General features: G+C 44.2%; 2 protein-coding genes and 2 pseudogenes across 9 annotated transcripts in view; 2 read left to right on the forward strand and 2 right to left on the reverse strand.

The window, feature by feature from the left end:
* The window catches only part of LOC136406381 (GTPase IMAP family member 4-like), a 19,021-nt gene extending 5,519 nt beyond the window's left edge, over positions 1-13,502 (reverse strand). Inside the window, exons 1-2 of one of the 5 annotated variants that reach the window (XM_066386396.1) lie at positions 1,188-1,234; positions 1-53 (exon numbers count right to left, since the gene is read on the reverse strand). The exon at positions 1-53 is cut by the window's left edge and continues 48 nt beyond it. The gene's annotated coding sequence lies outside the window, so the exon portion shown is untranslated. Of the gene's footprint in view, positions 54-744; positions 883-1,171; positions 1,268-13,320 lie in introns of those variants that run through there. The other 4 variants (XM_066386399.1, XM_066386395.1, XM_066386397.1 and 1 more) reach the window with 4 other exon arrangements.
* Positions 13,503-34,705: 21,203 nt separating this feature from the next.
* Positions 34,706-42,138, reverse strand: LOC136406382 (GTPase IMAP family member 6-like; annotated as a pseudogene).
* Positions 42,139-46,780: 4,642 nt separating this feature from the next.
* On the forward strand, positions 46,781-48,106 carry LOC136406598 (GTPase IMAP family member 2-like; annotated as a pseudogene).
* A 5,761-nt stretch (positions 48,107-53,867) lies between these two features.
* Positions 53,868-60,348, forward strand: LOC136406401 (GTPase IMAP family member 5-like). 4 transcript variants are annotated; one of them, XM_066386446.1, is made up of 4 exons: positions 53,868-54,206; positions 57,462-57,570; positions 57,945-57,993; positions 59,303-60,348. In XM_066386446.1, the coding sequence occupies exons 1-4, from the start codon at positions 53,881-53,883 to the stop codon at positions 60,172-60,174; spliced, it is 1,356 nt and encodes a 451-aa protein (XP_066242543.1). In that variant the 5' UTR covers positions 53,868-53,880; the 3' UTR covers positions 60,175-60,348. The 4 variants fall into 4 exon arrangements, with proteins under 4 accessions (XP_066242543.1, XP_066242544.1, XP_066242545.1 ...); XM_066386447.1 differs by having other exon boundaries at positions 57,948-57,993; XM_066386448.1 differs by having other exon boundaries at positions 54,075-54,202.
* The last annotated feature ends 600 nt before the right edge of the window (positions 60,349-60,948 follow it).

Raw genomic sequence — 60,948 nt, forward strand, 5'->3', positions numbered from 1 at the left:
CCTAACCAATCATCTCCTCTTCGGTTTCTGTCCTGCTCTATAATCAGATGCCTCTGAAAAAATACAATTTGTTTATTTTTTTCTCCAACTCCTTTCCCCCCAACACCATCAGCACCAACTACCGAGCTGTGGTGTGGTCCCTTGCTCTTTGCTCTCATCATATTCCCAGCGGTTCCTATAGAAAGCATGTCACAGCAGGGAGCTGTTCATCTGCTCTTTGTACTCTGTCCCTTTCGGCTGTGACCTCTGTGATAATAGGACCATCTGTGTCTTGTATTTCCCTTCTTTCCTAGGGACAAGCAGAATACTAGACAAACAGTGGTCTCCGTAAATATTTGTTCAATAAATTGATCAAAATCTCTTTGATCTTGCTTCCTCTCTGATCTTTCTGTCCAGCCTGCATCTGTGGAAGAGACTATCTTTTCCATATTCGTCAATGCTTAGTGTCATAGAGACAGGGTGTGGTATGTTAAGTACTGTGTCTCCTTTCAATCTACAAATGTTGGGCAATGGGAAAAGCCATTTATGAGCTCGTGTTGGAGCCGACGTTGCCTGGGGCAGGATGAGAATGCTCACTGCTAAAGACCAGGCTCATCTGATAGGGAGCCATCAAACGTAACCTTGAAATACTGTTAGAAAGACAGACACTCCTTTTGAAAGAAGAGTTGTGTTTTTACTCCCTTAAGTATAAAGACTAGAGAACAGCTTCTTGTAAATTGGGAAGAGAAATCACCAAAGTCTTACAAATCAGCTTTGGCCACAAACTTGATGGTGGTGACTGGGGGGTGAGGGGGCCCCATGGAGCTGTGAGTATGCCTCCCAGCTTCCCGTGCTCCTCCACCACCAGTGGCTCTCGGGGCTGGTTCTGTCCACTCACACAGCTCCTTCTCTGCAAGCTTCACGTCTATCTATACATTCTACCAAGGATGAAAAAAATCACTAATGTGTACAAGTACCCTCTGGGCAGCAATCCCTAAGAGGGTTACTAATTTTAGGACTCAGCCTTTAAAACAGATTACAACCGAGAATCAGCAGACTCAGGAAACAGAAAGCAACAAGAAATCTATGCTAAGAGCAAGTTGGCTCTAAGAGGTAAAAAAGAAGCAGGGGAGAGGTCCTCTCTGCACCAAATCCCACATTTTCCTGCCTCTTGTCAAACACACACACACACCTGCATATTGCTTTACCTGGAAGATCTGGGTCCTGCTCCCGTCTCTAACTTCAAAGGCAATGCTAAGTAAGAATATTGAGGAGGAAGAAGAGGAAAGAGAAAGTGAGGGAGGAGCTATTCATACCTGCTTGTGTAAGAGACCTGCCCACTTTCCCATCTGAGGTCACTTTCCGTGTGTTGTTGACCTGCTCCCTGGCTCAGTGCTGGTGGAAACCAGACTTGCTGTGTGGCTTGTCCCCTTTCACACATACCCAGGTCAGGCCGAGGCAGCCACAGACTGTGGATCACTTTGTAGTTCCAAACAGGTAACCCAGGGTCAGTCCCAGGCAGTGCCACATTGACCTGCACCAGGGTCACACCCTAAAGGCCCCAGAAACAATATACATGGTGGTGGACTTCAGACCACATTAGATAATGACCACATTAGCTCCACAAGCAACACATTCAAAGAGAAATCTCAGCAGGCACCAGTGCCTGCTGGGGCAAAGTCTGTTTTGTGGGGTCAGCACTCATACAGCAGCTCTCACACTGTGTCCAGGGTTAATCCTCATAGTCAGACAGTCAACTTGAGTGAGAGTCAGCCAAAGCCATGGGTGGGCCAACAGCAATCCAGACTCAACTGAAACAGGAGGCTCACATATTCTACACATTGAACATTTCTGGAACACCTAAGCTTAGGTAGGAGATAATGGAGACTGCCCGTAACCCCACAAGACACCTACTATGTAATGTCACCATTCCAAGCATGGGAGACATGGCAGATATGCCCAATACACAGACTCAAATACAGAGAGATGGACAAATAAACATGTCCCCAATGAAAGGCAAGAGAAATACCCATAGAAAAACTAAATAAGATGAGGTTATGCAATCCTGCAGATACAGGGTCAAAAATAAAAATGGTTATAATGATATTCAAGACACTTAATGAGAATTTCAACAAAGAGATAGCAAGCATATTAAAGGACAATGAAACCATGGAAAAGAACCAGAACACACCAGATGGAACGAAGAGCAGATTAGGTGTAGCAGAGGATTAAATCAATGACTTAGAAGAAAAGAGAACAGAAAACAACCAAGCAGAAAAGTAAAAAGAAAAAAGATGTTTAAAAAAGAGGATAGTTTAATGAACCTCTAGGACAACATGAAGCATAATATCCACTTCTGAGGGTACCAGAAAGAGAAGAGAGAGTAAGAGATTGAGAACCTAGTTGAAAAAAATGACTGAAAACTGTCTAACCTGATGAAGAAAAAAGACACACATGTGTAGGAAGTTCAAAGAGTCCCAAACAAGATGATCCCAAAGAGACCATCATCAAGACATGTCATTAAAATGGATAAAAGTTAGAAACAAAGAGAGAATCTTAAAAGCAGCAAGAGAAATACAGTTATCTACAAGTCTGCTCCCATAAGACTGTCAGCTGATTTCTCAATAGTAATTTTCTAAGACAGAAGAGACTGGCATGTAATATTCAGTCATGAAAAGCAAGGACCAACAACAAAAATTACTCTACTCAGCAAAGCAATTATTTAAAATTGAAGGAGACATAAAGAGCTTCCTAGAAAAGACATTCCTGAAGGAGTTCATCACCAGGAAGCCAATATTACTAGAAATCTTAAAGGGACTTCTTTAAAAAGAAGAAGAAATAAAAAAGTGTAGAAACATCATTATGAATTTTAAAATGGCAATAAACATGCACTTATCAATAACTACTTTAAATATAAATAGAGTAAGTTATCTGTTCAACAGACATAGGGTAACTGAATGGATAAGCAAGCAAGACTGACATATACACTGTCTACAAATGACTCACTTCAGAATGTAAAACATGCAGACATTAAAGGAAATGGATAAGAAGCTATTTTATTCAAACATAAAGGAAAAAAAGCTGGCATAGTATATTATAGTAGATAAAATAGACTTTAAAACAAAGTCTATGAAAAGAGACAAAGAAGAACATGATATAGTGATAATGGGATCAATCCAACAAGAGGATGTAATGATATATATTACTTCTGCACTCAACATAGGAGGATCTAAATATTTAAAGCAAATATTAATGGACATAAGGGAGAGATTGAAAACGTGATCATAGTAGGGGATTTTAACACCCCATTGACATCAATAAATTGTTCTTTCAGACAGAAAATCAACAAGGAAACAGCGACCTTAATTGACACACTAGACCAGATTAATTTAATTGATGTTTTCAGAGTATTTCATCCCAAAACAACAGAACACACATTCTTTTCAAAAGCACAAGAGACATTTTCTAGGATAACCCACATTTTAGAACATAAAAATATGTTAACAAATAAAGACTGAAATTATACCAAGTATCTTCTTTAACTACAATGGTATAAAATTAGAAACAAATTACAAGGAAAAAAAACCACACAAACACGTGGAGGCTAAATAACAAGCTATTAAACAATGAATGGGTAACAATGAGATCAAGGAAATCAAAAAATACCTTGACACAAATTAAAATGAAGACACAACAATACAAAATCTATGTGACACAGCAAAAGCAATCCAGAGAGGAAAATTTATATCATTACAGGCCAACCTCAAGAAACAAAAAAAAATCTCAAATAAACAATCGAATCTTACACATAAAGGAAATAGAAAATGAAAAACACACAAACTGCAAGTGAGTAGAATGAAGGAAATAATAAAGATCATTGTGGAAATAAATGAAATAGAGTCCAGAATAAAATACTAAAGGCCAATGACACCAAGAGCTGGTTCTTTGAAAAGATAAACAAGATTGTTAAACCTCTAACAAAACTCATCTAGAAAAAAAGAGAGGACCCAAATAAACAAAATCAGAACTGAAAATGGAGAAGTAACTACTGAATACAGATTAATACAAAAAATTATTTTTAAATACTACAAACAATTATGTGCCAAAATATTGGACAATCTGGAAGAAATCAATAAATTCATAGAAACATGCAATCTTCCAAAACTGAATCAAGAAGAAACAGAAAATCTAAAAAGACAGATAACAACTTTAAAAAATTAAAGCAGTAATAAAATAATAAACTGCCAACAACAAAAGTCTTAGACTGGATGGCTTCACAGGTAAATTTTACCAAACATCCAAAGAAGAATGAACAGCTATCCTTATAAAAATATTCCAAAAACCACAAGAGGAGAGATTTCCAAGCTCATTTTATAAAGCCAGCATTATCCTTATTTCTAACCCAAAAAGAGACACTGCAAAAAAAGAAAACTATAGGCCAATATCCCTGATGAACATATTTGCAAAAGTCCTCTACAAATACTAGCAAACCAAATTCAACAATACAGTCAAAAGATCATACACCATAATCAAGTGGGATCTATTCCTGGGATGCAATATTTGCAAATCAACTAACAATGTTATACCACATACACAAAATAAAGGATAAAAGTTATATAATCATATCAATAGATGTAGAAAAAGTATCTATTGATTTTGACAAAATCCAGAACACAGTTATGATAAACACTCTTAAAGTGGGAATAGAGAAAACATACCTCAACATCATAAAGCTTGTATTTGAAAACCCCATAGCTAACAACATATACAATACAAAAAACTAAAAGCAGCCCTGGCCGGTTGGCTCAGCAGTAGAACATCAGCCCATCGTGTGGAAGTCCCAGGTTCGATTTCCAGCCAGGGCAAACAGGAGTAGTGCCCATCTACTTCTCCACCCTTCCTGCTTCTTTCCTCTCTGTCTCTCTCTTCCCCTACCACAGCCAAGGCTCCACTGGAGCAAAATTGGCCTGTGCGCTGAGGAGGGCTCCATCGCCTCTGCCTCACCCACTAGAATGGCTCCGGCTGCAATGGAGCAATACCCCAGAGGGGCTGAGCATCACCCCCTGGTGGGCATGCCAGGTGGATCCCAGTCGGGTGCATGCTAGAGTCTGTCTGTCTGCTTCTCCCCCACTTCTCACTTCAGAAAAAAAAAAAAAACTAACTAAAAGCATTTTCCTTAACATCCAGAACAAGACATAGATACCTATTTTCAACACTGTTATTCAAGATAGTACAAAAAGTCCTTACCATAGCCATCAGAGAAGAAGAAGAAAAAGACATCCAAATGAAAGGAAGAAGTAGAACTGTCATTATTTGTAGATGATTTATAATGTATATACAGAACCCTAAGAGTTCTCCAAAAAACTACGAAAACTGATAAATGAATCAAATAAAGTAGCAAGATATAAAATAAAAATTCAGAAATCAGTTGCATTTTTGTACACCAATATTGAACTATCAGAAAGGAAAACAATCTCTTTTATAATTGCCTCTTAAAAAATCCCAAGGAATAAATTTAACCAAGCAGGTAAAAGACCTGTACTCAGAAATTTATAAGACATTGAAGACAGAAATTAAAGAAGATACAAATCAATGGAAGCATATATCATATTCATAGATATGAAAAATTAACATAAAATGCTCATCCTAACCATAGCAATGTATAGATTCAATGCAATTCCTATCACAGAACTAGAATAAATAATTCAAAAATGTATATAAAATCACAAAAGACTTTAAAAAGCAACAGCAATCTTAAGAAAGAAGAAAAAAGTTGGAGGATACCTATTACACTACCTTATATCAAACTATACTGTAAGACTATAGTAAACAAAACAACATGGTAATGGCATAAAAATAGACATAGGTCAATGAAACAAAATAGCCTAGAATTAACTCATGTCTATATGGTCAATTGATATTTGATGAAGGAGGCCAGATCATACAATGGGGTTAAAACAGTTTATTCAACAAATGGCTTTGTAAAATTGAACAGATACATGCAAAAATAAATAAATAAACCTAGTGCACCTTCTTACACCATATACAAGTACAACCACCTGTGCAACTTCTGGGCTCATGGGGCCAAGCATAGCAAGGGCCTGGAGCAGTGCTGAGGAAGGAGGAGCAGGCCCCCTCTCCCCTGAGAAGGAAGAAACATAAAGAATACAAGGGAAAGGAGCCAGCAGGGGTAACCAAGTCAGCCAGTGATCAATTAACTATATCCCATAGTTACAATACACAGCAAGAATAGCAGCATCTGTATGTAACTATGGCCGGTGATCTAGAAACTCCTTCCCCCTTGTTTACCCCACTGAAACTTTCCCTCCCCTCTCCTTGAGTCCTGGGAAACCTTAAACAAAGAAATCACACACACATTGCTTAGATACTGTAAAGGTAAATAACTTGTAAATAAAATCAACTTCGAGGAGCCCGTGTTTTGGAGCTACAATATCCACGTGCTCTGCTGGCTTTAATAAATCCTACTTCTTTCATCAAGTTGTCTGGGCATTTTTGTCCTCCTTTGATTCCTGCAATATGTATGGTGCATTGGCTAGAAACCAAGGAGGAAAAATGCCCACAATTGGCGGACTTCAGCCACCCCATTGGGGAGCCCCCAGGCCACCCTGCAGATGCACCAGCTGAGCATAAGCGGGAATTTCCACGTGTGGATGCCTCTGTAGGATGGAGGGGGGATCCCTTTCACTGATCTCAGAAAGGACCAAAAAAGGAAGGAACAAGGAAATGAGGGTGTGTCAGAGCCACAGTAAGGAAAACCAGGAAAGGAAAGCTAGCTAGGGTCCTGCCCTACTGTGCAGAAGGGAGGCCTGATCACCTTCCAGAGAGTCACTAATTGCCCTCCATAGGTTAGGAGCAGCTACTGTGCATTCTTTACAGGTGTGGGGAATGGTCCTCACAGGAGTGGTGACTCGTCCCCCTCCACAGGTGTGTGGGAGGTTGTGTGAAAGAGAGTGTGGAGTGAATGAGACAGACACCAGGAGAGGGTTCCGACTCTCTCCCACAGGGCTGAAGCCAGTGTTGGGTCAAGAACCGCTGTTCCACAGGGCACCTCATACGGCTAAGAGGCTGAATTGCTTGCTGATGGTTTATATCAGCCTGACATAAGCCAAGAGGGACTGCCATTCTTGCAATTGAAACGGCCGGTGACTGAATAAAGCAAGTGGCGTCCCCTCCAAGTTTTCCCCTCCTGTCCCCCCATTCCTTCTTGTGGCATGACAGTTGTCTGTCATGGGGGGTATGGGAGGTTCACATGGAAAACCCACTCCTTTAGCCACGATGGTCAAGAATTTTAAGAAAGGGTTCTCAGGGAATTATAAGGTTACTATGTTCCCGGGAAACTGAGGACCTTGTGTGAACTAAAAAACCCTGCTTTTAGTGTGGGGCAGTAGGCAGAAGGAAGCTTGGACAGGACCATTGTGCAGAAAGTGTAACAGGTAGTCACTAGAGATCTAGGCCACCCAGACCCGTTTCCCTATGTAAACACTTGGATTATACTAGTTATGCACCCACCCACTTGACTTAGATGTCAGACTTCTACAGTACTGGTAGCTAAGGCACGGAAGCTTCCACCAGACCCAGAGAAACCACTGCAGCAGCCAAAGCCAGAAATTTTAATCCCTGGTGAACCAAAAGAAGCAGAAACTGTGGCACCTCCAACTTATGTGCTGGCGAGGCTCTACCCGTCCCTACCCCAGAGACTGCATTGACTCAGGCCCGTCATCATCAGATTTATTAGGTCCCAGCATAAGCTCACCCAAGCCTGAGCTGGAAGTGAATCCCACAGCATGGCCAGAATCAGGCCCAGGCTCTCCTCTCCTAGCTGGGAGCTTACAACAGGTGCCTAAGCCTAGGCTTATTCTAACTCTACGTGTTCCCAAAGAGGAGGAATGAAAGATTTTTGCTACTGTGTCTGGGAAGCCTCCATGCCAAAAACTAATTCAAAAATACCCTAGAGTCTGAGCTGAAGAAACACTCCCCCCCAAGGCTGGCAATAAATCAAATGCCAGTGAGGATAGAGTTAAAACCTAGGGCATTGCCTGTCAGCCAGCAACAATACCCGATTCCTAAGGAGGCCTGGCAAGGAATCCAGGTGCATTTACAAAGGCTCAAGGAGCCATGCCAGTCACCCTTGAATACTCCCTTGCCCTCTGTCAGAAAACCGGGGACCAGTGATTATCAGCCAGTACAGGATTTGAAGGTCATTAATGAGGCAACAGTGACTCTGCACCCGACAGTGCCAAATCCTTGCACCCTCTTAAGCCTCCTCCCTTTCACGGTTCACTTGCTTGGACTTAAAAGATGTCTTCTTTAATATAAGACTGGCTCCTGAAAGCCGGAAGCTGTTTGCGTTCCAATGGAGGACCCAGCTACAGGAGCAAAGGTGCAGTACACCTGGACTAGGCTCCCACAAGGGTTCCAGAACTACCTACCATCTTTGGGGAAGCCCTCACTTGGGACCTCCAGAGGTTTCCTTCACAGGACATTGGATGTGTCCTTCTTCAGTATGTGGATGACCTGTTGCTAGGTCATGCGACTCTCTAAGGATGTGCTTGAGGAACAGACAAGCTTCTATGCCTCCTAGAGAAGAATGGATACCAGATCTCGAAGAAGAAGGCCCAGATCTGCCAAAGACAAGTAAAATACTTGGACTTCATTCTCCAACAGGGTGAAAGGAGGTTAGGGGTAGAACGGAAATAGGTTACTCAGAATATCTCAGTCCTTACCATGAGGAGACATGTCAGGGAGTTCCTGGGTGCAATAGGATTCTGCCGTTTATGAATCCCCAACTTTGCAGTACTGGCCAAGCCCCTCTATGAAGTCACAAAGAACGGAGAAAAAGAGCCCAGGGACTGGGAGTCAGAACAGGGCTGTGCTTTTTGGACTCTTAAAAAAAAATTACAAGTTACCCCAGCACTAGGTCTTTCTAACTTAGTAAAACCTTTTGTGCTGTGTGTCTCAGAGAGGAGCAAGACAGCAGTGGGTATATTAACCCAGGATTTGGGGTCATGGCCTAGAATGGTAGCCTACGTCTCCAGCAACTAGATAGGTTTGCAAAGGACTGGACACCATGCTTAAGAGCCCTAGAAGCCACTGCCATACTGGTACAAGAGGTATACAAACTGACTTTAGGTCAAGACCTATAGTGCGGGTGCCACATGCAGTAGTAACTCTGATGAATGCCAAAGGACATTATTGGCTCACAAATGCACTCCCCACTAAGTACCAGAGTTTATTATGTGAAAACCCAAGGCTAGTAGTAGAGATGTGTGCCACTTTAAATCCAGCAACACTGTTCCCAGTGAATGAGGGAAAGCCTCAAACAATTGCTTAGAAGTGCTTGATCCAGTACACTCCAGCCTGCCGGACTTACTAGATCAACCCCTTAGGAATTCCAACTGGGAGCTGTATATAGACAGAAGCAGCTCCATCAGCTCAAGAGGAGAAAGGCTGATGGGTATGCAGTAGTGACTCTAACAAAGACTATAGAGGCGTGGCCTCTACCCCAAGGCACTTCTGCTCAGTGGGCAGAACTCATTGCCCTGACTAGAGCCTTAGAGCTCAGTGAAAGGAAAAGAATAAATATCTTTACAGATTTCCATATTCTCTTTCTCATGCTCCAAGTATATATATATATATATATATATATATATATATATATATATATATGGCAATTTACAAAGAGAGAGGACTCCTAAATGCTGGGGGCAAATATCTTAAATATCAAGGAGAAATTCTCCAGCTGCTGGCAACAATCTGGAAGTCAAAACAAGTAGCAGTAATCCACTGCCAAGGACACCAGAAGGGAGGAACAGTATAAGCCCAGGGAAATGCCAGAGCAGATGCAGAGGCAAAGAGGACTTCTACTCTGCCTTACTACAAGGGTACTATAGCCACTCTCAATCCATGGACCCTGGAACTTGCACCCAGATATTCCGAGGGAGAGAAAAGGTGGACAGAGGAAGAAGGGGCTAAAGAATTAAAGGACGGCTGGATGCAACTTTCAGAGGGTGGAGTTGTCATTCCCCACCTGTTGGGCCCAGCAGTAAACCAGACTTTGCATGCTGCCACCTATCTGGGACAAGAAAAGACAGAAAGACTGCTATGGAGATATTTCTATAACACATCCCTCTCTTGGCAACCCTAGCAAAGAAAGTCAGCCTGCGCTGCTCAACCTGACATCAGAATAATGCGAAACACGGACCTTCATTGCCCTGGTATCCAGTCTTACAGGGCACCCGCCTCTAAGGTGAGATGCCCAAAAGTCAAGGTTACCAGTACCTGTTGGTGTTAGTGTGCACTGACTCAGGATGGGTAGAAGCCTACCCCACTGCACTAAAAAGTCCAGAGAAGTAACAAGGGCATTGCTCAGATAACTAATTCCAAGGTTTGGGCTGCCACTTCAGATAGGCTCTGACAACGGCCCTGCCTTTGTGACTAAGGTGGTATAAGGAACAGCTCAAGCATTGGACACCATCTGGGAGCTTCACGTGGCATGCAGAACTCAGAGCTTGGGAAAGGTGGAACACATGAATAGGACTCTGAAGTTAGGGCTTAGCAAATTATGTCAAGAAATAGGTCTTAGTGGGTATAAACTTTCCTCTAATATTGTTTAAGGTTCGGTGCACCCCCTCCAAGAACACTGGGTATTCACCTTATGAGTATTATACAATAGGCCTCCCCCAATACTAAGTAGTTTGCCAGGGACTCCCCGAGAATTAGAAAAAACAGAACTACATAGGCAATTAAAAGCTTTCGGCAAGGTAACCAGTACTATATCCAAGTGGGTGCTAGACAGGGCTCTGATTGGCTTGTTTGCCCCTGTCCAATCTTTTTTTCCCAGGAGACCAGGTGTAGGTCAAGAATTAGAATCCAGCTCCCCTCCGACCTACATGGAAGGGACCCTACATCATAATCCTGACCACTCCCACTGTTGCCAAGGTAGAAGGCATACCAGCCTGGATTCACAATAGCCAGCTGAAGCCTGCGGCCCCAGTGGAGACACCCTCATGGACAGCAGTGACTGACCCTGCCAACCCTTGTAAGTTGACCCTGAGAAGGACAACATGCTCTGCTCCAGCCACAAACCGGGAGCTGGCTGGTCCATGTAGAGCCAAAGCCTGAGGAATCTTGCCATGGGGTTCCTTATAATTGGACTGTGGGGAAGGAGAGGAACTAGGGCAGAGGACTGTGAACTGTGTGTATCCATGTCACCAAGGAAGGCCAAAAGGTCTCCTTCACCTTGCTTTTCTATAGCTTCTATGAGTGTGAGGGAACTCCAGATAGGGGACTAGAAAGATGATGAGTGGACCCCAGAGCGAATAATCCGATATTACGGAACTGCCACCTGGTCAGAGGATGGATCTTGAGGATAGCACAGACCCATTTATATGTTAAACTGGATTATCCATTTGTATGTAGTTTTGTAAATCATTACCAATAAGACTAGGAGAGCCCTAACCCTCCTTGCACATCAGCAAACCAGATGAGAAACAGCATCTAAAAGCCTCATGTGCTCCGCTGGCTTTAATAAATCCTACTTCCTTCATCAAGTTGTCTGGGAATTTTTGTCTTCTTTTGTTTCTTGCAATAATGCAAGTGGGAACTGCGTACCAATGGGCTGGTGCCCGGTGGCCACAAGTGCAAAATGGCTGAGAAGCCCCTCGGTGATCACAGAAAGCATTGCCAGCACGACCTGCCGACCCTGCCGCAAACACCCTGCCCTGCCTGGGGCACTGGAAGACCCAATAAAAGTATTTTCTCTTCCTCTAGCTCTGACTGGGGTCCTAAGGGCAGAGAATTCTTGTTGGGCTACAGGATATGTTCAGTATCTGTTCTTTACCGATTTTTGGATAAATAACATCCAGGTGGGCATGCCATTTTAGGGTTTTTAATGAAAAGAGATCTAGCAAAAACAAAAGATTATTGCTAATAATTGTAGATAAGATGAGATGTTTCATTGGTTCTTGACAACGTTTTAGGGAGAAGGGACATTAGGAATGGACAACTTCAGCAGCTTGAAGTTTTTAACAAAATTGTGTTATTGATTGATTTTTATTTAGCGACAGAGAGAAACATTGGTTTGTTGTTCCACTTATTTATGCACTCATTGGTTGATTCTTATATGTGCACTGACCAGGGATCGAACACACAACCTTGGTGTATCAGGATGACACCCTAACCAACTGAGCTACAGAGCCAGGGCCAACTTGAGTTTTTACAATGCCAGATTACCCTGTCACATGGAGTTTGGGCAGTTCCCCTGCTGCTCCTGCTGCTCGCACAGGGTTGGGATGGCATTAACCCCCCCCCCCCCATTGCTCCCAGGGCCACAGCACCTCCGTGGCCTCCAGAAGAAGGACTTAAGAGTGTTTAAAGGACTGATTTCCCCCCTGAGTTTCACTGTCTGGGCGGGGAGTGACATCTCTCCCCCTGTTTGAACCAATTTAGATCCAGTCTGAGTAGAATCCTTGCTCTGTAACAATATGAAAGCTTATACATAAAAGATCGTGTCCCATTTACAGACCTTTTGCAAAACAATTCTATTCAGTCATTGACTATAAGTTAATAGTCAACTAAAATTCGAACTAATGGCGTCCCTGATGAAACCAAGACTGAGCCACTCATGTCAAACAGAAACAAAGTCCAAAGCAATTATCAAGTTCAAACAATCAGGTACTCTCAAACCAAATCTCGTGGTCTTAGAATCTTATCTCACACCTACTGATTCCCTGAAAGACCTCTCTAAGCTTTTAATGGCACAAAATCCAAGAGGCAGAGACTGGTGACTCAGGGTGCATACCTGTTCAACTTACCCAGATGTGGAGCCTGTCAACTCCCTTGATGACCTTTGCCTTCCTCCAATAGAGCAACTGTAGGGGGCTGATACCTTTTAGAAAGAGAGCAGGGAGCGTCTCTGAGATAAGAGACTGTTGGCAGCTGCTAGGAAGTCCCTGGAGCCCCTGTCACAGAGTCAGCCTGCCCCAAGCAGTTGAGACACTGCACCAGCCATTGCTCCTCCCTGATAATGTGAGAATGAGGAAGGTTAGCCCTGTCGGGTCCGAGCCTGTGGCTGGTCATTCATTCTGGGACCACACAAAGGTCTGCCACTTGACAGCCTATAATGAAGAGACAGGGGCTGGTAGAAGGACAGTAGGTTTATTCAAGAGCCAGCAGCTTGAGAAGTGTGGGGACTCTCAACACAAAGGCCATCTTAACAAGGGGACATGTGCAGGGGTGTTGAAAGCAGGGAGGAGGGAGACAATAACACAAAAGAAACAAATCAAAAGGAGGGGGTTGAGAGTTTTCTGTGGAGGGGATTACTTGCAAGTCAGTTAAGTGGTTGAAGGTCAGCAAACATCCTAGATCCACAATGTCTGAAGGTCAGAATCTGCTCTTTTTGAAGGTAGTTTCTAGAATTCTAGAGCAAACATCTTGATTTGCAGTCCAGTTAGTGAGAAGGTCATCTGAAAGGCAAAGTGAACGGGAGACGAGCCAAAAACACGAGGCTGGTGTTTTCCAAAAGAAAAATTTATTTTAAAAGCACCTTGTTGGTCAAATAAGTTTGTAAATGTGATATATATGTTTGCTCGCTTGTGACTTATATTGGGTGTGGGGGACAGGCTATAAGCAGGCCAGGTCGTTGTAGCCTGGGGTTTGGTTTTGGGACTAAGCTTTTCCCCACACCCTTGACTGATTGTATGATCTGGGTGGTGCACTCTCATGAGGAATCCAATTATGCCTTGGATGGGTGACTTTGTATCGGAGACTTCCTTGTTTGTATATTGGATTAAGGGATTTTGGTTTTCTACACTATAAAGTGGGACAGACCAGGAGCTTGGACACACAGTTCCTGCTATCACAATTGCAGGGGCTTCCCTGATCCCTTGCCCTTCATGGGAAGAGCTGGTTTTCTGCTTTTCCCTTGTCTTCTTTTGTGGTTTGCCTGTCTTGGTGAGACACCAATAAATAGGATGGCCCCCTGTCCTCTGACTCCGCCATTTCTTTATCGTCTGCCCGAATCCAATGGGAACCTGCATGTGAATGGCCACGATGGCGGCTCCTGGCCTTACAACTGGCGTAGTCGGCAGGATTCAGAGATTGGTATGGAGCCACCACCCTTGATGGGTGGGATAGAGTACTGGTTGCTGCTCTGGCTCCCCATGGCTGTCCTTTTAGGGGCCATGGGCTACATGTTTTTTACTCAAGAGGAAACTGCCCGAGGTCAAAAGCTTCAGTATGAATTGAAAATAGAATGGCAGAAGAGGCTGGAATTGGAGCGAGCACTGGAGAAGGAATTACGGGTTCACGAGTTGCAGTTTACCCTGGAAGTTGAACGTGTTCACCGGCAGTTGTTGGAGAAACAACTGCGGATTCAAGAGCTCGAGTCTCAGCTTCTGGCCAAAAGCCAGCAGCCACAGGAGCCTATACGGTCACCAAAGGAGCAGCAGCATCCGTGCCGGTGGATTGGCTTTGAGTCAGCGGGAGCAGGCGCTTGCGACTCCTCTTCTGAGGATGAGAAGGCTCAGGCTGAAGCTGCCATACGCACACTGAGAGCCCGACCAGTTGTCGCCAAGAAGGTAAAAACCCAGCAACAAAGAGTCCCTCAGGGGCAGCCACAGCCTCCAGCCCAGGTAATGGAACACTCTGTGGTCCGGCCCTATACCCAGGCAGAGCTGATGGAGTTGGGGGCACAATTTAGGCAGAAACCTACTGAATCCCTGGTAGCCTGGTTACTACGATTATGGGATATAGGGGTGGATGGCATCATGCTCTCCGGAACAGAGATGGAGAAATTGGCCGCCATTACCACACACTCTTCCTTGAGGCAGCGTCTTCAGAACTGCCATGGCAACCCAGGAGACCATACCCTATTAGAATGGGTGATGGCTGCCATTCGTATGGTCTGGCAGAATGCTGGAGAACTGCCGGGGGCAATGAGTCGGTGGCAGTGCTACAGTGAGTTAGTAAAGGTCCTTCGAGAACTAGGTATGAAGAATGCTGTTTTCAACCCTGGGTCTCGTGGGCCAGACGAGGAAGTGTTTACGGCCAAAATGAGGGAATTTGTCCTTGCTAGCGCCCCGTCAGCCCTTTTTGGGTCACTTGTGGCTATCTTGGGCCCCTATGTGGGGCAGCCCATCAATGCAGTTACACAGATGGTAGCAGATTTGGGAGAGCTGGAGGCCGCTCGGGATCATAAAGCAGTGAGGGCTGCTGCCTATGTTTTCCCCCCAACTAACAAGGGAAACGGGCCTGTAAAGGTTACCCGAACACAGATGTGGGTAGACTTGATTGCGGCTGGAGCAGATAAGGGGAAATTGGATGGCCAGTCTAATAAAATTCTTTTGGAGCTTTGGCAGCAGCTTAAACCAGAACAGAAGTTCCAGCCACTGAGACGAAAGGCCCCAGCAGCTACCAATAAAACGTTTGGTGCGCGCACAGCTCGGTTACAAGATTATATGATAGAGACGGCCGAGGGAGAGGGGAACTCCCAAGACCCACTGTACCAGTTTGAATAGGAAAAAGGCCGAGGGACCCGTCTAACGGGGATGGGCGGGGACCGGAGGCCACATGTGGAACTGGCTATCCACTGGTCCCCTTCCAATGTACAACGGGTGTTGGCCTTGGTGGATACAGGTGCAGAATGTTCCCTTCTCTATGGAAACCCAGAGCGGTTTGCTGGGACCCCAGTGGCCATTGACGGTTATGGGGGCCAAACTGTTCAAGTGAAGCCAATAATTATTCCATTGGGGATAGGGAGACTGCCTCCTAAGCCATATAAGGTGTATGTATCTCCTATTCCTGAATATATTTTGGGGGTAGATGTCTTGCAAGGACTGTGGTTGGAAACTACAGCTGGGGAGTTCCGGCTGTGGATCAGGGTTGTGAAGGCAGTATTGTGGGGACACGCATCACATTCCCCTTTGCAATTACCCGTCCCTCAGCGTGTGACTAACACCAAGCAGTACCGCCTGCCAGGTGGTTATGAAGAAGTCACAGGGACAATTCTTGAACTAGAAAAGGTGGGGATCATCCGGCCAGCACACAGTCCTTACAACTCCCCAGTATGGCCTGTGCGCAAAGCAGATGGAACCTGGAGAATGACAGTAGATTACAGGGAACTTAATAAAGTTGTTCCCCCTTTGCACGCTGCTGTTCCTTCGATAGCTAACATGATGGATCGGCTAAGCCATGAGTTGGGGACATACCACTTTGTGGCAGACTTGGCCAATGCTTTTTTCTCTATTGATATAGCCGCAGAGAGTCAAGACCAATTTGTCTTCAGTTGGGAAGGGAGACAATGGACCTTTACAGTGTTACCCCAGGGCTATGCCCCACCTTGTGCCATGGGCTGGTGGCTGCTGACCTGACTAAATGGAAACAGCCAGAGGTAGTCCGCATGTACCATTATATTGATGATATTATGCTAACTAGTGATTCTCTTTCAGAATTGGAGCAAGCAGTCCCTACCCTGCTATCCCATTTGAAAGCATGTGGCTGGGCAGTTAACGAGAACAAATTACAAGGACCTGGGTTATCTGTTAAATTCTTGGGAGTTGTCTGGTCGGGTAAGACAAAAGTTATCCCTGACGCAGTTATAGATAAGATTCAAGCCTACCCCGTGCCCACTACGGTAAAACAGTTACAGGAATTCTTAGGTTTGTTGGGGTATTGGCGAGCATTTATACCGCATTTGGCTCAGTTACTACGCCCCTTGTACAACCTTATTCGAAAGGGGGTTCGCTGGGATTGGACTGAGCAGGCGCAAGGTTCATTTGCAGCTGCTAAGAGAGCTGTCAAGGTGGCACAGGCCTTGAATGTGTTTGATCCTGCCAGGCCCTGTGAGCTGGATGTTCATGTAACCTCGGAGGGGTTTGGGTGGGGCTTGTGGCAGCAGACAGAGCGCCTACGGCAACCTATTGGATTTTGGTCCCAATTGTGGAAAGGTGCTGAAGTTCGTTACTCATTAGTAGAGAAGCAGCTGGCAGCTGTGTATGCTGCCCTCCTGGCAACTGAGAGTATTACAACCACAACACCAGTTACAGTCAAAACAACATACCCTATAGCTGGATGGGTGAGAGATTGGGCAACTAAACCACGTAGTGGTATGGCCCAAATGTCTACCCTGGCCAAGTGGGGTGCCTATCTGCAACAACGCTGTGCTCTTAGCACCAGCCCATTGAGGGCAGAACTGCAGGAAGTCTTGGGTCCAGTCACCTATGCGACTTTAGAGTCAGGTGCAACTGGGGCTCAGGAGGCAGAACCTGAGGTCAGTCCCTACCAGGAGGGGCGGGTGCCCATCCCCGAAGATGCCTGGTATACTGATGATTCCAGCAGGGGCCAACCTGCCAAATGGACGGCTATCGCCTTCCATCCGGCCACTGAGACTATTTGGATGGACACGGGTACAGGCCAAAGCAGCCAATGGGCAGAATTAAGAGCTGTTTGTCTAGTTGCCCATAATGAACCTTCACCTCTGGTGATCTGTACTGACAGTTGGGCTGTCTATCGTGGACTGACCCTTTGGATTGCTAGTTGGCACATTAACCAGTGGATGGTAATGCACCGTCCATTATGGGGTCAGGCCATGTGGCAGGACTTATGGGAAATAGGACACCAGAAGCAGGTGACAGTATATCATGTCACAGGGCATGCCCCTCTAGCCCATCCTGGGAATGATGAGGCAGATACGTTGGCAAGGGTGCGATGGTTGGAGACTGCACCTGCAGGTGATGTGGCACAGTGGCTCCACCGGCGCCTGCTCCATGCAGGACAGAAAACTATGTGGGCTACGGTTAAGGCTTGGAACTTGCCTGTGTCCTATGCAGAGGTACTTGCAGCCTGTGAGCAATGTGCAGTATGTTCCAAGGAACACCCTCGGAGACCACTGGTGTCACCTGGACAGATCCAGAGGGTCATGTCCCACTGACACGATGGCAGATAGACATCATTGGACCCTTACCAAAGTCAGATAGGTACCAGTATGCAGTCACTTGTGTAGATACTGCCACCGGGCTGCTTGCTGCTTACCCCGCTCGTAACCCTGACCAGAGGGCAGTCATACAGGCTCTGGACTGCCTGAGTGCTGCATACGGGCGACCGCTGGTCCTTGAAAGTGACAATGGTACCCACTTCACTGGTTCAACGGTGAGGCAATGGGCTCAAAAGCTGGGGGTGGACTGGAAGTACCATGTTCCCTACCACCCCCAGGCTGCTGGTATCATTGAGCATTATAATGGACTCTTAAAGCTGGGACTGCGACAGGAGGGGGGCACCGGCTCTCTTACTGGATGGACACGCCGCTTATGGACAGTACTTCGGATTTTGAATGAGCGACCTCGACGGGGGAGCCCAGCTCCAGTAGAGGCCCTCCTGCATCGGACAGCTGCCCCTATTCAGTTGCAGATACGCACCAAGGACATTTTACGCACCAAGCCAGGTTTCGGACAGCAGGGCAATGTGATCTTGCCTGCTCCAACAGCCCTTCTTAAAGGACAACGGCTTCAATGGACTTGGCCCTGGACTGTACAGGCCCCCCATCTGAGATGGGTGGCCTTGTTGGCACCATGGGGAAAGGGGTTAGAGGTGGACCTCCAGTTAACTCCTTGGGCAACCAGCACCTGGCCACCTAAGGTAGAAGTGTATTATCCCTTGAGTGCTCAAGGGGACAGCATTTTGAAGGGCACCTTTGTAATTTCTTTATGGCCAATAATGAGTTCCCCTATTTTACTACACATAGAACCAGCAGATGCTGGTGTATTGGCCAATAAGGTTTGGTATGCCCGCTCAGGGCGGCCTCTGGTGCCAGCTACGGTGCTGTCTGCAGACAAAACTCTGGCCTGTATTCTGCCAGAGGGAAAAGATTTGCCTCTCTTGGTGCCACTGACAGCTCTCTCATTTCGCCCATAGTTTTTGATCTGTTAATCCTATTGCTGTAGTTGGTACTATTTCTGTTTATGCAATGTATCCTACTCCTTGCACAGTGACCATCATGGAAGATGCCTGTGGTTTAGATTGTAAAGTGAGCAAAAGGGGTGGAATGTTGGTCAAATAAGTTTGTAAATGTGATATATATGTTTGCTCGCTTGTGACTTATATTGGGTGTGGGGGACAGGCTATAAGCAGGCCAGGTCGTTGTAGCCTGGGGTTTGGTTTTGGGACTAAGCTTTTCCCCACACCCTTGACTGATTGTATGATCTGGGTGGTGCACTCTCATGAGGAATCCAATTATGCCTTGGATGGGTGACTTTGTATCGGAGACTTCCTTGTTTGTATATTGGATTAAGGGATTTTGGTTTTCTACACTATAAAGTGGGACAGACCAGGAGCTTGGACACACAGTTCCTGCTATCACAATTGCAGGGGCTTCCCTGATCCCTTGCCCTTCATGGGAAGAGCTGGTTTTCTGCTTTTCCCTTGTCTTCTTTTGTGGTTTGCCTGTCTTGGTGAGACACCAATAAATAGGATGGCCCCCCGTCCTCTGACTCCGCCATTTCTTTATCGTCTGCCCGAATCCAATGGGAACCTGCATGTGAATGGCCACGATGGCGGCTCCTGGCCTTACACACCTGGATCCTGGATACAAGTGGGCTGAGACCAACAAAAGGGTTTCAGTGCTAAACTGGGGGAGAGGGCATTCGATATAGGGGTTACTTGTTGGCACGGGGTTGCCTGCACTTGGACATGCTCAGATTAGCATGTCGCGGTTTGTGGCCTTAATCACTGACTTGATGATGAGCAGGAGGGGGTTTCAACTGAAGAAACAGAAGTTCTTTCTGAGGTAGCACGGGCTTGGTGTTCTTGGTAATTTTTTTTAATTTAATTAATTGTGTTTACATAGATTCTAGGGTCACCTCAAATGCCTCCCCCATTCCCCCTGTTCCCCTCAACATCTCCCTTGCCTCCCTCCCTACAGTGCCCTTCCCCCTTTCCTTCAGGTTTATCCCATTCTATCATCTCCTTTCCCTCTGGTCCCTTTGATCTCTCCTCTGTCTCAATTCCTTTCCTTAGTTCTCATTATTCCTTGGATTCCTCAAATGAGTGAGGTCATATGATATTTGTCTTTCTCTGCCTGGCTTATTACACTTAACATAATAGTTTCCAGGTCCTTCCATATTGTTGCAAAAGGTAATATGTCCTTCTTTTTCATAGCCGCATAGTATTCCATTATATATATATAGCAAAGCTTTTTAATCCGCTCGTCCACTGACGGACACTTGGGTTGTTTCCAGATCTTCATTATTGTGAACAATGCTGCCACAAACATGGGGGTGCATTTCTTTTTTTCAGTGGGTGATATGGTATCCTTGGGATATATTCCTATAATTGGGATGGCTGGGTCAAAGGGCAGTTCCATTTCTAATTTTTTGAGGAATCTCTATACTGTTTTCCACAGTGGTTGCACGAGTCTCCATTCCCACCAGCAGTGCAGGAGGGTTCCCCTTTCTCCACATCCTCGCCAGCACCTATCGTGTGTTGTTTTGTCAATGAGCGCCATTCTGACTGGTGTGAAGTGGTATCTCATTGTCGTTTTAATTTGCATTTCTCTAATGATTAGTGATGTTGAACATTTTTTCATTTGTCTATTGGCCATCTGTATGTCCTCTTTGGAGAAGTGTCTATTCATTTCTTTTTCCCATTTTTTGATTGGATTGTTTGTCTTCCTGGTGTTGAGTTTTACAAGTTCTTTATATATAAATTTTGGTTATTAACCCCTTATCAGACGCATTGTCAAATATATTCTCCCATTGTGTGGTTTGTCTTTTTATTCTGTTTTTATTGTCTTTAGCTGTGCAAAAGCTTTTTAGTTTGATATAGTCCCATTTGTTTATTCTGCCTTTTATTTCACTTGCCTGTGGAGATAAATCGGCAAATATATTGCTGAGAGAGATGTCAGAGAGCTTACTGCCTAAGTTTTCTTCTAGGATACTTATGGTTTCACGATTTACATTTAAGCCCTTTATCCATTTTAAGTTTATTTTTGTGCATGGTGTAAGTTGGTGGTCTAGTTTCATTTTTTTGCAGGTAGCTGTCCAGTTTTTCCAACACCATTTGTTAAAGAGACTGTCTTTACTCCACTCTATGTTTTTACCTCCTTTGTCAAATATCAGTTGTCCATAAAGCTGTGGGTTTATTTCTGGGTTCTCAGTTCTGTTCCATTAATCTATATACCTCTTCTTATGCCAGTACCAAGCTGTTTTGAGTACAATGGCCTTGCAGTATAACTTGATATCAGGAAGTATGATACCTCCCACGTTATTCTTCTTCTTTTTCTTTCTTTTTTTTTTTTTTGTATTTTTCTGAAGCTGGAAACGGGGAGAGACAGTCAGACTCCCGCATGTGCCTGACTGGGATCCACCCGGCACGCCCACCAGAGGGCGATGCTCTGCCCACCAGGGGGCAATGCTCTGCCCCTCCGGGGCATTGCTCTGTCGTGACCAGAGCCACTCTAGCGCCTGGGGCAGAGGCCAAGGAGGCATCCCCAGCTCCCGGGCCATCTTTGCTCCAATGGAGCCTAGGCTGCGGGAGGGGAAGAGAGAGACAGAGAGGAAGGAGAGAGGGAGGGGTAGAGAAGCAGATGGGCGCCTCTCCTGTGTGCCCTGGCCGGGAATCAAACCCGGGACTTCTGCACGCTAGGCCGACACTCTACCACTGAGTCAACTGGCCAGGGCCACTACTTTATTCTTCTTTTTCAAGATTGCTGAGGTTATTCATGTTCTTTTTTGGTTCCATATAAATTTTTGGAATATGTGTTCCATATCTTTGAAGTATGTCATTGGTATTTTAATTAGTATTGCATTGAATTTATAAATTGTTTGGGTAATATAGACATTTTAATGATGTTTATTCTTCCTATCCATGAGCATGGTATATGCCTCCACCTGTTTGTGTCTTCCTTGACTTCTTTTATCAGTGTTTTATAATTTTCTGAGTACAAGTCTTTAACCTCCTTGGTTAAATTTACTCCTAGGTACTTTATTTTTGTTGTTGTTGCAATAGTGAAGGGGATTGTTTCTTTAATTTCTCTTTCTGACAGTTCTTTGTTCGTGTATAAAAATGCCTCTGATTTCTGTGTATTAATTCTATATACTGCCACTTTACTCAATTCGTTTATTAGGTCCAGTAGTTTTTTGACTGAGACTTTAGGGTTTTCTATATACAGTATCATATCATCTGCAAATAATGATAGTTTTACTTCTTCTTTTCCAATTTGGATGCCTTTTATTACTTCTTCTTGTCTGATTGCTGTGCCGAGGACTTCCAGGACTATGTTGAATAAGAGTGGTGAAAGGGGGCACCCCTGCCTTGTTCCTGATTTTAGGGGAATTGCTTTCAACTTTTGTCCATTAAATATAATGTTTGCTGTGGGTTTGTCATAGATGGCCTTTATCATGTTGAGGTATGTTTCTTGTATTCCTACTTTGCTAAGAGTTTTTTTTTGTTTGTTTGTTTTTGTTTTTGTTTTTGTTTTTTGTTGTGTTTTTTTGGAGCACCATTTTTGTATTTATTTTCACAATGTATTTTTTTTGTTTGTTTTTATATTAACTGAGTAGTTTATTTTATTTATTTTTTTTCCAGGTTATCTTGTCATTTATTTATGTTGCATACCCATCACCCGAAGAGAGATCGTCCTCCGCCACCCTCCATCCAGTTCTCTCTGTACCCCTTCCCCTCCCCCTCTCCCTCCTTCCCTCCCCCCACCCCCCATAGCCACCACACTCCTGTTCATGCCTCTTAGTCTCACTTTTATGTCCCACCAATGTATGGAATCCTGCAGTTCCTGTTTTTTTCTGATTCGCTTATTTCACCCCGCACAACGCTACCAAGACTCCACCATTCCGCTATAAGTGATCCGATGTCACCATTTCTCCTAGCTGAATAATATACCATGGTGTATATGTGCCCCATGTTCTTCATCCAGTCCTCTATTTTTTTTACAGTGATTAAAAGCCTTTAAGCAAACTCTTGGCCAATACAGCAAGAATCCATAAAAGAGTAGTGTCCTTAACATGTTCCCCAAGTCCAAGTTGGCCCCATCACCATGCCAAATCCCTGAAAAATGCACCCCAACCACAGTTCAGTCTGTTAGGAGCTGTCACAGGGAGCAGGAGTCCAGGAAAGTTCCCCACAGGAAAAGTCCGCATGGCACTGGAATTGTTGTCACCATTCTATACTTTGCAGCTCATGTCCAAGTCCCAATGACCGCTGCTTCTAGCTGGTAATGATTCAGGTAGACTGGAAAAAGCCATTTGCAGCATGCGGGGATATGGAGCTTCTGTTCTCCTCTGCCTGGAGAGTTGAGACCAGGTTGCTTTTCCCTGGAGCTCTGTGACTGTGGCCTGGTAAAGAGAACCTTGGGATACAGTAAGCTGGGTGGCAAAGGTAAATTCATAATACAAGTTGGCAAAAGGAGGAAAGAGAGCTCTAAATTAAGAGTAGGTCCCAGCCTGAAATATGAGTGGGGCATTGAGGTAGGAGGGATAAAGGAAACACTATATATTAAGCAAAGCAGCAGAAAATAGGACTATCAACACCCACAACAGAGATCTTTGAGGGAAGAATAAAAAACCTGACTATTCAGGCAAAACATAGTTAAGTGGCCCTTGTGTGAATGAGATCAGTTTACCTGCTTCTTGGAAGAAATACCCTAGGCTCGTCCACAGTGTCGTAGATGGGGCCGATGGCCCTGGGCACCTTCAGCCTTCAGTGGCAAACCCCAGCTTTCTGGCCAAGGTTAGGTCATAGGTGGCTGGAGCAGGGCTGGAAGAGACTGAACTCTCCCTTAGAGGGGCGAGGGGGAAGCCCACCTTCCAGTGTCCCTGTTTCCTCGCAGCAGAGGCGTGTAAGCCTGGCAGGCTTTAGCTCAATGACCTTCCTTTCCACTATTGAAGCAGGACCCAGATGGCATCCTATGAGACCCCTTTGGGGTGTTGGAGCCTTTAAGGGTGTATCCTAAAAGCTGGTAGTTTCCCCTGATCTCTATTGGGCCTTTTCTGCCTCTAGGTAACTTAAAAGCCATTCTCAGAAGATCTCGCTGAGGGGTTTGAGGATCCCCATCCGCCTATATAAATCTTTTCCATATATCTGGAGCTATTTGGAAAAAAGACAGAACAGTGTTATTAGGTAGATCTAATAAAGAAGGTAGTAGTTTGCAGGCGAAAAGGATTTGGTGTATCCTGTTCATCAGCATTCAAAAGAAATGTAAATTTTTTTTTTTTTTAAGTAAAAAGCATGATATGGTATACCCGTCGGAGTCATTGGCCTGGTGTGCAGGATTCCCAGGTTCGATTCCCGGCCAGAGCACACAGGAGAAGCGCCCATCTACCTCTCCACTCCACCCCCTCTCCTTCCTCTCGGTCCCTCTCCTCCTGCCCGCAGCCAAGGCTCCACTGGAGGAAATCCACCGTGGGCACTAAGGATGGCCCCATGGCCTCCGCTCCAGTTGCTAGAATGGCTCCGGTTGTAACAGAGCAACATCCCAGATGGGCAGAGCATTCCCCCCGGTAGGCATGTCAGGTGGATCCCAGTCAGGCGCATGCAGGAGTCTGTCTGACTGCCTCCCCATCCCCATCCTCAGAAATATACAAAAAATAAATAAATAAAAGAAAAAGTACTAAAAAAAAAAAAGGGGGGGGGGGTGGCATTCCCTTGTGCTAAAGCTCCAGGGAGCATGGAGTGAGCTTGAGTATGTCCTATGAAACGTGGAGCTCTATGTTTACATATAAGTCTTTGAAGAGGGAGGAACTGCTGAAATAGTTTATCAGCATTTGTCCCTAAGACAGCAGTCTTTATAGTGGGAACACCATACATAAATGTTTGCTGTCTGTCTATAGATTAAGGGGGGAATATGGCAAATGCTGAAAAGCCATGATCTTTGTGCCCCTCCCCTCCCCCAGCCCCCTCCCTCTCCTCCCCCCACCCTGTAACCCCATCACTGTTGTTCATGTCTCTGAGTCTCATCTTTATGTCCCACCTATGTATGGAAACATATAGTTCTTAGTTTTTTCTGATTTACTTCTTTCACTCAGTATAATGTTATCAAGGCCCATCCATGTTGTTGTAAAAGATCCTATGTCATCATTTCTTATGGCTGAGTAGTATTCCATAGTATATATATACCAAAGCTTTTTAATCCACTTGTCCTCTGATGGACACTTGGGCTGTTTCCAAATCTTTGCTATTGTGAACAATGCTGCCATAAACATGGGGGTGCATTTCTTCTTTTCAAACAGTGCTATGGTGTTCTTGGGGTATATTCCTAACAGTGGTATAGCTGGGTCAAAAGGCAGTTCGATTTTTAATTTCTTGAGGAATCTCCATACTGTTTTCCACAGTGGCTGCACCAGTCTGCATTCCCACCAGCAGTGCAGGAGGGTTCCCTTTTCTCCACATCCTCGCCAGCACTTATTCTGTGTTGTTTTATTGATGAGCGCCATTCTGACTGGTGTGAGGTGATATCTCATTGTGGTTTTAATTTGCATTTCTCTAATGATTAGTGATGTTGAACATTTTTTCATATGCCTATTGGCCATCTGTGTGTCCTCTTTGGAGAAGTGTCTACTCATTTCTTTTGCCCATTTTTGGATTGGATTGTTTGTCTTCCTCGTATTAAGTTTTACAAGTTCTTTATAAATTTTGGTTATTAACCCCTTATCAGACGCTCTGTCAAATATATTCTCCCATTGTGTAGTTTGTCTTTTTATTCTGTTCTTATTGTCTTTAGCTGTGCAGAAGCTTTTTAGTTTGATAAAGTCCCATTTGTTTATCCTGTCTTTTATTTCACTTGCCTGTGGAGATAAATCAGCAAATATATTGCTGCGAGAGATGTCAGAGAGCTTACTGCCTATGTTTTCTTCTAAGATGCTTATGGTTTCACGGCTTACATTCAAGTCTTTTATCCATTTTGAGTTTATTTTTGTGAGTGGTGTAAGTTGGTGGTCTAGTTTCATTATTTGCAGGTAGCTGTCCAGTTTTCCCAACACCATTTGTTGAAGAGGCTGTCTTTACTCCATTGTATTGTCTTACCTCCTTTGTCAAATATCAGTTGTCCATAGAGCTGTGGGTTTATTTCTGAGTTCTCTGTTCTGTTCCATTGATCTATGTGCCTGTTCTTATGCCAGTACCATGCTGTTTTGAGTACAATGTCCTTATAATATAACTTGATATCTGGAAGTGTTGTACCTCCCGCTTTTTTCTTCCTTTTCAGGATTGCTGAGGCTATTCGTGTTCTTTTTTGGTTCCATATAAATTTTTGGAATATGTGTTCTATGTCTTTGAAGTAAGTCATTGGTATTTTCATTGGAAATTCATTGAATTTATAGATTGCTTTGGGTAATATAGACATTTTAATGATGTTTATTCTTCCTAACCATGAGCACAGTATATGCCTCCACTTATTTGTATCTTCCCTGATTTCTTTTATCAATGTTTTATAATTTTCCGAGTACAAGTCTTTAATCTCCTTGGTTAGATTTATTCCTAGGTACTTTATTTTTTTGGTTGCAATGGTAAAGGGGATTGATTCCCTGATTTCTCTTTCTGACAGTTCATTATTAGTGTATAAAAATGCCTCTGATTTCTGAGTATTGATTTTATATCCTGCCACCTTGCCAAATTCTTTTATCAGGTCTAGTAGTTTTTTGACTGAGACTTTAGGGTTTTCTATATACAATATCATGTCATCTGCAAATAATGATAGTTTTACTTCTTCTTTTCCAATTTGGATGCCTTTTATTTCTTTTTCTTGTCTGATTGCTGTGGCAAGAACTTCCAGAACTATGTTGAATAAGAGTGGTGAAAGGGGGCACCCCTGCCTTGTTCCTGATCTTAAGGGAATTGCTTTTAATTTTTGCCCATTGAGTATGATGTTGGCTGTGGGTTTCTCATAGATGGCCTTTATCATGTTTAGGTATGTTCCCTGTATTCCCACCTTGCTGAGAGTTTTGATCATGAATGGGTGCTGGACTTTATCAAATGCTTTTTCTGCATCTATTGAAATTATCATGTGGTTTTTCTCCTTTCTTTTGTTTATATGATGAATCACATTGATTGATTTGCGAATATTGTACCAGCCTTGCCTCCCAAGAATAAATCCTACTTGATCATGGTGTATGATTTTTTCCATATATTGCTGGATCCGGTTTGCTAATATTTTATTGAGGATTTTTGCATCTAAGTTCATCAGGGATATTGGCCTATAATTTTCTTTTTTTGTGTTGTCTTTGTCTGGTTTTGGAATCAGAATTATGCTCGCCTCATAAAAGGAGTTTGGAAGTCTTCCTTCCTCTTGAATTTTTTGAAATAGCTTGAGAAGGATAGGAGTTAGTTCTTCTTTGAATATTTGGTAGAATTCACTTGTGAAGCCATCAGGCCCAGGACTTTTCTTTTTTGGGAGTTTTTTGATAGCTGTTTCAATCTCATTTGCTGTAATTGGTCTGTTTAGGTTTTCTGATTCTTCCAGATTGATTTTTGGAAGATTATATGATTCAAGGAATTTGTCCATTTCATCTAGGTTGTCTAGTTTTTTGGCGTACAGTTCTTCATAGTATTTTCTTACAATATTTTGTATTTCTGTTGTGTCAGTTGTTATTTCTCCACTCTCGTTTCTAATTTTATTTATTTGAGTCCTCTCTCTTTTTTTCTTGGTGAGTCTTGTTAAAGGTTCATCGATCTTGTTTACCTTTTCAAAGAACCAGCTCCTGGTTTCATTGATCCTCTGTATTGTTTCTTTAGCCTCTATGTCATTTATTTCTGCTCTGATCTTTATTATTTCCTTCCTTCTCCTAGCTCTGGGCTTTACTTGCTGTTCTTTTTCTAGTTCTTTTAGATGCAGGGTTAAGTTGTTTATTTGAGCTTTTTCTAGCTTCTTGAGGTATGCCTGTAATGCTATAAATTTGCCTCTCAGGACTGCTTTTGCTGTGTCCCATAAATTTTGAGTTGATGTATGCTCATTATCGTTTGTTTCTAGGAATTTTTTAATTTCTTCTTTGATCTCAATGTTAACCCATTCATTGTTTAATATTGTGCTATTTAGTTTCCAAGTGTTTGAATGTTTTTCAATTTTTCTATTGTGGTTGATTTCTAGTTTAATGCCATTGTGATCAGAGAAAGTGCTCGATATGATTTCAATCTTTTTAAATTTGTTGAGCCCGCTTTTGTGCCCTAACATGTGGTCTATTCTAGAGAATGTACCATGAGCGCTTGAAAAGAATGTATATTCTGCTGTTTCAGGGTGAAAGGTTCTGAAGATATCTATTAAATCGAGTTCATCTAATGTGTCCTTTAAGTCTGCTGTTTCTTTGTTAATTTTCTTTCTTGAGGATCTATCTAATGATGTTAATGGGGTATTGAAATCTCCTACTATTATAGTATTGCTGTTGATCTCGCCCTTTAAGTCTATCAAAGTCTGCTTTATATATTTAGGTGCTCCTATATTAGGTGCATAGATATTTATAATGGTTATATCTTCCTTTTGGATTGCTCCCTTTATCATTATGTAGTGACTTTCTTTATCTTTAACTATGGTCTTTGTTCTAAAGTCCATTTTGTCTGATATAAGTATTGCTACCCCAGCTTTTTTTTCATTTCCATTTGCGTGAAATATTTTTTTCCATCCTTTTATCTTCAGTCTGTGTGCATCTTTTGATTTAAGGTGTGTCTCTTGTAGACAGCATATGTATGGGTCCTGTTTTCTTATCCACGCAGCTACCCTATGTCTCTTGATCGGATCATTTAATCCATTAACATTTAAGGTTATTACTGATATGTAATTGTTTATTGCCATTTTTTTCTTTAAAACTGTTTTTCTCTTTTGCTATATTCTTTTTTTTCTTTGATCTGTTTACAACAGGTCCCTTAGCATTTCTTGCAGCCTTGGTTTGGTTGCAGTGAAATCCTTGAGTTTTTTTTTTTGTCTGTAAAGCTTTTTATTTCTCCTTCAATTTTAAATGATAGCCTTGCTGGATAAAGTAGTCTTGGTTGTAGGTTCTTGTTCTGCATTACTTTGAATATTTCTTGCCATTCCCTTCTGGCCTCAAGTGTTTCTGTTGAGAAGTCAGAAGTCATCCTTATGGGGGCTCCTTTGTAGGTGATAGTCTTTTATTCTCTAGCAGCTTTTAATATTTTCTCTTTATCATTTAGCTTTGGTAATTTAATTATGATGTGTCTTGGTGTTGGTTTCTTTGGGTTTCTCCTTAATGGAGTTCTCTGTGCTTCCTGAACATGTGAAATGTTTTCCTGCCTTAATTGGGGGAAGTTTTCCGCTATAATATGTTTGAACAAAGACTCTATCCCTTGTTCTTTCTCTTCTTCTTCAGGAACCCCTATGATGCGGATGTTATTTCTCTACATGTTGTCACAGAGCTCTCTTAGAGTTATCTCAGACTTTTTGAGTCTCTTTTCTTTTTTCTGCTCTGCTTCCGTGCCTTTATTTATTGTGTCCTCTAACTCACTAATTCGATTCTCTGCTTCATCCATCCTGCTTTTAATTCCTTCCATTGTATTCTTTATTTCAGATATTGAATTTGTCATTTCTGTCTGATTCTTTTTTATTATTTCAATGTCCTTTTTTATATTTGTTATCTCTTTATTTAGGTTTTCGTAATGGCCATCTATGGTGGTTCTAATATCTTTGAGCATCCTAACAATCGTTATTTTAAACTCTGCATCTGGTAATTTGGTTATATCTGATTCACTTAGGTCCTTTTCTGGGGATTTCTTTTGGTTTATTTGTGTTGTATTTCTCTGCCTCCGCATTTTCTCTTCATGGGAGTGGCTGTGATCATGTGCTCGGGTGCACAAGAGTTGGTGGCCTTGGCCTTTGCCCCGCCCTCGTGTGTGACGTTATGTTCGGTCCTGAGGGCACTGGCAAGCACCTTTGCTCAGCTGCGGGTCTCCGCCTGTTTCCGAGCTTTCACCCTGCCTTTGCAGGATGATTCCACTCAAGGAACAGCTGCTAGCCTTGGCTCTACCGCCAGGCAGGGCTGCGTGCCCAAGCTCAGCTTCGTAGCGGAACTCCGCCTCTTCTGGGCTTTTGGCTCCACCCTCGCAGGAGGAGCCGGCTACCAAGTCAGACCGCAAGCCTGGGTTGCACGGGCGGGGCAGGGATGTGCTCCTCTGCCCTTGCTCCGGGGCTGGTTTCTACCCTTTCTGGGTTTCCCGCCCTTCTCCCAGAGGCTGGATTACAGGCTGCCGGCAGCTGAGCTTGGCCGCTTTTGCACGCCCCCTTCTCCCTAGCAGGGCAAGATTGAGCTCACACCTGAGCCCAGTGGTGGCCAGCTGGCTTCCGCCCCTGCCAGCAGAATCGCGCTTTTGTCTCCCGCTGCCGCCCGCCCTCCGGCGCACCCTCAGCCGCGTGGGTGGGGGCGTTGCACGCGGACCCTAAGACTCACTACCGTAGACCCGAAAGCTCCCTCCTTCTGCTCTGAATGCTGCGGGGGGAGCTTGTTTGGCTGCTCTCCTGCTTCCCTTTGCTGGTATTGCTGTTTCTGGGGGAAATATTCACTTCAGCTTTGGGGAGTGACTCGTCCCAGGGGTTAGGGTGGCTATCTCCCAAAATGTTTCTCCCTATGCCCCCTAGATTACACTCTCTTCCTGTTACTGTGGTCCTCCCCCCCCCATCCCCAGGAGCCCAGGGTGAGTGTTTGTGAGAGAGATGTTCTGCGTGGTCCCTTTAAGAAAGATCCTGGGTCTGAGAAATCAGACTCTCTCACAAACAGTATCCTGACTTGTTTCCAGCTAAATACTGTCCTTACGCTTCTTCTGGGCTCTGGGGCCGCAGGCTAGGGCTTTGTTCCTGGGGCTCAGGACCCTTTCCCCTCTGCTAAACTCACTTCCCGCCATGCGAGTCTCTCCCTGCTGCCGTTCGCTCCGAGAAGCTGGGCAGCCCTCTCCGCGTTTCCGCTTTTCCTACCAGTCTCTGTGTGGCTTCTTCAGCGTTCCTGGGTTGAAGAGTCCTTTTAGTTTAGTCCAAAGTTGGTTTTTCCAGCTGATAGTTCATAAAATTAGTTTGTAATCCACATTGGTTCTGGGAGGTAGATGCTGGTACGTCCGCCTACTCCAGCGCCATCTTGGCTCCCTCCTGCTAAGAGTTTTGATCACAAATGGGTGCAGGATTTTATCAAATGCTTTTTTTGCATCTGTTGAAATTATCATGTGGTTTTCTCCTTGCTTTTGTTTATGTGGTGAATTACCTTAATTGATTTACAAATGTTGTACCATCCTTGCCTCCCCAGAATAAATCCCACTTGATCATGATGTATGATTTTTTTCATGTATTGCTGGATCCGGTTTGCTAATACTTTGTTGAGGATTTTAGCATCTAAATTCATCAGGAATATTGGTCTATAATTTTCTTTCTTTGTGTTTTCTTTGCCTGGTTTTGAAATCAGAATTATGCTTGCCTCATAAAAGGATCTTAGAAGTGTTCCTTCCTCCTGAATTTTTTGAAGTAGCTTGATAAGGATAGGAGTTAGTTCTTCTTTGAATGTTTGGTAGAATTCACCAGTGAAGCCATCGGGCCCAGGAGTTTTGTTTTTGGGAGTGTTTTGATAACTGTTTCAATTTCTTTTGTTGTATTCGGTCTGTTTAGGTTTTCTGATTCTTCCAGATTCATTTTTGGAAGATGATATGTTTCAAAAAATTTGTCCATTTCACCTAGGTTGGTTAATTTTTTGGCATACAGTTTTTTATACTATTTTCTTACAATATTTTATATTTCTGTTGTGTCAGTTGTTATTTCTCCACTCTCATTTTTATTATTTGAATGCTCTCTCTTCTTTTCTTGGTGAGTCTTGTTAAAGGTTTATTGATCTTGTTTACCCTTTCAAAGAACCAGCTCTTGGTTTCATTGATCCTCCGTATTGTTTCTTTAGCTTCTATGTCATTTATTTCCACTCTGATCTTTATTATTTCCTTCCTTCTACTACCTCTGGGCCTTACTTGCTGTTCTTTTTCTAGTTCTTTTAGATGAAGGGTTAGGTTGTTTATTTGAGGTTTTTCAAGCTTCTTAAGGAATGCCTGTAGTGCTATGAACTTCCCTCTCAGGACTGCTTTTGCGGTGACCCATAAATTTTGGGTTGTTGTTTGCTCATTATTATTTGTTTCTAGGAATTTTTTATTTCTTCTTTTATCTCATTGTTAACCAATTCGTTATTTAATAACATGTTTTTTAGTTTCCATGTGTTGGAGTATTTTTCAGTTTTTCTGTTGTGGTTGATTTCTAGTTTCATACCATTGTAATCAGAGAAAATGCTTGATATGATTTAAATCTTCTTAAATTTGTTGAGACTGCTTTTGTGTCCTAACATGTGGTCTATCTTAGAGAATGTACCATTAGCACTTGAAAAGAATGTATATTTTGCTGCCTTAGGGTGAAAGATTCTAAAGGGATCTATTAAATCAAGTTGATCTAGTGTGTCCTTTAAGTCTGCTGTTTGTTAATTTTCTTTCTTGAGGATCTATCCAGTGATGTTTTTGGGGTATTGAAATCTCCTACTATTATAGTATTGCTGTTGATCTCGCCCTTTAAATCCATCAAATTCTGTTTTATATATTTAGGTGCTCCTATATTAGGTGCGTAGATATTTCCGATGGTTATATCTTCCTGTTGGATTGCTCCCTTTATGATTATGTAGTGACCTTCTTTACCTCTTACTATAGTCTTTTTTTTTAAGTACATTTTGTCTGATATAAGTATTGCTACCCCAGCTTTTTTTTCATTTCTATTTGCATTAAATATTTTTTTTCCATCCTTTTACCTTCAGTCTATGTGCATCTTTTGTTTTAAGGTGTGTCTTTTGTAGACAGCATATGTAGGGGTCCTGTTTTCTTATCCATGCAGCTACCCTATGTCTTTTGATTGGATCATTTAATCCATTTACATTTAAGGTTATTATTGATATGTAGTTTTTTATTGCCATTTTATTCTTTAAAGCTGTATTTCTCTTTTGGTATATTTTTTTCCCACTTTGATCTGTTTACAGCAGGCCCCTTAACATTTCCTGCAGCATTGGTTTGGTTGTAATGAATTCCTTGAGTTTTTTTGTTTTTTGTTTTTTGTTTTTGTTTTTTTGTCTGAGAAGCTTTTTATTTCTCCTTCAATTTTAAATGATAGCCTTGCTGGATAAAGTAGTCTTGGTTGTAGGCTCTTGTTCTGCATTACTTTGAATATTTCTTGCCATTCCCTTATGGTCTCAAGGGCTTCTGTTGAGAAGTCAAATATTATCCTTATGGGGGCTCCTTTGTAGGGCCTTCTTTTCTCTAGCAGCTTTTAAGAGAGCCAAAAGGTCAGAAATATCCCAGGAACAGCTGGGTCCTGGGGCCTCTGGGCCTGTGGCTAGGCTTTCACAACTATTGTGATTGAAACTCCTCAATTGGTCAGGTCCCTCCCCAATGAAAGCTTTCACTGACATTCCTGCAAAGGTGAACTTTTTGCTACATTTCGAAGTGAAGGACAGGAAGCCCGGAAGCGAGAAAATAGCAAGCAAATGACCTACAACCTCAGAGTGGGGGATGAGAATTTTCTGGTTTGAGTCCTGGAAAGAAGTTGGGTGAGGGGAAATTTGAGTCTTACAGGGTATAATTTAACCCTAACACCATCATGTACAGAAATAATGTTACAAGAATGGTGGGGTGGGTTACAAGTCCCCACTGTCGACTTTTTAGTTCATTTCCATGGAAGTTTCTGTGGATTTTAAATAAAAGTTGTTATGAGATATAACTTTTGATGTTATTAGGAGAAGTTTCAAGACAGCAAAAGCCTGGTCTCTTTAGTCCTGAATTTGAATTTTTATTATTATTAAGTGAGAGGAAGGGAGACATTGAGACAGACTCTCACCTGTGCTCTAACCATGATTCACCTGACAACCCCTTCTGGGGCCCAATGCTCAAATCAACAAGCTGTCTTTACCACCTGAGGCTGACGTGCTTGACCTACCGAGCCATCCTCAGCACCCAGACCAATGCTCGAACTGAGCACTGGCTATGGCAGGGGAAGAGGCAGAGAAAGGGGAAAGTGTAGGAAAGAAGCAGATGGTAGTTTCTCCTGTGTGTCCTGGCCAGGAATTGTGCCTGGGAGGTCCATACAATGGGCTGATGATCTATTCACTGAGCAAGCCAGCCAGGGCCTGAAATTTTATATTTCACTTCTGCCATTCCCTACAGAAGGTAGCTAGGGAACCTCTGCCCCAGGGCTTGAAGAAAGGAAAACAGGGGTCTATCGGTGGCATTTCCCCTGTTCCTTACTATCCAGTTACCCCAGGTATTTGGACTCCCCAAGATGCGTCTTGAACATCACAGCAGCTAAAGTGCATCTAAGGTGTGTCGGGCTGTTGTTGAGGTTAGATGGCACCTGCCAATCAGAGGCAGGGCTGGCCCACTACCCGGGTATCCTCTGGTCCCAGTCCACACTGCTCCTATGGGCCCTGTCTCTAGGAGCTGGCCTCCAGAAAGACACCCACGTGACATAGACTTCTTCCAGTTCCCCAGGCAGGCTGTTCCCTATGATGTTTGTCACTCAGCTGCCACCTTTGCTGTTTCGTTGGGATCAAACCACAACAAGTATATACCGGGGTCCCAAACGGGAAAAGGTATGGAATTGAAATAAATGATAAACAGGGACTTAAAGATATACACACACACACACACACACACACACATACAGATGGGTTTGGGAGGATGCCACGGCAAACAGTCTCTACCGTTCCTTAACTGTAACCCTGTGCTCCCAGAAGCACATCCACTTTTATTCATAGAAAAAAATGTAGTCCATCAGCAATTCAATTAAGTTTGCAAGGCTACTCAAAGACAACCCCCACTATACCATCCAAATCTACTTTACACTAATAAGACACTAGCTTCCAGCCTCCTCCGCAGAACATGGGTGAGCGAAATGAGAATCAGGTGTAGCTCTTTGTTAACTAGGCAAATGAGGTGAGGTTTGGGCCTAGCGCCTCTGTCCAGATTGTAAAAATACCCTGTTTATTTATTCGGTCCCCAACACGGGTTCCTTTTCTACTCTGGCTTCTTCTATATGAGAGTCAATATCCTACTGAGGAACCCTATCACACCCCAGACACTGACCCCAGGCATGCTTTCTCCCCACTAGCAAATGAGAAGGGAAGGGGTGGCAGGTCAGGCTGAGACAGGGTTAAAAATCACGTTTGTTTTCTCCCATCAGAAGGCAGATACAATGAGAGGGGACCCTAATGACAACATCCTTAACCTAAGTTGTTCTTAGATAAGTGCTTCTTCTGGGCCCCCATGCCCAGTACCAGGTGTAGGGGCCGCCTCGGACCAGGCCTGGCTCCGGGGTACCCCTCACCCTCTGCTCTCATTCCCACCACGAAGTTTTCATGAGGCTCATTCGTTGGGATTCAAGAGCCCCTTTCAGAGGAGAATAAAAGGGCTGTTCGTCCTGCCTCCTCCCTCTTCCTGCTTTCTTCCTCCTCCCTAGCCCCACAGCTGCCTCCCCACATGCCTCAGAGCCATTGCTGTGTCCTGACCCACCATGCAGAGCTGGTACCTTAAAAGTCATTATGCCTGTCCCCTTTATGGGTGAGGACATAGCCCAGGGGCTGTGAAGTCACCTTGTCAACATCCCACACTGGTTTGCTATCATCCTTTAAGGTTGACCCCAGTGACCCCGATGCTGTGGGGGTCACATGACAATGAGGCGTGACCTGCCCTCTGGAAGCTTTGCTTCTATAGGGATGCAGAGAAGAATGTCAGGAAATGTGATGTCAGTGCCAGGAGAGGTGCCCCTGGGGCAGCGTGCAAGGAGCACCACGTGCTCGGGAGCTGCGAGGAAGGACCGGGAAGGGAGCTGCAGACTCTGTAACCCACCTGACAGTGACCTGGAGATGGATCTGGGCAGTGACCCAGGGAGGGTGAGGGCTGGTAGGAGGGGAAACAGGGCTGAGGGAGGCTTGCTGGAAGCAGCTGTCCCTGGCTGCAGTCTGCTACGTGCTCAGATGGGTGCCCCCTTTAGGAGGTGTTTGTGAGTGTCCTCAGATGCCCTCTGGATGAGTCTCAGGCCCTCCCAGCAGGACTCATCCTGGGGCCTGTCCTCCGCGCCTTGGCCTGGGGCTGGCTGCCGGCCCTGCCCGTCCCCGAGCAGGGTTTGCCCGCAGTGTCGGTACGCCTCGTTGCTGTAGTGGCGGCCCTCGTGCTCCCACAGGACCACCCCGACCTGCTGCAGGAGCTCCTGCAGCTGGGCCTCCTGCTCCGTGCCCTCCGCCCTGTGTTGAAGGACGGAGGACATCGTCCAGCCAGGCCAGCTCCCGGTTGTCGGTCTCCCGCAGGTACTCGTCCAGAGAGCCACCGTCCAGGTCCTCCTTCTGCGTGAACACCAGGACAGTGTAGGCCAGGACGCCCACTCCAAAGACCTCCTGCAGGCACCGGACCACCTGCTGGTCCTCCGCGGTGAACCGGCCCAGCTCTGTCACCAGGAGCACCGCGTGTGGCCCTGGGGAGGAGGAGGTGAGGGCCATACAGCAGCCCTGAGTGGCCACTGCTAGTGGGAGCTGCGGGGACAACACATCAGGGGTGTCGATCACCTTGAGTGTCTTCCCGGCCCAGACTCAGGTCCCATTCCCGACGGCTGTGGTCCCTGGTTTAGCTCTGAGCTTGGATGTAAACGTCTCCCTGCCCAGGATGCAGGTTTTCCTGCTGCCGGTTTTCCCCACCAGGAGGAGCCTCAGCCTCTGGGGGTTCTGCTCCTCCGCCCTCGGACCTGGAGTGTCAGGAGAGAGCAGAGGGAGTGGGTTAGAGCCCAGGCACCCCGTTCAGCTTCATCAGCGGCCTCACCCCTGGATAAACTCCCTGACCTCAGGGGCTGGTTGTCCTGGCAGGAGGGACAAAGTTCAACATCTGCACCATGGACCTGCCCAGGGCTCACATTCTTCTCTTGAAACAAAATTTTTTTTATATTGTGGTAAAATATACACAACATAAAAATCAGTGTTTTAACTGTTTTCAGGTGTACAATTCAGTGATATGAGTGCCTTCACATTGCTGTGTGGTCATCACTCTTACGCATCTCAAGAACTTTTGATCACCCCAAACTAAAACTCTGTCCCCACAAAATAGTAACTCCTCATTCCTCCATCTGCCGAACCCCTCTAACTAGCAGTCTATCTTCTGTTTCTGTGAATTCTACTATTCTAAGGACTTCAAAAGAGCAGATTCCCACACGTATGACTTTTTGTCTTTGGTTTATTTCACTTGGTGTAGTGTTTTCCAGATTCATCTATACCGGTGTTTCCCAACGTGGGGCCCACGCCCCACAGGGGGGCAATTCAATAGTTAAGGGGGGCAATTTGAAAATGGACTCGACGTGACTTTAACTCTTTCGCCCCGGGCCATTTAAATGCAATGCTAGATATCGGTGCCAAATTTAACAAAAAATGCAATGCTTAAATAATTGCAGTAAATAATTACTAAGTATAATTTCGTTTGACGATACCAAAATATCAACTGGGTGATTGGCGTCATCAAGTAAACTTCATCCTGGGTTCACGGCGGAGCGTGCCATCTGCCGTGGGGAACCCTGGACATTTTAAAAACTCACTAAACAATGCAGTTATTCTCACCTAATTGGCCCATCGCAACTTCTGTAGTGTTTCACATCATTCAGTTGGTATTAATTTGAAATAAGTGTCAGTCAAAACTGTTGTAAAAGCTCGTTGATTTAATAAATATACATATATATATTGTATAGATATAATTGGTAAGTATTTGATTTTATTTTTATCAATATTAAACTCTTTATTAAGTACTTCTTGCATCGGGGCTAGAAAGCAATAATATTTTATAAATATTATTGGGGCTATAATAGTGCATGCACGACAATTTTAATTTTAGAAGCATAACTTTCCAGAAAATTTTGTCAAGTGGAAAAAATATAGATACCTTTTGATTTGCGGTGGTAGTGTAGTAAATATGTTATATACATTTTAAAAAATATGAATTTTTAGTATACGTTTACTCTGTCACATTGAATATATTTTAACACATATTTTAATATTAGTTTTTAATTGATCTTATTTTTATTTCTTATATCCCATAGTAAAATGAGTGGTGCAAGCAAGAAAAAAACTCGTCAATATTCAGAGGAATATTTAAAATTTGGGTTCATACCCGCTGTTCACGATGAGCGGATTCCTTTTTGTCTTTTATGCCAGCAATGCTTGACCAACAAATCAATGAAATGAGGTCGTCTTGAGGCACATTTGAAGGCGAAACATAGTGCTCATATTAATTCAGATTTGAGTTACTTTAAAACTTTAAAGAAAAATTTTGAAAAAAGAACAACATTAAAGTCTCTATTTACTGCTCATACTTCAACTAATAATCGTGTTCTTGAGGCTAGTTACCAAATTTCTTTATTCATCACTAAAACTGGAGAAAATCACACTATAGGAGAGAATTTAATAAAACCGTCAACATCAGCATTTCTTAAAACGGCTCTTGAAAAAGATGACAAAGATGTAAAAGCTATGCCACTCAGTAACAATTCTGTTAGCAGAAGAATAGATGAAATGAGTGAGGATATTGAAAAACAACTTATTGAAAAGCTGAAAACAAGAAAATTCTCCTTGCAAATGGATGAATCAACTTTGAGAGACAGTGAGGCAGTATTGATAACTTACGTAAGATATATTGATAAAGGACATTTTGCTGAAGAAATGTTGCTCTGTAAAATATTAGAAAGCACTACTACCTCCAAAGATATATATAATAAGCTAAAAAACTACTTAGATGTCAATGATATACCAATGAAAAATATAACATCTTGTGCTGCAGATGGTGCTCCCAATATGATGCACAAGAAAAATGGCTGCTTAAAATTGATAAAAGATGCGAATCCAGAAATGATTCTTGTGCATTGTGTTATTCATAGGGAAAACTTGGTAGCTAAAAACATCTCGCCTGTTCTGAATGAAGTATTACATACAGTAATAAAGTGTGTTAATGCTATTAAAGCTAGTGCCAAATGTGAGCGTCTTTTCAAGCTATTTTGTGAAGAACAAAGACCATGTGAGACCATGTGAGACTTTTACTTCATACTGAAGTAAGATGGCTATCTAAAGGAAACTGTTTGAAAAGATTTATGGAACTGTTTGATACTCTTAGTGATTTTTTAAGCGACAAACCTGAAATGAAGTATCTGTTAACAATAGATGGTAAAGCATTTGTGAGTTATTTAGCCAATATCTTTGAAAAACTAAATATATTAAATAAGCAACTTCAAGGAACAAATAAAACTCTTGTTGATGCAAAAGCAAAGATATTTGGTTTCATTACCAATATTGAGTTATGTCAGAAACATATTAACAACAAAAACTTTAAACAGTTTCATTGGCTCCAAAAATGTGAAGTAACTGATACCACTTTACTTGTTATCGTCAATCATTTGAATATTCTATCGGCTGATTTAAAAGAAAGATTTTCTGATTTAAAACAAATTGATTTCCCAACATGGATGATGCAGCCAATGTTAGTGGATTTGTCTGATATATCAAATATGCACTATCAAGAAGAACTCGCAGAATTGCAAAATGATGAGTCAGTTAAAGCTTTATTTAATATCAAAAGAGCGATGGCATGGCTTTGTGAAGAAACAGAAATCAAATACCCAAATTCAACCAAATGTGCAAGAAAACTATTGCTACCGTTCCATCTTCATTTTTAGCTGAATGTGGATTTAGTGCTGTAAATGATTTACTGGTAAAAAAAAGAAATCGGCTGGATATAACACAACGTGGAGACTTGAGACTAAAGCTAACCAAATTGGAACCTAATATAAAATCTCTGTGCAGCAAGCATCAAGTGCAAGGATCACACTAAATTAAAATAATAAATTAATATAGAAAAATCTGTATTAAAATTATTTGGAATTTAAATTTCTGTTTTTCATTATATGTTTTGAAATTTTACTTACTGTGTTTTGTTAACAATTTCATAGTGATTTCTTCCTAGAACCTATCATTTATGTTTATTAAGTGAACAAATCAATTTTTTAATGTTAAAAATTATGTATGTTACATAGGGGGGACATAAATATTTTAGAAAGGTTAAGGTGGGGCATGGCATAAAAAAGGTTGGGAAACACTGATCTATACTGTAGCATGTGTCACAATTTCCCTCTTTTTCATGGCTGAATAATATTCCATTTTACAGATGGACCACATTTTGTTCATTTATATATGGACATTTGAGTTGTTTCCACTTTTGCTATTGTGAATAAGGCTGCAGTGAACATGAGTGTACCAATGCCTGTTTGAGTCCCTGTTTTGAATTCCTCAGGGTGTGGCGTCTGTGTTTATATCTTGTCCCTCAGGTGACTGACCACATCACCTCCATCAGCTTTTCCAACAGAGAACGTGGGGACGGTGGGACTTCGCAGCCAGACCTCTGGCTCCACAGCACAGAGGCACACTGGGGCCACATTCTTAGGCTACATCCTTGACGTTTGGGCTGAATAGTCCCACCCAGCCGAATACAGGAACCACTGGGAGAGAGATAACTTGGATCTGCCAACTTAACATTGAAAAATCTAATGGTGAGGTTTTAGGAACGAGGGGCTGAAGGAGGGGAAGAGACTTCCTTCTCCTGGCCTTTCAGGTTTCTGACCCAGAGCACATAGAGATGCATCAAAGGGCACCTCTGGTTTCCAAGTCTATGACTCACTGGAGACATTGACATGTCTCAGCGACAGCCCTGACCCTCCCAGAGGCGGGACTGGCATCCTCGGCTGGCTGACCCACCAGCCAGGTCTGACTGAGGATGCTGGCTCCCTGCAGTCCCCCAGTAGGCTCTGAGAGGACTGTGAAGGTGGTGTGTTCACCCTCACCGATTGGAAGCTGGCCGAAGACAGGAACCCCCATCCGGGCGAGTCAGGAGCCAATGCACACCAAATCTACTGCTGCAGCTCAGGAGAGGCTTTTAGAAGCAATATTTAACCTCAATTGCCACGAGAAAGGGCAAATCAGGTGTCAGCACCTATGTTGGTAATTTTCCCTTGAGGTTTATTAATATGGCTCTCTCCCAATGACTCAGGACACTGATGTGCATATAGTGAGAAAGTCATTTGTGTTCAAATATATAATGAAACACAAGTCATTTCTTCTGGCCAGGAAATGGATGGGTGCCAGCACTCCTAAACTCTCTCTCCCTGGGTTACACAGAGAATGGAGTTCAGCCCATGACTGTTAAGTACCTGACCCTGACGCAATAGCTTAGGGGGAGAACCCCTGAGAAGGCCCAGTCTGGGTCTGAGGCTGCTGCTCAGTCACATGGTGCTCGCAGTCCCTGCGACCTTGAACGCTGCCACATCTGAACGTGCTGGGAGCACCCACAGGGCCTGTTGGCTTGCAAGCCTTTGCCAGGGCTCGTCATCTTGTCACATCCCCTTCCAGAGGGCATGACTGATGCCCTCTGTCATCTCCTTTCTCCCACTGTGTCTGCCAGAGGCCTTTCCCTCTTACTGAGTCAGGGTGGGCAAGGCCTCACCCAAAGGCTCTCTGATGGGGCATCCTGACTGTGCAGTGCCCTGCTGCCTCTCCTAGCACACCTCTGCACCTCACAAGGCCCTGCCCACACCTCTCTCAGGTCCTCATACCCTGGGAAGTCGTTTCACCTCCAGACATGTCTTGCTCAGGGTGCTGGGGCGGCACAGCTGCAGGACTGACTGGGGGAGTTAACTCATACTCTTCCTCCACCTGGAGAAATAACAGGTCTGCCTAATGGTTCAACCGAGTTTTAAGAGGCTCCTGAATTTGCCATTTTCTTGCTAGAAGGAAGTTTCTGCATTGCTTTCAGCTGGGGGTGGACTGAGTGAGGAGAGGGGAGGAGGTCTGAGACATTCTCTACCTCCTTTAGTGAATTGTTTCTCTCTCTCTTTCTCTCTCATTTCTGTGTCTGTCTGTCCCTTCCCTCCCTCTGGGTTTCTCTCTGTCTGTCTCTCCCTCTCCTCTGTGGTCTCTATCCTGAGTTTATGCAATTTCACGGAGAAGGTGCAGTTGGCCTGCAGCCTGAGGAACGGATGGCATCAGGGTGGACCGCAGGTCTGGGGGCTGCCCTGTGAGGAGGAGGAAGGGGCAGAGACGCAGAAGCAGGTCCACTGTCATGTCCCGGGGTGGTGGAGAGATGTCCTTGTGCAGCAGGTAGATGTCCCAGAATAGCAGGGTGATGTTTCGGGGCTGTGTGGAGATGTCCCCGGGACGGCGGGGAGATGTCCCCGGGGCGGTGGGGAGCTATGTGGCCAGTGGCAGAGGGCGTGTGTGGTAAGCTGCTGTGCGGGGCTGGCTGCAGGGAGCTGGGTGTCGAGGCGCATGGGCTGGTCCCTGGGGAAGGCCTGGCAGTGAGGATGGCAGAGGCTGGGGTAGGTGGGAGGGCACTGTGGTGAGGGGGCTAGTAACCTCGGCACAGGAACTTCACAGTTTGGAGACACTCCTGCCCGGAGCCAGGAGACCTCAGTCCCATCTCCATGACCATCAATTAGCATGGTCACGCTGCTTGGGTCTCAGTGTCCCCATAAGTGCGAGTGCTAGTCCTGAGCTAGATGTATTGTGCTCCTTATAAGATTCCAACACATTTTATGACATTTTCTAGAGCAACTTTTCATCTTGGCAAAGAGGGCTGTGTCACCCCACCTCCTGGTGACAGAGAAATGTACCCTGCTGTGACCCGTACTGCCTCGTAGTTCCCTGTCCCATCCTGCTGTGTCTGCTCGAGCTCCTCTGTGGGGTTGGGACAGAAAGTACATGGCCCCAGGACTGTTTGCCAGCACAAGCAGGACACTCAGAAAGACACAGCCAGGGACCGTCTTTAGGTGAAGGCTCTGGCGTGTGGGGACACCTGACTCGCGGGGTGGGGCTCTGGTCTCCCTGACCAGAGCCCCACCTTGCTACACTCCATAGTGCTGTGTCCAACATGGAACACGGAGCACATACGTCACCTTGTTATGTTTCTCAGGAAGTGAAACTCACTGAAGCTTTGTCCCCAAGATTCAGCAGTGACTTTGAGGCAGGGCACAAAGGGTACAAAGTTCTCTTAGCTTTTCAGCAACAGCTCTTCCTTATACCACAAACACACACATATGTGCAACAAACAGGCATACACACAGACATAACACACACAAACACAAAAAACATGCCGCTCACACAATGCACTCAAACACACAAGAAAAACTCATAATACATGCAACTCACACACATATACTCACTCACAAACACAACATACACAAATACACACAACACACACAAACAACACATACAAAAACACAAAACACACACTCACAAACATGATACACACATATCATACATAGACAACAGACACACAGAAACACAAATACACATATATATGCCCACAAACATGCAAACACACCAACATAACACATATAAAAACACACCATACACACACACTTACAAACACAACACATACACAAACATACACACAGACACAGGCACACTCACCCACACCCTGGGACTCACCATGGGGCTGGCGGTTGAACAGGAGGAATGGCCATGTCCCCCGACTCCCAGGACTGTGGGCTCTTGTGAGTTCTTGGTTTCTCCTTTTGGGACAGACACATCGCAGGTTTCTGGGGGCCTTGACAGGAGGAAGTAGGACAAGGTATTGCAGGCTTTTGAATACAAAGAATCCATTGCTTATATTCTTCAGCAAACCCTGGTGGAAAGCCCCTCTCCTGCAGAGCTGGAGACAGAGGGCTGCCTGCTGTGCTGAGAGACAGGAAATGGGTGGGAACACTGGGGCCAGGCTGTTTGCAGAAACCCTGCTGTTTGCATGTCGCCTGCAGCCTCAGTAACAGAAGCAGGAAAAACAAGAGCAGGACACTGTTATTATTTTGACGTTGAGCTAGCATAACTAGAACTCAGAGGCTGAAGGAAAGGATTTTACCTGAGGGCAATGGTTGTTAACTACTCCCCCACTTTGGAGAACGGCCGAGTCCTGTAGCTGTCCTACGCCTTCACTGTCATGACAAACTCAGTCTCTTTTCTTCCCCCCAATTCCTCCTTCCTTTAAATATTTTCTCTCAGAGCCAGACTTTGGACTTGAACTGAAATATCAGCTCTTCCTGAGTCTCGAATTCAATGTTTTCATATGGGAATGACACCATTGGGTCTCCTGAGACTCTGGTTTGCCGATAACTGATCTTCGGACTGTTAACTCCATAGTCACATGAGCCTATTCCTTATAATAAATCATGTGTGCCAATCCTTCATAATAAATAAATATTCTTTATAATAATAAATCTCTTTATATATGTGTACACACACACACATACACACACACACATTCAGTGTCTGACCACCCCAAAATCTGTGTCCTATCTGAGTGGTTCTAATATTTGCTTTGTGTCTTCAGGTTGTATTTTTTCTTCTACCTGTTAGCATGCCTTGTGATGTTGACAGCTGGATGTGACATATCAGATACTAGGAACTGAAGCAAATAGGCCTACAGTGTTTTGTCTCACCTGATGTCTGTGAGTTTCCCATAGGACCCATGTTTTTAAGCTTTGAAAACTTTATTGATTTCTTTAACTTTTTTTTTAATTTACAGTTGACATTCAATAGTATATTAGTTTCAGATGTATGGCATAATGGTTAGATATTTATATACCTTAGGAAGTGCTTAATATCAGTGACTATGTTGTGTTGCACTTTAAGCACACTGAAGGGACTGCCCAGTGAAGGACCAGAAGAATTTAAGACAAACTGATACAGTGTGTACCAGAGTGCTGTTCACACACATCCTGGTCTCCCTGGTAGTGAGGTCAGGACCCTGCGATTACTCCTCATGGAAGGCTGGGGTCAGAGAGCAACACGTGTCACTGCTGGTCTGTGAATTTAAAGGCAATCTAAGCTTCCTATTCTCTCTCCCCTGCTGAAATGACTGTCAGATAAACAAGGAACAAGAACATTTGAAGGATTTCCACGTTGACACTTTGATTTGATCTTTCTGAGTGTAGACATTCCCAGCTATTACCCTAGGCACTACCTAGATCGTCATCTCCGAGAGTTGTGTTCCCTGGAATGACAGGGCTGGACAGGAAAGGGAGACAGGGGTCCCAGGGAAGCCAAGAGTGAGCCATTTCACATTGCTGTGAGGGTTGGTGACTGTCACTCTCCGTCTGACTAGTACAACACAGCTTCTCTCAGGCTCCCCCTCTGTCTCACTCTGTGCTGTCTCCTATCAGAGGTGTCCCCTGACCCATGCCTTCCCTCCTCCCCCACGTGACTGCTTTCAGAACACTGGCTGCTAGTGATGAGGCTGACTTCCTTCTCAGGGTGCCTTGGCATTTAGGCACACGTGTGCCGGCGAGGACACAGCCCCAGTGGGAAGGAACTGAATAGACCAGCTTCCCCAGGGGCCTTCCTGGCTTCCCTGTCCAGGTGAAGTCATTTTCTCTATTGACAAGAAAGAACAGAGGGTCCACAGGAAAGCAAATCACTCCTGATTACACCTCCCACGTGAACTGTTTGTTTTGCTTATGTGGCATAAGTGGGAATGTCAGACTGACACACGGTGGGCTCCTCTGCGGCGGGGAAGCTCAGCGGAGGTGACAGGGGAAGCAGACCTACACGGGTTTCTGGGGTTTTTTTTCTCTTGGCACTGAGCTGGGAGGTCACCAGTTTAAATGGGGAGCCATCAGTGTCTTTTATCAGGTAAGCCCACCTTCAGAGAAAGTTGTGCAGTCTAGTTCCCAGGTTATGCTCAAGTAAAATTTTTTTAAAGAACACATTCACCCTATTTTAAGGGAACGGTTTAGAGTGACTTCCTTCAGCATATGTGAAGCCAGTTTACAGGAACTGTGAAGTTAATATAATTTAGATTACACATTACTGGCAGAGGTTCCTTAGCCAATGACTAGCCCTCACTGGAAAGAGTTTGGGCGTTAACATGTGGCCAGGGCTTTCTGTGCCTTTTCACTTTGGAGGTGCTGCCAGATCCAAACAAGACCCTCACTGGGTGACTTTGGGGAAGTGACTTGTTTGTTCACCTTGTCAGCTATGTGTAAACAATATCAGGCATGCCTGTGAATGTACTAGAAAAATATAAGGGTCTTGCATGATTCAGAACTAAAAGTTAATAGGTTGTTTTTGCTGTTTTCTAGGTCTCCGGTCTCTCTGTCCCTCAGGATCATCAATGGACCAAAATGAAAGCAGTCACTCAGGTAAGGAAGTGACTTTAGGTGTGTGTGCTTAATTTGCCTTATTCTGTGCCTATTTTATATGCAGATCATGCTATTCTCTCCAAGCAGAATGCAAGCTATTAGCTGTTTATTCGTAAGGAAGAATCATTTTACATTGCCCATTCCAATATACCCCTGGTCCAGCCACTGTATTAGCTGTTACGACCACACCCCTGCCCAGCTGAGATAAGGAGAGCACTCTCTGGCCTTGGAGCAGAGTCAAAGTGCTTAACCCACCTGGGCTGCAACCCACAGTCTTGGCTCCGCTTCTCCAGTCCCGGTAACCTGATCTTCCAGAGGGCCAGGCAGAGTGATTCAGGCAGGCCTTCAAGATGACACCAGTTTCTAAGTCACTCTACTGCCACCCCCACCTCCCCCAAGAATGTTTTCTTAGGATGCAACCTGGTAATACCTGCAGTCCTAGCGAAAGCCAGATGTTCAAAAACCGTAATTAGTTTCTTTTATTTGATCATGGAGTTAGTTTCTAGTTCCCAAATGCAAAATATCATGAGAATATCTTTTCCATGCGTGAGGATAACTCCTGATCATTAAAAATATTCCATCGGCATGATCAGTAGAGTAATCACACTTGCGCTTAACAGGGCTCTGTATGAAGAACCAGCCCGGCCAGGGTCAGAGCTGAGGATCATCCTGGTGGGCAGAACAAAAACCGGGAAAAGTGCCACCAGGAACAGCGTCCTGGACAAGGGAGCCTTTTGGTCCCAGCTGTGCGCCCAGCCCTACACTAAGACCTGCAGCGCCAGTCCGGGCAGCTGGGGCAACAGAGAGCTGGTCCTGATTGACACGCCAGACATGTTTTCTGGACCCGGCCACTCTGATGCCCTGCACACAGAGGTGCACAGGTGCTACCTGCTCTCAGCCCCGGAACTCCACGTGCTACTCCTGGTGACGCAGCTGGGCCAATTCACCAGCCAGGACCAGCAGGCCGCGCAGAGGGTGAGGGAGCTCTTTGGAAGGATGCCCTGGGACACACAATTGTCCTCTTCACCCACAAGGAAGACCTCGCTGGAGGCTCCCTGATGGAGTACATCCACGACTCAGACAACAAAGCCCTACACACGCTGGTGGCAGCGTGTGGGGGACGAGCTTGTGCCTAAACAACCGGGTGAGAGGGAATGAGTGGGCTGACCAAGTGGGGGAGCTAATGGGTGTGATTGAGAGTCTGATGGTGGAGAAGAGGGGGGGCCCACTATACCAATAAGCTGTACCGCCTAGTAAGAGGACCAGAGTGTGGGCCCGAGCAGTCAGAGGAAAGAGTAAGGATTTCAGAGGGGCTCTTATACAGCACATGGAAACTCAGAGACGTCACACAACTGTGGCCAAAGAGAATTGCTTAAAAAGAGTCCTAGACAAAATATTAGTGTGCATTCTATTTTATATTCAGTTGTTTGTCAAATTGATAATTCTGTTATTTTTTGTATTGCTCAGAATAAGCAGGTTTTTTTACTGCTTACTCTGTAGCTTGTGCAGTTTGGTTTGTAGCTTACTGTTAACTGTGCTCAGAAAATTAATGGTAATTCCTAGACGGAACATTGTTCTGGAATGCAAGAGTCCTGGAGGACAGTGATGGACCAGTAACTATAACTGTGACATAGAGGGTGAGTCACCAGACCTCCTCTATACACTGCGGCACCTGACATCAGTAAGTGTTTCTGGTGCTGCAAAGTGTTTAAACCTTAATAGCACTTCATTTACCAATGAACAAATTATTATAAAAGTTACTGTTTGTTTTGAAATATTATACAAAATCTTTTTGAAAGCTGTATACATACTATTTCTTCCATTTGCAAATGTCTAAAGCCAGTTTTATGTTCTTAGATACTAATTTCCTTCTTAAAATGCTATGATTTTTACTGAATTAAATAAAGATAAAATTTCTACTGAATGTAATAACAATAATGAGTAACCTGTAAAGTTCCTGAAATTACATCTTTAATTCTGTCCTTTCAACAATGAAACCAATTATGCCCACTAACGACACACAGACACACCAACACAACTGGTGTCTGTCAGAGGCGTGTGTTCATTCGTACACATGTCAGTGGGCCCCTGCACAGCAGATCCTCCATGGTGGTCAGTGGTCACATTCAGTCCTTTTAGTAGATTGGTCTGGGGGTAAATTCCTTCCTTTGACATACCAACTGTCAGCGAGGCTCAACAACAAGCGAAAGGTGTACACAGCCCACATGGGTAGCTCAAGGGCCCAGCTTGGGTGATTGAGGAGGCTGTGCCACTGGACCCTCCAGAACACCTACTACATTAGGAGACTCTATCATGCCTGGAATACATAGCGGCTCTACCTGATACATAGACTTACCCAATCAGACACAGGGAGATGGCCAAAATGAGACGACAAAGAAACATGTCCCAAGTGAAAGAACAGAACAAAGCTCTAGAAGAAGACCTAAGCAAATTGGACACAAGCAATCTACTACAGTTTAAAACACAAGTTATAAGGATGCTCAGTCAACTTAGAACCTCAAAAGCATGAAAAAGGACCAGTCAGTAAGGAAGGATACACTAACTGAAATGAATAATTTACAGGGAGTCTACAGTAGAGTAGATGCAGCTGAGATTCATGTCAGCAGTTTGGAATGTAAGGAAGCAAGAAAGCACCCAATCAGAATAGCAAAATGAAAAAAATCTTAAAAAAAAATAAGGATAGTATAAGGAGCCTCTGGGACAATTTCAAGTGTACCAACATTTGCATCACGGGGGTTCTGGAGATGAAGAGAAAGAAGAAATTGCAATCCCATTTGAAAAAGATAATGACAGAGAACTTCCCTAACTTAGTGAAAGAAATAGACATACAAGTCTAGGAAGTGCAGAGACTCCCTAACAAGCTGAACTGAAAGAGACCTATACCAAAACACAGCATGATTACAATGCAAAAGGTTAAAGACAAAGAGAGAATCTTTTAATTAATTAATTTATTTTATTTTATTTTTTTGGAGATAGAGGCAGAAAGAGAGAGAGAGAGAGGAACATCAAGCTGCTCCTGTATGTTCCTTGACTGGGATTGAACCCACAACCTTCTTGTTTCAGAATGATGCACTTAACGGACTGAGCTAACTGGCCAGGGCAAAAGAGAATTTTAAAGCAGTCACTTTCCTACAAGGGAGCTCCTATGAGGCTGTCAGATGATTTCTCAACAGAAACTTTGCAGACCAGAAGGAGTGGCAAGAACTGTTTAAAGTGATGAAAAGCAAAGGCCTACAACCAAGATGATTTTACCAAGCAGAACTATCATTTAGAATTGAAGGACAGATAAAGAGCTCCCCAGTCCCCAAAAAGCTAAAGGAGTTCATTACAACCAAACCAGTAGTATAAGAAATGTTAAAGGGTTTTCCTTAAAAAGAAGAAAAGGTAATAAAATATGAACAACAAAATAACATTAAATATACCTCTATCAGATATTGAAACTATAATACAAAATAAACGAGTAAGTACAACAGAAACAGACCCATAAATACAGAGAACATTTTGAGAGTTGCCAGAAGGAAGGAGGCTTGAGAGGATGGGTGAAAAAGGTGATGGGATTAAGAAGTACAAATTGATTTTTACAGAATAGACATGGGGATATTTATATACAGCATAAGGAATACAGTCAATAATAGTCTAGCCCAGGCCAGTAGGCTCAGTGGTAGAGCATTGGCCTGACGTGTGGGAGTCCAGGGTTCGAGTTCTGGCCAGGGCACACAGGAGAAGCGCCCTGCTTCTCCACCCTTCCCCCCTCTGTCCTCTCTGTCTCTCTCTTCCCCTCCCGCAACCAAGGCTCCATTGGAGCAAAGTTGGACCGGGCACGGAGGATGGCTCCATGGCCTCAGCCTCAGGTACAAGAATGGCTCCGGCCACAAAGGAGCAAGGCTGCCAATGGGAAAGCCTTGACCCCTGGTGGGCATGCCGGGTGGAACTCAGTCAGGTGCAAGTGGGAGTCTGTCTCTCTGCCTCCCTGCTTCTCACTTCAGAAATATAAAAAAAATAAAATAATAATATTCTAATAACTATGTATAGTGTCAAGTTATGTAATGTTTAAACACTAAGGTGTACACCTGAAACTAATATAATAGTGTATGTCAACTATAATTGAAAAATAAAAAATAATTTTTAAAAATTAAATAAATAAAAATCTTGGTTCAACAAAGAGATTGTTAGACAATCTTCTAGTTCTTTAGTGAGTTTATAGCTATAAATCAATGACTAAGAAGACAAACAATTTTCTATGGTAATATTGCATTGCCTAGAAATGTGTTGGATTTTTTCTTTTCATTTCTTTCTTTTTTTTTAAGTGAGAGGAGGGGAAATAGTGAGACAGACTCCTACATACGCCCAAACCAGGATCCAACCAGCAAACCTAGTCTTGGGCTGATGCTCAAGTACTGAGCTATCTTCAGCGCCCAGGGCAAATGCTCAAACCAATTAAGCCACTGGTTGTGGGAGGAAAGAGACAGAGAAGGGGGAGAGGGAAGGAAAGAGAAGCAGATGGTTGCTTCTCATGTGTGCCCTGACTGGGGATTGCATTTGGGATGTCTGCACGCCACACTAATGCCATATGCCAGGGCCATATGTGTTGGATTCTAAAGAAAGGTGGTCTTTGGGTTGATAGTACTCCCTCTTCTCAGGCTTCTGACCCTAGAATAAAACATTTTTTCTTATGCAACACTTGTCTCTCAAGGATTGACTTTCAACATGGCAGGCATTCGAAACTGATTTATTTAAATGTTTTTATTGATTTTAGAGACAGAGGAAGGAACAAAGAGACAGAGAGAGAGAAACATCAATTTGTTGTTCCACCTATTCATGCTGTCATTGGTTGATTCTTGTATGTGGCCCTACTGGGGATCAAACCCACAACCTCAGCATGTTGGGAGGATGCTCTAATAAAAGGAGCTACTTACTTGGCCAAGGCCCATTGGTTGTTTCTTGTATGTGCCTTGACTGGGATTGTAACCACACAACCTTGGTGTTCTGGGGACATTCTAAACAACTGTGCCATCTGACCAGAGAGAGGTTTTTATTATCATCCATAAAAAATATGTGAGGGTCATACATATCATTGTGGAGTCCTGATACATCAGGTTATTTACTACTACAATGATTTACTACCAAAAAGATAAGTGAAATTATATTGAAAGTAATACAGTTTCCAATTTTTTGGCATGCATTATGGTTCATGCCTTTCCAAAATGAAGTAGGAATTTGGAAAATCACATGTAATGTCTTCTACCTGGGTTCTTATGCAAAAGTAAATAAATAAATGGAGTTCCTCGGTGCTCTTGGAGAAGTAAGAGAGCTGCTGGTGCTTTGGCAGAAACTGCCAAGCACCTCGGTTAGACTGGAGCGGCTGGACCACCGGTATTGCCAGAGGATGGGCTTTCCCAAGAAAGTTCTTCAAGGGCACATCATTAGGGAATAAGATGACATCCTTAGGTTGTGTTAGCAATAAATAAATAGGTAGATAGATAAATAATAAAGATTTACGTATTTCTGTTTCTGAATGTGACAGACGCTTAAAGAAAGTCATGATCCTTATTCCACCCACACAGAAGACAGGGCTGCTGCATGCACGGCACGTCCTCATGGGATTAGGGTCCTAGGGGGGCTCAGGATGGGGTACCAGGTTAGGGTGGGCTGCACCTGCAGAGATCCATGCAGGGAGGGATTCCTATAACTACCTGAGGGGCCCCGAGTGACCAGGGTTGGGGGGGGGACAGATGATTCTTATATTTAATGATGGAAACAACCTTGTGGGTGTTAGGGATCATTATAATTAAATTCCTTTGATTTGAAATGCAAAATAATCCACTGAGCGTTATGTGATGTCCAAAGGACAAAAGGTGACAAAAGTAGAATGGGAACTTATTTTTCCCTACCGGCCCCAAGGCATTTTCACAAATCCAAACTTCCCATCTGATATAAACTGCTTCTGTACTCACCTGCTTATCCATTTTATACTACCTGTATATCCTCAAATACCATAACTTATTTCTTTGAGAATGAAATTACATCACTCTGCTAAGACAAAATAAACTATTTTGATCAGCTCTAAAATAAAATGGCATGTCTTAATATATTTTATATTTTTGAAATTAAGACACTTTCTGAGGGAGCTGATGAGAGTACAACACCAGGAGCTTGGTCATGTTGAATTAACTGAATCCCCAGAGCGTTTGTGAATTGTGCCTTCCTCAGTGTCCCTGCCCGGGTCTCACTTTTACTAACATTCTGTGTTAGGTCTAAAAAGATATATGGGCTTCATAGATCAAATTCTACTGCAAGGAAACATCTCTGCAAAATAAGATAAAAAATATCTCCAAATAATCAAAAGCACAAGACTAAGTTTACTGGTACTTTTCCAAGGACTTTATGTCTTTTTTGTACAGAAATCACCATAATACTTATCTCTCTAAATTGTTGAGTTTTTAAAAGTTTTGTGGCAATATTTTGGTTTTTTACCTACTTATAGAAAGTTCTCAGACAGCTTTCGTCACCAGATAACAGTTACACAAAGAATGGCATGAAAATCCCAGTTATTTGCCAGTTGGCTGGAGAAAAGAGTCAAGTTTGGGTGCTGGATGATTATTATTGAGAAAATATTAATAGTGATGATAGCGGTGTTTACCTAAAATGCAAAGAGAGGGACTAAATGTCATATGACGTCCCAAACCAGACTCTCAAAATGTGTTATCCATAATTTGAATTATATAATATCACAGAGGGTTAACAGTTTTTCCTCATGGTCAATAGCATCACTTTAGTGATTTTCCTCCCAGAAATATGATTTTGACCTTTTCCCCTTTGTCCCAATATACAATGCAGTGCCTGGCATGAGAATGGGGTCAGCAAATGCTTAGAAAATGAACGATGACGCTGACTTCCCGTACCCAGTCTATCTATGTACTAGGTTCCTAGGCACCAGACTTCTGATCACTTTCTGAATGTTCTAGTGCCTGCATCTTATAACACAGCTGCAGCACACCATTGCATTTACTAAAGTGTTCTTTTAGGCCGTGGCTTAAAGGACTTTTTCCCCACTGAATTCAAGGTTAGACCCTATGACCACACTTATGTAAACTGGGTGGTTTGATGTTATAAATCAACTTCACGTTTAACAATTAGTACAAAACAGCACCACCCCCTTCCATGATTTGCAAATATACCAAATAAAACTAATAAAATTGATGAACAGAATGTGGGAGTCTAAGCCCATATTGGGTTCTCTGTCTCACTTTGCAACCTAATTGTTTTATGTTCACTGCTCCAACCTTAAGGGTGCAATCGGTTAACAGATAAAGGTGCTATAGCCCTGCTCCAAATGCCACCAGAATAAACCAGCAGACAAAGCTCCCTTCGCCCTCAGTCCCAAAGGGCTGGTCTGACCCATGGCAGAGAAGGCGCCAGCAGTGCCTGTCTGTCCCTAGTATGCAGGAACATTCTAGAAGCAGGAGCTTAGGTGCCACGGGGAATGGGGCTGCGATGGTGCCGCCAAGCGGGCGGCTGGTGCCCAGAAGGAACTTTCCTGTGTCGCAGGGGCTGTTTCTGAACTTGGGGGTAGCGGGGTGGGTGGGGGTGGGGGGAAGATGCGTCAATGCCTTTATCGCCTCTTCCTCCACATATTGCTTCTTTCGACAGGTCATAACAAGGAAATGGGGGAAGGGGGACCTGGCAGCCCGCAGGCGCTGGCAGAAAGCGTTCCATTAAAGGGACAGACAGCACGCCGCGCCATCGCTGGTCTCCCCGGTCATGTCTGCAACAGTTTCGCCTTCCAGCCCAAGGACGTCCCCTATCTGCCGGGGGCGGGGCGCCGGACGCGCTGGGCACTCCCTTTCTTCTTCAACCCAGCAGCCTTGTCCCGGAACTTTTGGCTTCCAAGTGGCTCCCCTTTAACTGCATCTGCCTGGCTTCCAGGGAGCGCCCGTCGCGCGCGCACCTTCCCAGGGCGCCAAGTACTGCACCCGCAGCTTCGCGGTAGGTAAGGGGACACCTGCTGCCTAGTCACAGCCTGAGTGCGGTGTGATCTCACACCAGTTACCCCACTTTGGGCTCACCCACCGGTGGAACAGGACGATGATAGCGGGGCGAGGGGCCATAGCGGGTTCCTAGAGGGATAAACGAGTGTGGGAACCACTCGCCCTGTGCGCACAGCCCAGAGCATTCCCCAGCGCTCCGAGGTTTCCAGCAAACTGCCTTCTGCTTAGCCCATGGGGTCTTCATGGGACTCGCAGAATTTCATGAACCTGAACGAATATTCTCATCCTACTTGACAGATGAGCAAACGGAACCTCCCCAGGTGTCCGGTTAAGTGGGACCAGGCTTCTCAATTTACCCTCTTAACTTCTTTTAGTACATGTGCTGCTGAAGCCAGAGCTCTTAACTTCTTAACCCCGCCCCCATTAAGCCTCCTGTTCCACAGGGGACCCCTGAGTACACATTGTCTGATGACCTTGACCTTCTGAAAACCACCCCATTCTCCCCTAAACACCCCACAGCTTTCCTCCCACACCATGTAGGACTCTGCTGTGTAGCAAACAAATCACGTTTATGTATGCGGAACAATCTCTTGTCCGCTATCCTTCTGTGAGAGAGGTGTCCAGGAATCACCAGAACTAAACTACAGACAATGGACTCCTATACCAGGAAATATGGCGACGGGGCAGATGAGTGAAGGAGACACTTAGAATAAGGCAGACATGAATTAGTTTAAGCTTTCCTAAAACAGCATAATAGAGCCTGCTTTCTCGTGTTTTCATAAAATAAGATTTCATCATGATAAAGTCAGGCTCGTGTAATTTTAAGATCATAAGGTACATTTATATCCATTTCCGTCAACCCGTCACCTGAACTAGACGCTCCTACTGTCCCCTCAATGCTATTATAATCTCTGCTTGCACACTGCTTGTCACTCTCATCAGTAGAATTTTCCCATCTGGAGAAGGACCCTGCCTCCGTTCCCGATCCCCCCACTCTGGCTTTCTGGGAGATGGACATGTACCCCGTTTCCCCAGGTCTGCGATGCTCCCCCAGTCTTTTCCTAGGCTTCATTCCGTGCTGTGAATGTTTTGTCTGTGACTCATCTTAGCATCTCCATCAGTGTCCTTTCTGACTGGCCCGAGGACACTTGGTTATTTGTTACCATCTGCCTAAAAACCCATTCCTCTGCGGGACACATGTCTTCTCCTGCAGCCTGACCCATTCAGAAGACAGTATTACCATGAAGTTCACCATCAACATCATCACCACTGTCATCATTTGTTCCAACATATTTTCTGAGGTTTGGAAACCTCAGATAAGATTATCGACATAGGACAGGTGTCAGAGGATTTGGGCAGGTTTGTAAATTTCAGCCAGAGTCAAAGATACCATATGGGAAAAGGTGATGAGGAAACCCTCTTCTCTGCCTTAAGGGAAGGAAGGGAGGAAGGGCAGGATGGGGAGTAAAAGAAAAATGAAAGGAAGGAAGGCAGGAAGTAGTCTTAGTATATTCTGATAATGTGAAGATGGATGATTTTCTGAAGAGGGCCAAAAATAAAAAATCCACTAAATGAATAGAAAAAGGTGCAAACATTATTTGTATATAATTGAAGCAACCTGAAAAGCAAACAAAGTATGAAAACAATGTTTTAATTCAGTGGTAATCAGTAAATTGCAAGCGCAAACCAGTTAAGACATCCTTACTTATGCCCATAAGGGTGATAAAAAAAATTAAAAGTTAAAGTGAAGATTTGGGGAAAGCTCACACGTGACTGGTGTTAGCAGGAATTAGCACAGCGCTCTCGGGGTTATATCTGCTGGCTGTGTCTAGTCAGATGGGAGCTGTCTATCCCAAACAAATTGTTGCACATGTGCAAAGAGATGTACAGTACACGGGGATTCTTTTGCAGCAAGCACATATTTTGAAACAGCTTAAATGTTTATTAATAAATAATTGGATAAAGTGTTATATAAATAATGTCTTTTATGTAAAAGTTTAAAGTGCAGAAACAATACTTTAAAAAGTTTGAAGTGCAGAGCCCTGGCCTGTTGGCTCAGTGGTAGAGCGTCAGCCCAGTGTGTGGATGTCCCGGTTCCAGCACACAGAAAAGCAACCATCTGCTTCTCCCCTCTCATTTCTTCTCTCTCTTTCTCTCCTTCTCCTTCCCTCCTGCAGCAATGTCTCAATTAGAGCGAGTTGGCTCTGGGCACTAGGATGGCTCCATGGCCTCTGCCTCAGGGGCTAAAAAATGGCTCTGGTTGCAATGGAGCAACAGCCCAAATAGGCCGAGCATCACCTCCTAGTGGCTTGCCGGGTGGATCCTGATCAGAGCACGTGTGGTAGTCTGTCATTGCCTCCCCAACTCTCATTAAAAAAAAAGTTTAAAGTGCTGAAATAGATACATGTGTCTGAAGGAGTGTAAATACACAAATGAGAATGATACATAAAAGCATCAGAGGCACTGGCTGGTTAGTTCATGGGACAGAGCGTTGTCCCAAACACCAAGGTTGTGGGTTTGATTCCTGTATGGGCACATAGGGAAAGCAGCTGGTGAATGCAGAACTAAGTAGAATAATAAATAAATGCTTCTCTCTCCCTCCTTTCCTCTCTCTAAAATCCGTCAATTAAAAACACACACACAAGAGAACACCTTCAGAATATTGGTCATCTCGGAGGGCAGAGGGAGGGGCAGCGAGAGGCTGAGGAGGCAAAACACATCAATGGAATTCTGTGTAATGTTCTAACTTTCCAGTCAAACAGAATAGCTGCAGGGAAAATGCCGAAATACCCATTGCAAATGGTAGGCTTTTGTTCCATAAGTCTGTACTTTTTCACTTAAACACTTTGCTTCATAACTGCGTAATATTAAAAACTGAATAAATAAATACAGTCACATCTGAGGTATCACTGTATGTCACATCCTTTCCTTTTCTAACACCAAGATGAGAGACACAATATTAGGCCTCATTTAAATGAAACATTTATGCCAATTGATGCCAATGGTTGTGCCAATTTCTGTTTAAACCTACTGGGATGCAGAAGGGTGATGACTGGGAGACAGGAACCTCAGCGGCAGCTGGGACAGCACTGGCTCGACACTGAGCAGGAAGTAAGTATCTCTTGAATCTGTCCTGCAAGTTGGTTCTTGCTCTGTGGTCCTAGCACCCTTGTCTCTCCACAAAATGCTCAGGGGCTGACAGCAAACTCGCCAGGACAGAGAAAAAATTGCCTTGTAAATGACTGGCTTGTTTGAAGTCCTAGGAATTTCCAGGCCCGAGAGGAAGTTCAGAGTACCTTCCCGTGGGACAGCGGGGTAGGGACAGGACTCCTTCATGGTTTGACAAGGGAGGAAGAATGTTTTCTAGTAAGTTTGTCTACTTTGATGACAAAAATAAAATAATGTTCCATTTCTCATTCCATAAAAAATGCTTTCTGCATCTGATGCCTTTTCCCATTGGAGGGACATAAGCAACTGATTTAACACATTTTCTCCTACTTTCTTATACGTTAAGGGGAAAATGGGTAAATGTGCATTGTGTTAGCAGGGCATTGTGTTAACATCTCCTCCTTTGCTTTAAGTTCTATATGGACATTTGCAAGTATAATGTGAACTAGGAACTTAGCAATGGAAGTGGTTTCTCGATGGAGAATTCATCTTATTCTGAACTGGAGGTGACCCTCAGGCCTTCCTGACTCTGTGTGGACACATTTTTTATTCTTTTCTTGTTTTTGTTCCAGAAGAGCATGGAAGGGCATCTGAAGACCACATATGGAGCTTTGGCTGAAGGTAACAAAGTCCCCAGGGTCTCAAGGGGCACCAGTCCCTCACTTCCAACACAGTGACAGGAACCCAGTTATTTTAAACTGAAGAAGGAAAAAACAATGCTCATTTGTTCTTTCTCTTCCCCGTCATCACCCTCTCACACCCAACCCCCCACAGTACCGTGCTATCGTGCACAGGATGTGTGGGAAACGTGGAAATGAAACTCCAAGTCAGAAGTTGGAGGCTTTTAAACTGAATTGAGAATAAAGTTTCTCTTGCCTTGTCCACTCTGAGCTGAAAAGTGGCAAAGTTCCCCCAAGAGATGTTAGTAATCGTATTTGCCACCAAACACCCCACACACTGCAGGAAAGGAGAGAACAACACAGAGTAGAAGGAATTGAACGATGAGTTTTAGGAGCCTACAGTGAACTTGGAACCACTTGGGCTCATAAGAGCTCCAGAAGTCCTCGGACTCTCACCGTTCTCCATCCTTTGAAGGTCTCAGCTCTTGGCTCAGTGGCGCCCTCTCCAACACCACTTTTGTTAACTTCCTGTAGTTCCATCAGCCAAGTAGATGATCTTTCCAACACACGTACTTCTAATGGTCTTCTATTCCACTCTTCCTCAGCCACCTGTCCAGGGTCAACTCCTGGACTTGGCCATTGACATTAACTGTGACCTTTCTGCTGTGCCTGTTTCTAGCACCCAAAGAGCAGAGACCCAGGGACCCTCCACTGGTCCTCGGTGGGAGGGCACATCTGAGACTTCCTTTCCTCCCTTCTGCACAGATGAGCCTGGGAATGTGTGGCTGAGAAAGAGGTGGTAACCTTTTCCCACTTGTGACTTCTCAGCCTCTGCCTCCCAATGTCACACTTATTTAGCATGAAACTGGCCTAAGCACCATCCAGGAAAAACACAGGGACCTCCTTTCTTTGAGGAAAACTGTACTTCCCTGGTCTTGGTAAAGGGCTTGGAGCACCTCCTCAGTGTGGCAGTTATTCCTCTTGGCTGTGGGTGCAAAGTCGGCTTCTTATGTGGATTTCCAATGACCCACGAACTTCCTAAAGTAATCAGCAAACCCCTGTATGCCTTTAGATGTGACGGTTCCCAGGAGGGTCCATGACCTAAAAATCTGAAGAATCACTAACTTAGAAAGGCTCAACGTCTTTCTTTCTCTCTCTTTCTTTCTCTTTCTTTCTTTCTTTCTTTCTTTCTTTCTTTCTTTCTTTTTCTTTCTTTCTCTCTCTCTCTCTCTCTCTCTCTCTCTTTCTTTCTTTCTTTCTATTTCTCACTCTCTTCTCTTTTTTTTTTTTATTTTTTTTTATTTTTGCAGACATTAGAGTAGAAGATAACCAGTCTGCATCCTCCCAGCTGAGGATCGTCCTGGTGGGCAGGTCCGGTTGTGGGAAAAGTGCCACCGGGAACAGCATCCTTTGCCGACCGGTGTTTGAGTCCAGGCTGGAGGCGCAGGCTGTGACCAGGACATGCCAGGCAGCCACGGGCATGTGGAACAGGAGGAGCACCCTGGTGGTTGACACGCCCTCCATCTTTGAGGCAAAGGCCCCGAACCAAGACATGTACAAGGACATCGGGGACTGCTACCGGTTCTTGGCCCCAGGGCCCCACGTGCTGCTGCTGGTGACGCAGCTGGGCCGCTTCACGGCCCAGGACACAGTGGCCGTGAGGAGGGTGAAGGAGGTCTTTGGGGCAGGAGCCATGAGACACGTGGTGATCCTCTTCACCCACAAGGAGGACTTATGTGGGGGGTCCTTGCGTGAGTACGTAGCCACCACGGACAACCTCAGCCTGCGGAGCCTGGTCCAGGAGTGTGACAGGAGGTACTGTGGCTTCAACAACCGGGCCACCGGGGAGGAGCAGAAGAGGCAGCTGGAGGAGCTGATGGCTGTGGTCGAGAGCCTGGAGCGACAGCACCAGGGAGGCTTCTACACAAACGACCTCTTCCTCGGAGCACAGCTGCTCCGGGAAGGTGGCGGAGAAAACCACATGCACTACCTGGCCAAGGTGCACAGGTGCATTGAAAAGCAAAAGCGAGACCTGAAGGAGCCGTGTCACGGGACGTCCAGGGTGTTCCTCAGCATCAAAGAGTGGATGCTCTCTCACATTGGGATAACTGCTTTTCTTGTGATATGCATTTTGATTCTTCTTGCCGTTTTGATTCACTTGGGCATTACTGGTGGATACTGAGCGTTTTCAGCTGACTTCTCCCATTGGCTTTCATTTTTAGACTCACCATTTCTGTCTACATTTGTAAGTGATTTAATTTGCTTAGTGCTTAGTCTCAGTTTCTATTTATTTTCCTATGTCAGACATGTCATTCATGTTCTCCAAGGGATTCCAGATAAATAAAACCCAAAGGAAAAAAAATGTTTCTTTTTTTGTTTTATTAAAAATTATCAATGTAAATAATAAATGAACTGGACACCACCTTGAAATCTTTGGGAAGAGTAGGCTTTGCAGGAAGAAGGGTGAGTGGACTGTGATGTTTATTCACTGTTGAGGGAGAAGACATGGTATATTAAAATCTCATAAAAGAACTCCTCACTTTATTCAGAAACGCACTCTGGCATCATCGTAAGCTATAAGGGAAGACACATATGGCTTCCCCCATCCCAGAGAGGTTGATGATGTTTGGGGGACAATTCTGGAGTTTGAAGGGTCCTGGGAGGGAGGAAGAAGGGGACCTGGACTTGAGGGGAGGAGAGAAAAGGGGTCACAGAGGCAGGGTGGGTGGCACCTTGTGCAAAGCAGAGGCAGCGAGCGGGAAATAAGGGTCCAGGCTGCATGGTGCAGGGGCAGAGAAGGAGCAGACCACATTGTCTCAGATTTTGTGCCCTTTAAAGCTTGGAGAGGTCTTTCAGTAGATGTGAGATAAAATTCTAAGGCAAGAGGATTTGGTTTGAGAGCACCTGATTGTTTGAACTTGATATTTGCTTTAGACTTTGTTTCTATTTGACATGG

The sequence above is a fragment of the Saccopteryx leptura genome, chromosome 5, assembly GCF_036850995.1.
Source record: "Saccopteryx leptura isolate mSacLep1 chromosome 5, mSacLep1_pri_phased_curated, whole genome shotgun sequence".
Taxonomy (NCBI): Eukaryota; Metazoa; Chordata; class Mammalia; order Chiroptera; family Emballonuridae; genus Saccopteryx; species Saccopteryx leptura.

What these genes read in the sequence shown, in the direction of transcription:
- LOC136406401 (XM_066386446.1), top strand. Translation starts at nt 53,881, where the DNA reads ATGGGGGAAGGGGGACCTGGCAGCCCGCAGGCGCTGGCAGAAAGCGTT. An exon ending in GGGAGGAAGAATGTTTTCTA is followed by an intron (nt 57,571 to 57,944) that starts GTAAGTTTGTCT and finishes TTTTTGTTCCAG; the next exon opens with AAGAGCATGGAAGGGCATCT. An exon ending in ATATGGAGCTTTGGCTGAAG is followed by an intron (nt 57,994 to 59,302) that starts GTAACAAAGTCC and finishes TTATTTTTGCAG; the next exon opens with ACATTAGAGTAGAAGATAAC.